The 51,585-nt window shown below is 48.2% G+C and overlaps 1 protein-coding gene across 6 annotated transcripts; it reads left to right on the top strand.

Moving 5' to 3' along the window:
* Nucleotides 1-22,495: 22,495 nt before the first annotated feature.
* PAFAH2 (platelet activating factor acetylhydrolase 2) lies at nt 22,496-38,836 on the top strand. 6 transcript variants are annotated; one of them, XM_043506069.1, is made up of 12 exons: nt 22,981-23,159; nt 24,011-24,124; nt 24,438-24,551; nt 27,389-27,539; nt 28,349-28,445; nt 30,166-30,234; nt 30,510-30,651; nt 33,380-33,493; nt 35,350-35,441; nt 35,604-35,774; nt 36,877-37,025; nt 37,991-38,836. In XM_043506069.1, exons 3-12 carry the CDS (start codon nt 24,462-24,464, stop codon nt 38,083-38,085), a joined length of 1,170 nt encoding a protein of 389 aa, XP_043362004.1. In that variant the 5' UTR covers nt 22,981-23,159; nt 24,011-24,124; nt 24,438-24,461; the 3' UTR covers nt 38,086-38,836. The 6 variants fall into 6 exon arrangements, 5 of the variants coding, with proteins under 5 accessions (XP_038233670.1, XP_043362007.1, XP_043362004.1 ...); XR_006278241.1 differs by lacking the exons at nt 22,981-23,159; nt 24,011-24,124 and adding an exon at nt 22,496-22,612 and having other exon boundaries at nt 36,851-37,025; XM_038377742.2 differs by lacking the exons at nt 22,981-23,159; nt 24,011-24,124 and adding an exon at nt 22,496-22,612.
* The last annotated feature ends 12,749 nt before the right edge of the window (nt 38,837-51,585 follow it).

The following is a 51,585-nucleotide window of genomic DNA, read 5'->3' as shown; positions in this document are numbered from 1 at the left end:
ACCAGTCATTCTAATAATGCTGGGCCTGACCTTGGAACAAGCACCCACCAAACTTCCATGTCTTAATTGGTTTCAGAGGAGCAGCCGTGTTATCTATATCCGCAAAAAGAAAAGGAGGACTTCTGGCACCTTAGAGACTAACAAATTTATTTGCGCATAAGCTTTCGTAAGCTTATGTTCAAATAAATTTGTTAGTCTCTAAGGTGTCGTAAGTCCTCCTTTTCTTTTCATGTCTTAATTGGGAATTCTTAAGTAATACACAGTCAATAGATCAGGGAACAAGATCCTGAGATGAAAGAGAATCCCTTCCCATCTCGTTCCTGGGCCCCGATGATCACAGTCTTCCATGCCCTTCTGTCCTTTTTACTAATTCCCTTCTCCCCCTCTTCCCAGCCTTCCAGCTCCTTGCAAAGCTTCACAGGATCTGGAATTCAATCTGCCCTTGTCTTTGCAAGCTGTAGGCTAGTCTCCTGGATGTTAGTTTCCCAGGTCCAGATTCTGCTGTCTGCTATGTCTGTGAAGTCAATGGGATTATCTCACTGGGCCATGCAGAATTTGGCCCCCTGGCCTATAGGGAAAGTGAGAGGGCAGGGACTATGCAGGTACCCCAAACACCAATGATGATGGCCTGGTTTTCAAAGGCCCTGAGCACCTGCAACTCCCATTGACTTCAGCGAGGCTTCAAAAGCTTAGTACTTCCGAAAGATCATGGAGTGTCCCTCCAATCCCAGTGTCACTACATCTCCTGGTTTCTAGCTCCAGATTCTGGGTCCCTGGCTCTACTCACTCCCTGTCCTGTCCTCTGTTCCTCCTTATCCTTTCAACCAGTAATCGTCCCTTGCCCCTTCCCCTGGTACTAATTCAATCAAATCTTTGCCATCCAACTGCCTAGCTGCCCCCACGCCTCTTGCTGAAAGCACTCTGAGTGGGCTCCCGGCTCCCAACCTCTTTCTTTCCCATCCCTTCTTTGCCATCCAACTGCCTAGCTGCCTTTCTCATCAGTCTGTTTTCATGTCATTAATCCCCACTCTTTGCTCCTATTTGCCTTCTTAATCCTCCTTATTCTCATTTTCTTCTCAAGCCTCCCTGCCTGGCAAGTCCCTTTATGAATGGCTGCTAGGGTCACACTGGTCACAGTGGAGATTTTCCCTTGTAAGGGAGACAGGCTGATACCAAGATGATTCAAGGATCGTGCCGCACCCTCTGCGACTTCTGCCTCCACCTGACTGGGTTGAAAGGCTTGTGTTATAATCGGGGGATGGGGAGGTCTTTCATCATTGATTCAATGGCACGCAGGCTAGCTTGTGGGAGCTGGATGGCTCAGGGCATTAGTTGTGGGCTACTGAACTTTTCGCTTTCGCAGTCTGTGCCAGCAGAGACCACACACTCTACCGGCTGAGGCTGTTCCGTGCCATGAGTGAGATGAAGTGGAAGGTCTCAGTCTGGTTCCTAATAGAGAGATATTCACTTTGCAACTGGCATTAATTGCCCCCCTTCCCATCTTGCCCTGGTTCCCGGTGTCAGCAGCAGCCAAGGATGGGATGGGCTGGGCCATGGAGAATGAATTCCTCTCTTGCCCTGAGATGTGGAGTCACTCCAGAACCAGGTGAAGGCACCTTGGCAGCATGGCATGGGGGCAGTTTGCCCTGTCTGCCTGGGCTGTACCTGCTCGGGATATAAACTCAGAGCCACGGTCTCCAGGGCTGTGAAGCCAGCATCCTTCACAAGCATGAAATTCTGTTGAAAGAGAAACCGCAGAGCAAAGATGTTTTTTTTTCTCTTGGTGCCCTTTACTGCTCCTTTGAAGTTCACCTTTAAAAAAACAAACCAAACCCTCCCTGCATGTTGGCTGGATCTGAGTTCAGCACATGGGAAGCTGCAGCGCTTCAGAGTCCAGGAGAAAACGAGCAGGACTGTTGTACATCTTAGGGCTGCTCCTGCTTTGTCTGATGTCAGTGGGACAATTGCTGCTGATTTCAATGAGTGCAAGAATCAGTCTATGACACACGTCAAACCCTGGCATTCACTGAACAATGATGTTTATGTGACGCAGCCCTTATTTGTAATGGTACGAAGAAGAGACTGCTTTGATAACCCCCTGATTTTCTCAGCTTCTAACAAAAGCATTAAAGGGAAATAATCTAACAGTTTGGAAATGCATGTTTCACATTGCCTAGCAGTCTAAGCCAGGGCCTGGAAAGTACCTGGGAGTCCTTCCTGTCTCTGCCATTGACTATACATGTGACCTTCAACAAATTACTTCACCTCACTGTGACTCAGTTTCCCCAGCTATTAAATGGGAATAATATGTCCTTCACAGTGGAGTTGTGAGCCTTAATTAATGTTTGCAAGGAGCTTTGGGATCCTCTAAGGGAAGGTAACAGAGAAATGCTGATTATTTTTAGTCCAACCACATATAAACCCACATTTTAGGTAAATACGAGAGAACAAATAAACCACACAATAGGAAGGGATTATTGAGCAAACACTTGGTTTAGCCTAATACGTTAATTATTTTTATAATTGTTGTTTGTATGACAATAGACCTGGCCCCAGCTGAGAATGGGGACTGCTGTGCTAGGATCTGTACAAACACATAGGAAGAGAGTGTCAGGCCTGCTTGCCCCAATGAATTCACAGATAGATCTCTGACCCCCACGGCACCTCCATGCCGTACAAAAAAATGGAATGCCATTCACAGATTTGCCACAATCCAACTTGCATGGGAGTAAATCTGGGCACAGCTGAGTTGATGGGCATCAGGACTCACTGCAATAAAGAAGTGGGACAGGACAGACTCGGCTGGAAACAATGGATTGGAAAGCAAGGCAATTGTCCAGGTGGCAGAGTGATAAAGACCAGGAGGACAGGTGTGATCTCTCTGCTGGCATTAAAGTACAGTGAGTCCAGCTTCTATCCTCAGGACTGTCGGGGCCCATTTCACATTTGGGTGCTCAGATAGCTACATTCCAATGGATCATGAGAGATGCTGGGTGTTCGGCACCTCTCAGTTCCTCTGGCAAGCTCTGTCCCCATGTGTTTGTCCATATATGGAACCGGGTAACCCATCTTAGTAGCTCAGATCTGGAAACTGTGTTCCAAGAGACCAAATCTTAGATCCTTGAAATCAATGGACTCTTTGCCATTCAAAGGGAATAGGATTTGGCCCACATCTACACCTCTAGGGGGCCACGGTGCAGGCCACAGAATTCCACAGTGCAGCCTGTGACTGTGCATCCGATGAAGTGAGCTGTAGCTCACGAAAGCTTATGCTCTAATAAATTTGTTAGTCTCTAAGGTGCCACAAGTCCTCCTTTTCTTTTTGCAAATAAAGACTAACACGGCTGCTACTCTGAAACCTGTGACTGTGTCTTTAATACAGAGATGCAGCACCCAGAGACTACAGGTCCCATTGTGCAATGCTCCGTCTTGGCTTAGCTGCTTGGATTAAGTTGAAGCTTTGCATGCTGGGATCAGTAGTCTTTGGAGCCCAACATCTGGATTAAAAATAAATGCAGGTCCAATCTGCTGCCTTTTGGGCAGATTAAGGGTGGGATTTTCAGAAGCATTTAAGGGGTTTAGAAGGACAAATCCCACTGAAAGTCAGGGGGACTAGTGCTCCTAAATCCCTGGAAAATCAATCCCTAAGTAATTAGTGCATCCCTTGAGCTCCTGGCTAGTCACAGTCACATCCTGGAGCCCCCCTGCTCTCCAGAGACCAGGGCTGCTCCTAACACCCCTGCTACATTTGAGTTGTTTTAAAGATACAAGGAAACTGACATCATCGCTTCCTTTGAAGTACGAGATGTAAATGACACCATCAGGATTTTAATTAACAGTGTTTTGGAAGTGCTGTGTTTGATGTCTATAAAATATTAAAAGGAATCCAAAGCCAAGTTTGTACTTGGGTAATTTTATTCTCCTGCAAGTGCATTGCAAAAAAAAAAAAAAAAAGCTAAAGCTGTCTTTTAAGTAATAATATCCCTTTTACGTATTAAAGGGATTCCTTTCTGACTCAAATGTCAGGAGCCTGCATCTTTGGAGCAGCAGTTTGCTTTTGACACCTACTGGGGAGTGAACAGAGGGAAGAACAGACCACGGCTTCTTGAGAACTCCAGAGGGACAGAAGCTCCATCATGGAAGGAACTGCCAACACCTGTTGAGAAGCAAGGCGAAACAAGCGAATAGGCCAGGCCTCATTTGCATTTCTATTATATGGCAGTTTGGGGGTGTTTTGATCAAATTTCAATTAAGTTTTAATTTGGGGGGGAATTAAATGTTGTTATCCCTGTCAAGGAGGAAAAAGGGGCAAGAGGATGGCACCCATAATGCATGAGGAAGGGGTCACCCTAATTTAAATCACAGTCAGGCATGGTTGGGTACCAGAGCCTGGCAAAAGATAGCAGGAAGATGGTTGTCACTTTCTGTGTGAAGTGCTTTCTTCATGGTAAGATCTTTATTTCTAGATGTATAGCACAGAGCAAAGGTTATATTTCAGTATGCGTAATAAATTGTGTAGGGGATGAGTCTAAGGTGGTTTGAGTGCAAACCTCAGAGAGCTATGTTCCAACTGAGGACTCTGGTGTCGGCCTTCCTACCCAGCATGAAAGTTGTCATCTCTTTAGCTGGGGTAGGTGGTAGGGTACAACAGCCCCTGGAGTAGCCTAAGCAACACTTCCCTGCTGGGCTGGAGATGGAGCTGCCTGGATTTTGGACTCCAACAAGCCTGGATGACAAACTGTAAGGGAATCATAGATAACAGGGTTGGAAGGGACCTCAGGAGGTCATCTAGTCCAACCCCCTGCTCAAAGCAGGACCAATCCCCAACTAAGTGGAGCAGCCTGGAGGAGAGCAAGGGCTAGCACTGGAAGGAACATGTTGCCTCTTTACTCCCTTGCAACTGTGAGAGGAGGCCTGTAGTTAAAACTATTGCCAAGGCACCTGGGTGGGGGGGTCTTCAGGGAAGTCTGTCCTGCCCAATAGCAAGTGTTGATTTGTTAATTGCTGGCTTTCCCAAGTTTACTCTGTGTCCCCTTCCCCCACAAGTTCACTTTGCTTGAACCCCCTGGACTCAGTGCTTGTGAGCGGGGAAGTATTGCCAGGGAAGGTAATTTAGTTTTCCCAGTTTTCTAAGTGGGGGCTTGAGCCAGTCTTATTCCAGGTCTCAGAACCCCTAGATGATCATTGAACCTGGATCCTTTTACTGCCAACAACACCTGCAGAAGGATTATGTAACTATATAGACCAGTATTGTTAAAGCAGTCCAACTTGTGTGTGAAGGTGTGACCGGGGTCCCAATGGGGAGCCAGCTGTGGTCACTCAATTAGGGTGAACTGCAAAGAATGGGGCAGCCAATCCGTAAAACTCTGGATATTCCAATACTTAGATTCACCAAGCCAGCATCAAACAGCTTCTTTATTACCTTACTGGTTACTCAAAGTCCAAACAACACAGTTCCCTTAAAGTGATCCAGCCTCACGCCTTTATCCAGGTACACATGTCAAATATGATGAAAATTTCTGTAAATTTTATTTCGTCACATAAAAGAACAGTTTCTACCAATCCCAAAAGATTGGACACACTACCTCCCAGGTTAATGAATGTTTCAGATCGTACCCAAATACACGCTACAGCCAATTCTTATTGAATAAACTACAATGTATTAAACAAAAGAGAGAGAGTATGATTAAAAGATCGATATACATACAGACATGAGTTCAATTCATTGCGGTTCAGTTTCATAGCAGAGATGGTGAGCTTTGTAGTTGCAAAGAGTTCCTTTAGAATTCAGTTCATAGGTCATAGTCCAATGTCCAAATCTTATATTCAGCATAACTGGGACCTCAGTCTTACAACTCAAACTTCCCCTGATGAAGTCTAAGCAGATCTGAGATGACAGAATCAGGACCCAAGGATCTTTTATACAATTTCATGTCCTCTTTGACAAGTTGGGATTTCCTCCAGGAACAAAAGGTAATTATGATGACTTTGAAGGAGGTCCATCACCAATACTTAGCAATATGAATTAACATAAGGCCTTTTGCTTGTTCCTCCATCATTCACAATACATTTCAAAGAGAGATGAATACCAAGATATCCCATGTTTACAATTAATTTAAATGCTAGGATGTTCTTTTGACCTCTGAAGTATCAGAATACAGCATAGATAGGGACTGTTAATTACATTGTGGACCCTACTCATACATATGTAAATACACAAAAACACAAACATCATCTCCCTACATGTCTTTTGCGGGTTATTTATTTTGCAGGATGTTTAATCCTTTCTAGCCATGCGTCACAGAAATTGTAATACGGGCCCTTATATACTATGACAGTATGCTCATGTATAGGGTAATGTCTAGGAACTTAGAGGCCTCTACTTTCAGGAACTGCTTGGAAAGAGAAACCTGTATATGTGGAGGAAGGAATAAAGCCTGAATGTTGCACCATCCTGGCTCTTCTTCGGCTTGAACACTGAACAGAAGTGACTTGCCAAAGGTCACACAGGCAGAGCAGAATTAAGAACTGACCCTGGCTCTCTGGAGTCCTAGTTTAGTGCCTTAGCCACAAAACTCTCCTTCCTCTCTGTATAACCTGTTCAAGCAAAAGGAGACAGGGAGCCTAACTAATTACTGTAACAAATTTAATTAGAGAAGATGGAGTCAGTCAGCATGGTCTCTCCCTGCAGTAAAAAGATTTAATTCTAGCAAGAATATAAAGTCATTTTGCATTTGCAGACAGGGAGTCATTAAAAACAAAGGCCAGATTCTCAGGTGGTGGAAATCAATGACTTCAGTGGAGTTGTGCTGATTTACACCTGCTGAGGATATTTGGGGGCTCTGATCAAATCTTGGTCCAGCTTTCCCAAAAGCATTCTCCCACCTCTGTCTCCCAAGCCTATAGATAGATACATAGATATAGCTAATTGGGTCAAGATGCGGGGGCATTACCAGGTCTCTGGTGAACTGGAGGTTAACCTCGTTTTAGTGCCCCTTTTTCCCCTTGCCTCGGGGCTCCAGAAAGGAATATATATATGTTGGATAACCTGCAAAGGAAAAGTCCTCATCAGCATTGTTTCAGCCCCCACAACAAACTTAAGTGACGTGTGGTTAGTGTTAATGTATTGATTTCAAAACCCATGCTGATCAAATATCTATCTATGATATCCTGTGGCAGTTTTATTTGTAAGGAGGCTCATTTCTAGCATCGGCTGGAAAGAGATGGGGCTTCAAACGGAAGACGAAAGTCACCATAAGCTGTGTGTGCACCAATACTCACGGTCAGTGCTCCAGAACACAAAGATAAAATAGCACAGAAGTCAGATCCATCTCCTGGAGCCCTTTGCTAACAGTACTTTGAAGTGATGGAGGCTTTCCGGTGAGGGAGGGGGTTGTTTGGTTTCATTAGAACATGAGCAGACGGGGATATCGGGAATCTGAGGCGTCGCCCATCACCTGGTCTCTCTCCCTCCCTTCCGCGCTTTCTCTGACTGGAATCTCTGCCCCACTTAGTTCTGCTCATGATCTGATAATTCCATTCTCTAGGAGATCACAGCCTGCACCATGGCAACGCAATTGACCTGATTTGTAGGGAAGTTGCATTGGCATCCTTGCCAGTTGGCACCATGCCGTTATCAATATTTTAAGTGCCATCTTAAAAAACAAAAAGGCTAAACTGGTTTTCAAAACCCCAATGTGTGTAGGAAATCAAACCAATATCCGAGGCCTGATTCTCCTTCCTCTTACACCCCGTTAGCTCAGCTGAGCTATAGTAGAACTGAGATCAATGTGGTATTTTGGAAACAGGTTAAAAATGACCAGCTTTGTCCTGTCTAGTTTTTAATGGTGGAAACTGCAGGTTTCCCACTTGGGGGACCATTACACAGTCTAACAGATCTTGTTACTTCTCAGGAAATGTTTCCTGACAACCAGCTTTAATTTCCCTTTTGCTTGCTTTCATCCTATTGCTCATAGCTGGAGACCCGCAACTAGGAAACCTCTCAGCCCCTGCACTTTAGGAAGGGGCAGCTTTCTGCTTTCTTTAGCACCTCAGCTCCTTGCAGGCAGGTTTCCAGCCCCCCTGCTACAGGATCTAACAGCTGCCAGGCAGAATGTCCTCCAGATACATACTCGGCATTGCCAACGATGTAGCTGCTGAGTGGAAGGTGGGTTTCCATGGCACAGACAGACGCCCAATTAGCACGGTGTGTCACTATGATCAGGCCTTCAGATAATGTCCAAAAGCCTCACTGGAAAGAGGATAGATTTCAAAGATCCACATAGATTTTACTATCCCTTGTTTCAGAGTAGCAGCCGTGTTAGTCTGTATTCGCAAAAAGAAAAGGAGTACTTGTGGCACCTTAGAGACTGACTAAAATTTATTTGAGCATAAGCTTTTGTGAGCTACAGCTCACTTCATCAGATGCATTCAGTGGAAAATGCATCCGATGAGGTGAGCTGTAGCTCACGAAAGTTTATGCTCAAATAAATGTGTTAGTCTCTAAGGTGCCACAAGTACTCCTTTTATTTTTACTATCCCTTGTGTCTCTCTACAGATCAGATGAGAAGCCAAAGCCTGGCCTGACTTCTGTAATCAATGAATCCCAGTTAGTAGCCCAATCTAAACTGGCATCTGCCTTGGCACTTAAAGCTCGTTATTGCACCTGAAGATCACGTGCCGTAAAGGGACCAGAATGCACGTGTTGAAGTTAATCTTTTTAAGGAAAGCTCTTGTAAATGCCAAAGGATCCCTTATGGGGGTGAAATGTGAACAGCAGCATAAGCACAAAGAAAGTCCCGCCCCAATGCACTCCACTCTGGGCAGGGGGACCAGGAGCTGGGCAGGGAACACTGGTTCAGCATTGACTTACAGGGAAGAGCCACCTCCTGAGTCACCAACCCCACTCCCTTCAACACCAATCCTGGCAGCTCCCCCATCCCAGACCAGGACTCAGGGAGATTAGTTAGGGCCGCTTGACATTTTTTGGTCAACCCTTTTTTTTCCAATGAAAAATGGAGTTTCAGCAAAACAGCAACCTCATCAAGGTTTTCATCCAAAAAATGAAATCCCCAAATGTTTCCATTTGGGGGCTTGTTTATTTTTATGAAAACCTGAAAAAAAGTCAACAAAAAGGGGAAATTTTCATTGATTTTTTTTTCCAGGGAAAAAATATAATAACTTCCCACACAGCTCGAGGGCTGTGTTTGTAAAGCCTTGGGATCAATCCCCGCACAAGGGGAGGGACTGTGAACACAAAGGGGGGGGGGTGCATGTTTGTGTTCTGTGTTTGTACAGCACCTAGCACGATGGGACGCAGGTCCATGGCTGGGGCTCCCAGTCACTACAGTAATACAAATAATAACAATAAAAACATTATCGATATCAATATCTAGATATCGATATATAGATATATACACACACACACAGAAAGTGATTCCTCCATGGGAGATTTTGCTGCAGATTGAACTCTGATAGATTCAGTACCGGCTACCCAGCCAAAGTGGAGAAGGGTCAACCGCAGCAAGCACCCTTCTATCTCCTACCCGTACAGAGGATCAATTCCATTGCCCTTGTGCTTAGAAACCAACCGGGGACAACACAAAATCCCCTCCCCTGGCCAGGGAATAAATATGTAAAAAACTGCAGAGGCCGATTTAATCAAGAGCAGGGAGAAGAGAAGCCGCCCTGGGACTGGCTGATTAGAGAGGGGAGTCATTCTGGGCAAAAGTGAGATGAGGCCTTGAACAAATCTGCAACATTTTCAATCATTTCTCCTCTCCTGTGCACTAAACTCATTTCATCCTGCCAGCTTTATGGTGCTGAGAATGATCTATAGCAACACCGCATTACTTTGGAGTGTACCAGCCACATAAATACTCGCTGCAAAGGGAAGGGGCGGGGGCGGGGGGGGGGGAATCAGCAGCTGGGGAAAGAGAAGAAAGCAGGGAATGTTACAAAACGGCAGAGGCCAGCACCCCAGTGCCCTCCGCTCGCCTCCCCCAATGTGCCGTTCCCTTCCCCGGCCCTAACGCTCTGCACCCCAGCACCTTGCCACACACCCCCAGCTCTGTACCCCTCAGCACTCTGCTCCGCACACTAGTTTTTTGCTCCCAACCCTCAACTCTCCTTTCCCCTTTGTCTCCACACTCTGAGCTTTCCATCCCCCTGCTCTCTCCCCCAGCTTCCCCTCTGACACTCCTCAGAGCTTTCATACCCCTTCTATCCCCACCCTTCCTGCTCTCTATTCCCCTTCTGCCACCACCTCCCACCCCAGCTCTGTACTTGCTGCCTGTCTCCTTCACTTATCCTTCTTCCATCCCCGCTTTGTAACTGCTACCTCCTCTCTAGTTCCTACGGCCAGAGGACGCTTGCCTGCCAGGCCCACTAACCCCTGGCTTGCAACACCCTTGCAGAGGAGAGGAAGTGCCGTCTAGTGCTTAGAGCTCACAACTGGGAATCCAGACACCTGGGTTCTCTTCTTAGCTCTGCTTCCGATTCACTGGTTGACCTTAGGCAAGTTGCTTCCCCTCTCCGTGCCTCGGTTTCTCCATCTGTGAACTAGGGATGATAGCACTGTCCTGCCTCACTGAAGCCATGTGTGGCTTCATTAATAACTGGCTCATGTACTTGCTGCTTTGGGTCAGATCTCTTCTTCGCTCTCCCCTGCCCCATAGCTGGGGACACCCAGACCCTCCTCAGGGACTAGGGTACAGAGCTGATGCCTTGTGCTCCGTTAGAAGGCTTAGCCTGTTTCAGAAACTATCAGAGACTGTGGCAAGAAGCAGCCGTCTTCAAAATAATTTGACCCGGCCCGGCGGAGCCCAGCAGACAGAGCCCTGTTCTTATGCCTGTGTGGAGAAATGTATAAACAAAGGTGCGACCTGGAGAGGCGCCCTGGGGAGTGGTGAATTCGGAGGAGAGTGGAGGGGGGGCATTTTTGAGCGCATGAATGCGGCCGCCTGTTTACAAAGTGACTCCCGAACACACGCCCCTGTGTGCACAGCGCTGAGCTTGCGTCTGCATTCTGGGCTTGTTATCAGAGCAGGAAGGTCGTATGAAAGACTCTGCTTTTGCATTCATAAACACGGGCTTTTCCATCCCGGCCAAGGATGCGGGGCTGCCCTGAGGTGCCCAGAGCTGTGTTCTATTCCCAGCCCTGAAATCACTTCCTCTCGCCATGCCTCAGTTTCTCCATCTGCCAAACAAGGGAAGACCAAACTTCTCTCCTTCCTTACGGGGTGTTGTGAGGCTTCAGGAATTAATGAGGAGAGAAGCCCTTTGAAGCTGGGTGTGCTGACAGGTGTCCTAATTAAAGCTTCTCCCTAAGCACAGACATTCTTCTGGGATGGCTAAAAAGTTTGGTTTTATTTAGATCATTTTACCATTTGTTTTATACACACAATGCACAAGTGTGTGCACACACATACAGACACATTCACGCACCATCCTGACAAATTAAAAACCAAAGGCTCTGAGCCTCTTGTCGCTTACGCTTGCGTGCAAACCCCCTGAAGTCAGTACACTTACACAGGCAGAAACCCAGAGGAGGTGGGGCAGAATCAGGCCCTATCCATTGCTGTTGAATCAACTGGCCCCCACAACACCGACCACTCCCCAGCATGACCAGCCCCAGAGGAAGAGCTAGGCGAAACTGACAAGTTAGAGTGCTGCTCAGAGCCCGTTCCCAGCAGCTGGTAAAGATCACAATGTGTGTGGTCCTCCAGGCACCCCACCCTGCCCTAAACACACACACACACGATCATGCCAACCTAAATCCACCCACAAATGCCTCTTGCACCTCTCCCTGCACATGAGCTAAAGAGGGAGAGAACTGCAGAGCTAAGGGGTGTCCACCAAGAAAGCCCTGGGGATAGAGAGCAAATGTATCTGGGCCAACGCTTCCCAGGTTACTGAGCTGAGCGTGAGCCACAGGGATGCAATCATTCTGACACGGTGAGAAATGGGGCTTTGGGGGTTTCCCGTCCTCTCCCATCCCCAGCAGGAAAAAGGAGAGACAAGGGCAGCCTGAGGGGCCCAGTGACTCAGGGTCCCCTGTAAGTGACAATAGTGGGGTGACAGACCCTCACAGGTCACTCCCAACCCGCCCTTCTCTAGCTGTATGTTTCTGGCTCCCTCCCTGCAAAATTTCTGCCTTTGGGGCTCAGCTGAACCCCACAATCCTTTTGCACTTCCCAGCTGCAAAGAATTCTGGGAGATGCCAGGCACCTGCTGCACGTGGCACAGAAGCAGAGATGGCTTTTGGGAGGCAGAATGACACAGTCCGGAGGTTGCTGTGCTGGGGGCTGGGGGGAGGGATTGGAAGGAAACTGAGAGGGAAAGGTTGGAGTGCCAGATACTGTCATCCCATCAGACACCCATGCTCGGCCCCGGCCAAAGGCCAGGAGGTGTACACAGCTGGCATTGTGAGCTACTCTAGAGCTGCCAGGGTAAGGGAGGCGTAGACTCGCTGGCCGCGTACAAGCCAGTCACGTCTTCTGGGCAGGTTTCTCTAAACATTCTGTCAGGAGCTGCGTGTGCTTTGCAGGTTTGGGCTGGCTTCTCCCCTCGTGACTCCCATGCCCTGCCCTGGTGCCTCCCCAGACTTTCAGCTGGCTGCATACCAGCAGTGCAGGAATCAGATGGGAGAGTCACCCTCCACCCTGCACATGCCTTAGCCTGAAACTTCACCTGAGCAGGAGCCGGCTCAGTTAGAATAAGGCCCTTAGGGTCTGGCTCCCTAGACTGGCAGGCACTGGCTCCTGAGCCCGCTAAGCCAGCAGGGATTGAGCCTGCTTTGTACTCACAGGACCTGTGAGCCGGCACTGGATGGTTCAGGATATTGGTAATGGGCTATGGAGATCTGTCACCTATAAATCCATTTCAATCCAGTCTGGGCTGGCGACAACTGATCGTTGTCCTCTGTGATGGCCTATGTGACGTGAGCTGGTGGATCTCAGGTCTGGTGCCAGGGTCAGGTGACCCCATCGCCCCCCTTAGTCCTTACTCACTCTCGACTGGCAGCCTGAATAAACCTTGGTACCCTAACTCCCCTTTTACCCCTAGGGGTCAGGCCTGAGGCACATTGGCTGATCACTGTCAGGGAAGACACCAGGGTGAGCGTTCAGACACTACGGGGATGGGCAGCAGTATGAGAAACTATTTCTTCTTATTTGTATTCTGTTAGCACCTCAGAGCCCCCGACCTGGACCATGAATCTGCAGGGCTAGGTGTTGTACAGGCACAGAACAAAGAGCTGGCCCCTGCCCCAAAGAGCCGACAATCTAAGGACAAGATGAGAGACACCAGGTGGATACAGCCAGAGAGACAGGGGAGCACCAGAAAACAATGAGATAATACTGGTCAGGGTGGGGACTGGACTGAGACCCATCCAGTCAGTTCTCCTAGACTGCTACACAACTTATCAGGCCCCGAAGGACTAGGATTCTGGACCTACCCAGCTCCACGTCCCCTGTCCAGTGTTTATAGGTTACCCCAGAGACCAGTGACACTAGCCCTTAAGCAGGGAGAGAAACACTTGGGAGACCCAGAGCAATCTCATCCCCAACCTCAGGCTCTGACATCAGCCCAGTCTGGTGAGGCTATGACAGCCCTGTTCCCTCTCTCTGGATTCTGGGGGCCTGGTTCTCAGCTAAGGCTCTTTTATGCTGGGCTGCACCTTCTCAGCCCCACACAGATGGTATAGGACTGCAAGAACATCAGCCCTACTCCCACCCCCTGGCAGAGGGGGCAGACTAAGGGCATGTCCAGAGCACACTGCACTACAGCCAGGGACCATGTGAACCAGAGCGTAAGTTAGAGCAGCCTTGAAGCTACTCTAACTTACAGCAAGAGTCCAGCAGACCCCTTTTTGATCCCAGAGCACAAGGGGCCACATCCTCAGATGATCTAAATCAGCATTGCTCTAGTGAAATCAGTGGTGCTACAGCCACACAGCTGAGGAAATGGTCCAGGGAGCCCAAAGGGGGCTTAAAGCCACCTTAACTTGCTGCCCAGAAACCGGGTGTCTGAGAATCAGGCTGTTGGGTTCTATTCCTGGCTCTACCACTGATGCGTGGTCTGACCTTGACCAAATCATCCCATGCCTCAGTTTCCCCACCTGTAAAACCAGACCAACGCTGCTCCTAAAGTGCTTTTGAGAAGGTTCTCAGATGAAAGGCAACACTGTATCTAAGCACAAGGCACAATGCGTTACCATTGATGCTGTAGGCTGCTGACCCCCTTGCCAACCTCTGGGATCAAAGACCCCCATGGTTTTTCCAGGAAGAGACAAAACCTAGACAAAGTGGAGGTTAAACAGTTAACCACTCTGTGGGGCTCCGCAACTGTTTTCACCACTGTGGCGATTTACTCTCAGCCTCCTAGTGTGAACATCCCAAAGGGAGGCTGCCTGTAATTAACAACCTGTTTTCCAAAGCAAGGGCATTGTGATTTATTTTTCATAAACTGGTCTCCAGAGAGCCAAGCAGCTCTCATTAGTAAACATTCATTTCAGGCTGCCCTTTATGTACATGTTCCTGTGCAATGATTCATTCTGGAACCCGGTCTGCCCCAGGAAAAACAGCAGACCCGTCCGTATGGAGCTGGAACCCCTCCTAATACTGGCCAAGCCTGGGAGCTGGAGGTCTAGAGTGTGATCTTTTAGAGTAGGGGGGCTGGGTGAGAGACAGGAATCTTGAATTCTCTTCCCACCACAGGAAGAGAGATCCAGAGTTTAGTACAGGGACTGAGAGCCAACACTCCTGGGTTCTAGACTCTGTTCTGGAAGGGAGTGTGATCTAGTAGTCAAAGCAGGGGCGGACTTGGAGAAGGAACACCCAGTCCTGCCACTGACTGGCTGTACAGCCTGGACTCAACCTCCCTCTGCACCTCAGTTCCCCAATGATTATAATAATGCTTGTGTACATCAGAGTGGGATGGGGAGGCTTAATGAATTAACAAGGAAAAATTAAAGCCAGCAAGCTACATATGTCTGGTTAGGTTGTCAGTGGCTCTCAACCTTTCCAGGCTAACTGCACCTCTTGCAGGAGTCTGACTTGTCTTTTGTACCCCCCAAGTTTCACCTCACTTAAAAACTACTTGCTTACAAAATCAGACCTAAAAATTCAACAGTGTCACAGCATATTATTACCGAAAAATTGCTGACTTTCTCATTTGTACCATAGAATTATAAAATAAATCAAATAATATTGTGCAGAATCTGGAAAATAATCTTGTGCAGAATCTGAATATATCACGTGGGCCAAATGAATACAGCGAGCAGGCTGGATCCAGGTATGTGACAACCTTGTCTACATGCATCTGAAGGGATTAATTGCCAGGAAGGGAGAGGCATTATCGAGCATGGCACAAAGAGGTATTAGTAGGGGTAAGTGATTCAAGTGAAGAAAGGGAACATTTAAGATTAATATTAGGTAAAAATTGACAGTAAAATCTGTTCAGCTGTGTGACCAGCTCCCAAGCGAAGGGGTGGGAGCCCTATCACTTGAGTCATTTAAAACCAAAATGGACAGAGCCCTGGAGAGCAGACTGGGGGGAACAATCCTGAATTGGCCAGACGGACCTAACAGACCTTCTCCATCTCTAATCCATATGATCCTGACCCTGCAATGTGCTAAACACCCTGAACGCTCGTTAAACCCACAGCCAGAGGCAGGTGCTGCTTTCTAATGGGCGTGTTTAAAAGACTAGTTGTGGGGACTGAGGGCACCCTTGGACCCATGCGTAGTGGGGGGAGAATCCAGCTCAGTGTGTGCAAAATGATTTGAGATCCTTGCATGAAATGCACTGTAGAGCACAGTGAATTATTAAATATTAGTTATGATTTTATTACTTAGACTACATGTTACTTAGGGTGACCAGACAGCAAGTGTGAAAAACTGGGACCAGGTGGCAGATAATAGGCACCTATATAAAACAAAGTCCCAAATATTGGGGCTGTCCCACTCCCTATAAAATTAGGACATCTGGTCACCCTAAAGTTACTAACCCTTTCCAAACCTTGCCCTGCTATCATGAGCCCGGCCTGCAGGGATCACCTGTGCCAGGGACACAGTTCAGTTTCCATGACCCATTCAAGTTTTGGCTTCTTTGCTGGGTCGCCTAACAAGAGAGTTATTAGTGATTTTTTTTTTAAAATGAGGGCACCTGTCCACCAGGAAGTAGACTGAGACCAGTCAGTTAATTCCAACCCCCAGAACAGCCATCAGATGGTAGCTACATTCATCAGCCACTACCATAATAGTCCTAATTCCACCTCTTTCTAGGTCTATGTAAGCGGGGGAATAGTCCCGCTCTTGTGGGGAACTTTCCTGGCTTCTGCACTCGCCCGGTGAAGTGGGCTAGCGAAAGGATCTGAGTCCTTGCTCCCACTTCCTTTACCCAGAGGCCTCCCTGCCCTTGAGGACTCCCCTTCCACTCTCCCGTCTGGCAGAGTCCTCGTAACCCCAGCAAGGCTGGGCCCCGGATTCCTGGGGGGCTCAACCCCCAACCCTGCTGTGGTCACCTAGGACAGGGGCTAGGGTGTCCCCACTCTGGGGTACTGTCTCTGCACTGGGCATTTCACTGAAAATTACATACAAGTTAAGTTATTTAATCAACAATTAATTTTAAAAAGAATAAGGAAAAATGGGAAAGGTTAAAGGAAACACATCACCCCGCTCTGTGGCAAGGAACATCACAGTGTCTCTGGAACGTCAGGGCAGTTCACAGTCTGCTTCTTGCAAGTCCCCGGCCTTCTTCTCCGGCCCTGGCTGGGCTGCAGGGATGCTGTGGGTTGGACACTTGCTCTGGTGGTGGCCATATGCTCTTAGGCTCTAAGTGGTAGGACCCTTCTGCCCAGTGTCGCCCCCCTCCCCCCGTTGGGGTTATGATCCAAGCCTGGCCTGCAGAGCTTCTTGGCTGAGGTGTCTCCCTGTGCTGGGCCCGCCGCCCAGGGTCCCCCTCGCTCTCCCCAGCTGCTCACCACACCCAGCTCCAGACTGCTCCAGCCCCAGCCCCAGCCCCACCACTCGGTCTCTGCACGGCTGCTGCTGCTCTGCCTCCAGCTCCCTGGGCTGCTTCTCTGGCCCCTCTGGCTCTGGTTGCTGCAGCTCTGCTCCCAGGACAAGTCTGCTCTCTCTGGGCTGCGCCTCTGGCTGTGAGGCTGCAGCTCTGCTCCCAGGACAGGGTCTGCTCTCTGGCCTGCTTTTCTGGTCCCTCTGGATCTGGCCCAGCTCTGCCCCCCAGCTTAGCTTGGGCCCCTGCTTTCTGCTTAGCTCGGCCCCACTCTGTCTGTCTGACCCAGGCAAATCCAGCTCACACAGAGGATGGGACCTCCCTGGCCTCCTGATTCTCTGATTAGCCTGTCATTCAGGCTGACCTGGAGCATTGGCCTCTCCCCATTGTTCCTGGGGGCTGTCAGTCTCAAGGTCCTGGTTTCCCATAGACCCTTCCCCTTTTAGTACGGGGAGCTAGCCAACCAAAACACCCCCACTGAATGTTAGTAAGGGGGCAACAGTCCCCTTACATCTAGCACGTCTCTCTCTTCATTTGCTTTGGCTACCAGACCCTGTACAGGTTCATCGAATCATCCCCTGCAATACAACCTCCCACTCTTACCACCATTCACCGCAGGGCCAAAGGGGCTTACGCAATACAAGTGACATGGCAAATAGCCAGTGCACTGATCTGATCCTCGCTATGCTGTCTCTTGCCGAGTTTACACAAATGGCAAAGTAGAAATGACACCATAAAATCAAAAGAAGGAAAAGACCGAGTAGGCTCAGCCCCCCCGGTACCTCAGCAGGAATGTGCTACGGTATGGGTTCATTGTGGGGGTGTGACACCCAGGCAGGGCTGTGAACAGGCACCGGGGGATCACCAACTCCCTGCCCTTCCCACATTACTAACTGGGGAGGCGGCCTTAGCAAGATCCCAGGAGATGGGTGTGGGGTCCCAAGATGGCATCCCACAAAGTGTGTTCTCTCCAGAGCTGGTTTAAATGTACCCAGGCGATTGGAGATGAATCTGCAGTCTAGGGCCTCTCAGGGCCAGGAGGTATTTCCTGATAATCGGCCTAAATTTCCTCCTCTTAATTTCAGCCTCTTACTCACAGCAGGACACTTCCCCTTCAGTTTCTGGTTGCTCAGTTTCATCCCGTTACTCCTAGTCACACCCCCATGTACCACCCCGAACAATCCCCCTCCTACCGTGGAGTCTACACCCTTCCCATACTTTCAGACTCCCCCACTCCCGGATGGGCATTTCTGTGCACCAGTTACCATGGTCATTGCTATTGTTGTTGTTAATTATTTGCATTATGAACCCCAGCCAAGGATCAGGGACCCCAGAGAGCTCACAAATCTACATGTCAGGTTGAATGCAACAGATGGATGAACCAGACAAACAGGGTGGGGATGGGGAGATGGGAGGCCAAGATAACAATAAAACAAACAGAATTTTGCAGAAATGCAGAAGACACAGCTCCTTGCTTGCCTAACCAGTCCAGACAGGAGTGATTTGTAGATAGCACAGCACAAGTAGGTTTTAAGAAGGGATTTAAGAGAGGATAAGGTGGCAGCTTTACGTGTGTATAATTCTTTAAATCAAGATTGGATGTCTTTCCAAAAAACATGATTCAACTCAGCTACAAGATAGGGGCCTGGTGCAGGACTAATGGGGTGAAGTTTGATGGCCCCTGTTATGCAAGAGATCAGACAGGATGATCATAATGGTCCCTTCTGGCCTTAAAAATCTATCAATAATAATGCTGTGCTATTATTGTATTAACAGTCATGTGTGGTTGTGTTTTCTGTACCTTTCCTTTTTAAAAGGCCAGATTCACAAACGTTTAGGGTTAAAACTTTACAAGTTTGAAATGTCCTCTTCAAAGTGACTGTACTAAACTCTTTGAGGTGATATTTAACATAATGGGGCACAATCACTGACTGAGCCCATAAGTAAGATAAATACTAAATAATCAGAATAATGATAATCAATGAAGGTCGCTACCAAGAACTAACCTATGCTCTGCACTATACAACTCTGTCTTGGTCTGTGTTCATGCTGTTTATTGTGGCACAATTCGAGCTGTAAAATGAAATATATTAATTAGCTGGAAAGAGCAGCTCTCCAGTTCAGGCTAAGCTGCCATCAGTGTCCATGATTTTAATTAAGTCCAAAATGTAATTATCTTGACTAGTTTTGCCATGTTTCATATGATGACTCTATTATGTGCTCTGGTTAACCGTGGGCTAAGCATTTTCTGCACACACACAAAAAATGAATCCAACAGAGGCTGCCAAATGAGAAAATGGATCCCAGATGCACAGAGTGAGTTTGCTGGGGTTTTGCACAGCTCCTCACCGCTAGAAGCTGAAAACCTGGGCTGGTTTTCAAAGAGCACTTTCCTTTATTTGTGTCTTCCACTCCCACTGGGTTTGGCCACGTTCAGGCTGTTAAAATAGAGGGATGCAGGCTCAAAATATTATCTCAGATTATAAAATTCAGAGCTGGAAATGAAGGGATTAGGTCATCACCCCCAAAACGCCCAAGGTCGTCAGAATCTAGAGCCGAAGATAGATTCTATGGCTTGAGCCCCTTTCTGCTGTTCCCTCAAATGAACAGTTTCTCAGTAAAGACAAAAATGCTAAGCTAAGTAAACATATATAAACCTTCCCTGTCAGTCACTGGGTCTCCGGAACCAGCCAAAGGGCCAGGAAATTCCAGCTGCATACTGAATCTCAGTGACACCAATGCAATAACTCTGGGCATACAGGCATTCCAATCCCACATGCCGTCTGTAGTTATGGGGAGAACCCTTTCAGACAAGGAGCCCGATCTGTGATTCACCTACCTGCCAAGTAGAACTACAGGGTCAAGCTCAGTTTGACCAAGTCTATAGTAACTTGATAACGAGACCCACGCTGTGAAGGAAGACAGCAAAAGCAGGTAGAGTTGAGAGGGGGCTCAGAAAGGGGGAGCAGTGGCTTCCCAGTTTTGGGACCACAGAGATAATTTTGTATTTAGGAAAAAAAAGTAGGAAAAGGAGAAGGTTGGGGAGTGGATGGGGGAGTTCTCCCTTATATATACAAACAATGTAACTGTTCTTGCAATTGTGCCCCAAAATGAACCATGCAAAAGGCTGATGCTAAAAGTTCTGACCTCAGCTTTGATCTCTTTATTCAGCCCTGAGCTAGAACTATGATTATGATCATTTCTGTAGCACCATAGAAGTCCTATGAACTTTACACACAGGCAAAGTCCAGGCACTGAGGAGCTTATGATCTGCTTAAGGCAGACATAGTGAGATATTAGATAGTCACAATGGTAAATGATGAAAAGGGACTTGAAGAGAGATTTCAAGGAGGATGGGGGAGGAAGAGCAGTTGGTGCATGAAAAGCAGGGTCCAAGCCTGGGGGAAGAGCCCCAAGTATCAAAAACAGACTCCAGCGAGAGACTGCTGAATTGGAATTAATTTGCAAACTGGATACAATTAATTTAGGCTTGAATAAAGACTGGGAGTGGATGGGTCATTACACAAAGTAAAACTATTTCCGCATGTTTATTCCCCGCTCCCGCCACCCCCCATTGTTCCTCAGATGTTCTTGTCAACTGCTGGAAATGACCCACCTTGAATATCACTACAAAAGGTTTTTTCCCCTGCTCTTCTGCTGGTAATAGCTCACCTTAAGTGATCGCTCTCGTTACAGTGTGTATGGTAACACCCATTGTTTCATGTACTCTATGTATATAAATCTCCCCACTGTATTTTCCACTGAATGCATCCGATGAAGTGAGCTGTAGCTCACGAAAGCTTATGCTCAAATAAATTTGTTAGTCTCTAAGGTGCCGCAAGTACCCTAGAATTTAGGGGGAAATTTCTCGACAAAAGGTTTTTACTAGTACACACAGCACATTGTGGGCCACATTTTTTAAAGGTGCTCCTAACCAGGCCATATTTGGAAACATGTCTGCACACCTGGACCCTCAGTGTCTCAATGCACAAGACCATTTGGTAACAGTACATGCAAATAGGGACTCAAGCTCAGCTAACCAATTCACACACCCTTTGCCTGTCCCAAAGGCCTTTGCAAAGGTCAGGCTAGGAGGTGCTTTGAAAACATGGCCCTTGGTGCCTGCACTAGGCTTGTGCCCTCCTAACTAGTGTCATGGCACCTAGAAACCCTGGTAGCAGAGATCCATAGGTGGGAAACAGATAGGCATCTTAGTATCATTGTTATTCACTAGCCCAGACTTTGGCATACAAAGATCTTTGGGAGTTGTAGTGAAAAGAGGAGAGGAAGAGGTGGAGAATACATAAATAGCTGGGAATTGTGGCTGTGGTACCCTTGATAGGGGGCAGGGCTCCATGCATCCCACTCTGACAGTTTTAGAACTGCAGAAAAATATGGCCTGCAGCAATGAATTCTGGGAGTCGCAGTCCTGAAGTCTCTGTGCCTTAGAGAACTCTGGGGCTTGTAGTCCCGTGGGTTGGGTGATGATCAGTTCCCTGGAGCTAAAAACTGTATTCGTGGGCAGTGGGATTCCAGGAGTCCTATTTCCCAGCCTTCTGCTCTGACCCATTCACTCACTGTCCCTGCCCCCTGTATGAGAGGTAGTGAAAAGAGAGATTTCAGAGTAGCAGCCGTGTTAGTCTGTATTCGCAAAAAGAAAAGGAGGACTTGTGGCACCTTAGAGACTAACAAATTTATTAGAGCATAAGCTTTCGTGAGCTACAGCATCCGATGAAGTGAGCTGTAGCTCACGAAAGCTTATGCTCAAATAAATTTGTTAGTCTCTAAGGTGCCACAAGTCCTCCTTTTCTTTTTTTGAAAAGAGAGAAACTCCCTGGAACAGAGAGCTCTGGGAGTTGTAGTGCTGGGAGGAGAGGATAGTCCAGCCGTGGGGATCTCTGGGAGTTGTAGTGCTGGGAGAAGGTGGGAGGAGTCCAGGCCACAGGGATCTCTGGGAGTTGTAGTGCTGGGGGAGAGGAGAACAGTCCAGGCCGCGGGGAACTCTGGGAGTTGTAGTGCTGGGGGGAGGTGGGAGGAGTCCAGGCCGCGGGGAGCTCTGGGAGTAGCAGTGCTGGGGGAGGTGGGAGGAGTCCAGGCCACGGGGATCTCTGGGAGTTGTAGTGCTGGGGGAGAGGAGAACAGTCCAGGCCGCGGGGAACTCTGGGAGTTATAGTGCTGGGGGGGAGGTGGGAGGAGTCCAGGCCGCGGGGAGCTCTGGGAGTTGTAGTGCTGGGGGAGAGGAGAACAGTCCAGGCCGCCGGGAACTCTGGGAGTTGTAGTGGTGGGGGGAGGTGGGAGGAGTCCAGGCCGCGGGGAACTCTGGGAGTTGTAGTGGTGGGGGGAGGTGGGAGGAGTCCAGGCCGCGGGGAGCTCTGGGAGTTGTAGTGCTGCGGGAGAGGAGAACAGTCCAGGCCGCGGGGAACTCTGGGAGTTGTAGTGCTGGGGGGAGGTGGGAGGAGTCCAGGCCGCGGGGAGCTCTGGGAGTTGTAGTGCTGAGCTTAGGGACCCGTCACACTGGGCGTGGCAATGACACTACATGTCCCAGGATGCATCGGGGGGCGCGGCCGCGTCTTGCCGTGGGGCGGCGGGAGCCCAGGTAGGTGCCGGCGCTGTCGTTCCGGCCTGGGTGACCCTGGTAGCCGCCCCCCGCCGCCGAACCGTCCGTCTCAGGCCGGGCGCGCCCCCTGCTGCTTCCGCTGAGCAACCGGGGGCGGCGGAGGGACCAAGCCGGGGGGGCAGCTCCAGCTCCCCCCCCCGCGTCTGTGGGGGCCGGTTGTCCGGGGGGGGCGCTGTGGAGGGGAGAGAAGGACCGGGCTGGGGTCAGAGGTCTGGGTGGAGGGTGACACAGGTGGGGGGCAGCCAGCAAGAGCCAGTGGGGCAGGGCACACGAGACTGGGGGCAGAGTGGGACAGAGGGAGGACGCAGGGCCGGGGGCTGCGTGGGGGGGGGGGCTGCCTGTGGCCGTGCTGAAGTTCCGATTCCAGCTGTCTGGGTGGTCTTGGGCAAGTCGCTGTCCTGCTTGGTGCCTCAGTTTCCCCACTTGTCATACTGGGATAATATTTCCCTGCCTTGTAGGTTGGTGTCAGCACCCTAAGAGCCTGGCATAGAAGGTCTTATAGAAAGAGCCAAGTGTTATCACTCGGGTGTTGCTCTTGTGAAGCTCCCAGAATCAGAAAATCTCATTCATGTCGCTCAATTTAAAAAAAAAATAAAAAAAGCCTGCGTTGGTACCCTTTGCCTCCTGTTCTAGTCCTGGATCAGCTCCAGCAGTCTGAGTCACAGAACCCCATTGTCCCGACCTTAGCATGTTACAGATGTCCAGATCGTGAGAGATTAATCTCTTAAAAAGCATGCGAGAGGCAACTGCCACACTAAACAGCAGCCAGGGCAGGACATTGGTTGGTGTAAAGTGTTCTGTAAGTTCGGTTTCAAGAGGCACCTGAGCTAATACTCCAACAAAATGCACTTTCACAAGAGCTGCTGCCCTGCCAAGCCACCAGAATGCACAAGCTGTGCTTGGCTGAGTGAAGAGGGATCAGTGCAGAGCGGGGCTTTGCCTGGTCCTGGTTGCAGGTCATATCCTGCTGTAATGTTAGCCATTGTTACAAGCAGCCTTGAAGACAGTGCAGTGGTCTCCTAAGGAAACTGGTGAAAGCCCCTTTGCTTGGAGACTGGACAAAGTGCTAGAAAATACACTATGGGGAACAGTCATGCACTGCTCCGTGGGAGTTAGACACCCTGGCCCAGACCCTGAAAGGAGCCTAGCTCCCATGGAAATCAATAAGAGTTAAGCTCCTAAACACTTTTGAGGACTTGAGCACTAGTCATCTTTGTGAAGCCTGCTTAATGTCTATGTACATCTTTAGGAGCCTTTCAAAATCTGACTCTTTAGATACTAAAGTGATGGATAGGAGTCTTTTCCATCTCTAATCTCTGTGGCTGTAGGATTAAATAATAATACCATACTTTGCACTTGCATTTCCTTTCATTGGAGGAACTCAAAGCACTTTCCAGAAGTGAATCATGGAGAAAAATGATTTAGCTGCCATCACACCGTGAGTCAGTGTCTGTAACCCAGAGTCCTGTCTCCCAGTGCCCTGCTGGAACAATAAGTTCATTTTGCCTCTGTTGCCCATAATCATTCTGGGAGTCAAAAGGCAGCTTCCTTGCACTGCCCTGGTCCCGCTGGGTTGTGGCATAGGGCCTTGATAAAACCTTGCTCACTCTTCTGCTCTTGCTGCCTGATGGCTAAGCTCGCCAGCCAATGTTTTGCAGCTCTCAAAAGCCAGTAGGTTAGGCTTTGGTTGGAGGTGTTGCTCAACAGGAAACAGATGAAGGAAGTGAGATGAACTGGCTGTTTCACAGCCATTGGGTGAAACAGTTCTAGCACTGCAACCTCCTCTCTCTCTCTCTCTCTCTAGGCGCTCTCTCCCACTCAGGAAGGCATGGGGGGAGTGCAGTCCCTCGGGCTGCCCCAAGGGAAAGGACCTCACCAAGTGGGCTGCACGGATGTGATGGTGGGCCACAACCGGAAGGTACAGTAATGAGCACTGCTAGCTGCTCGGGGTTTTGCTTCTCATTAGTTGTGCCAGCGTGAAACAGAGGATCAGCAGATAGGAAGGCAATGGTATTTCCAGCTATTGGATTATTTGTTTTGCTGGAACTGATCTTGCAGCAAGCCCTGTAAATGCAGCCTGTGTGGTACTTGAGAATGCCTGCTGTGTGACTCGGGGTCACTCTGAAGACTGGCTGGGGTGAGGCATGTGAGCAGGGAGATTACAGCTGCAGATTTCCTGCTGACCCGACTGGATTCTTGGTCTCTCCTTAAACTGAATTCTGTGTCTGGACACTTGAACAAAGGAATATAAAACTGAAAGGGACCTCCTGGGTCACTGAGTTTTGTCTCCTGCTATAGAAGCCAATCCCGTCATATTATCCCCTTTGTAAATTGACCAAGCTGCATCTTAAAACTAGTTAGTTTTGACATTGCACATGTCTCCAGTTGTTATTTACTAAGCATGACTCTGTGCATGGTACTGTACAAGATGTGGAAGTAAAGAGTGTCCCGACCTCAGTCTGAGTTCTTGTATGCATTGAGAATTTGCCCCTGTTCCAGCAGTCACTGGCCAGCCATTGATGTAGCAGCATCTGAGCTGGAGAAGGAAAGCCAGGATTTGCACCAGCTAACCCCAGCTTGAACAGAGGGCAAGTTTAGGGTGAGCTCAGCTGCTGCAAATCAGAGCTTTCCTAGTCTCTTCTTGGGGTTTGCACCACAGCACACAGGGCCCATTCCCAATGCAACAAGGCCTGAGATGCAGAGTAAACAGGACATGCTGGGAAACCTGGGGACGGAGCTGCTTTGAGATGTGTTTAAATTGCCATAATGAACTTACTTCTTGTTGGCGTCACAGAAGTGAATAATTTATAGTTTATCTGTATTACATTAGCACCCATAGGCCCCAGTCAAGGGTCAGGGCCCACCTGTGCTCATTGCTGTACAGCCACATTACAACATAGTTTCTTCCCCTACAGCTTACTGTGTAATTTTCAGATCACATATGCAAGTTAGTTTAACCGACAGAGGGAGGAAGAACAAAGGTCATATCGAGAAGATTGCCTGGCGACACAGTGCAGCAAGGGCACAATTTGAGTCCGATTCAGCTGAACGTTAGGGATTTTTTTATATATAACAGGTTTCAGAGAAGCAGCCGTGTTAGTCTGTATTCGCAAAAAGAAAAGGAGTACTTGTGGCACCTTAGAGACTAACAAATTTATTTGAGCATAAGCTTTCGTGAGCTAATTCTTCTCTACAAAAGAAAAAGGACACTATTAGCTCACGAAAGCTTATGCTCAAATAAATTTGTTAGTCTCTAAGGTGCCACAAGTCCTCCTTTTCTTTTTGCGAATACAGACTAACACGGCTGCTACTCTGAAACCTGTCATTATGCAAGGCACTGAATTTAGCCGTATAAAGTGGAAATCTGTCAACTTCATGAAAAAACTCGTACAGATACAGACAGACATCATCTTCCTCTCCAAATGCAAACAGATGGACATCATACCAAAAGGACTGAAGGTAAAAAATCCATTACAATCTACATACCACACCACACAGACTATGCTGACAGCTTGTGCCACACACTCTCAAAGAAACCGTGGAACCACCTGATCAACATCCTCTACAGCAAACAGGGAAAGATTAAGAATGAGCTCTCAAAACTGGATACTCTCATAAAGAACCAAACTTCCACACAAACTTCCTCGTGGCTGGACTTTACAAAAACTAGACAAGCCATTTACAACACACACTTTGCTTCTCTACAAAAGAAAAAGGACACTATAGCTCACGAAAGCTTATGCTCAAATAAATTTGTTAGTCTCTACGGTGCCACAAGTACTCCTTTTCTTTTTATATATAACAAAACTCCTCTGCCTTTGTTGATAATACAAGTCCAGTGGAGTTGAAGAAGGGCAGGCAATATAACCCGATTGAATACACGTGGATTTGTGAGCACAGAGAGAAATCAGCTGTCTTACAGTCAGCTTCTCAACCTTGACTATAGTAGTCCTACTGTCTCACTATAACAACATGGAATAGGATGGATTTGAATGGTGGGGTGGCCAGATGACCTGACAGAGGAGGTTGTTCCATGCATAAGGCGCAACGTGGAAGCAGTCCCGGAGAAGGATGTGAACACTGGCTGCAGTAACGTAGGCAGAAGATGATCAGGGCACACAGAAAGTGGGGGGTTGGCTGGTCTGGGTTCTAGAACCAGAACGGTCAATTGGGCAGCTAGTGTTCTAGGTCCCGTTTCTGCAGGATGGGGCACTAACTCCTGAGAGGAAGAATACCTATTTTCTCCTCTCATTATTTGTTCCTTTTCCTTCCTTCCCACCCACCCTCTCTGATCCGCTCTCTCCATTTTCTGTCCACACTCCTGTATGTTCCCTGTCCGTTCTGTCTGTTCCTTCTCCCATGCGCCTTCTGCTCAGTGGGGGCTCTGCACACATAGCTCCAGCACTATTGAGGCTCATCCCTCTGCCTGTAGCATGGGCAGAGTGAGGAGAGGAGTGGATCTGGCCTTCTGAGAGCTGTGTGAATCAACCCCCTTAACTTACTGACAGCATTGCCAGGATATAGCCAAAGAGCAGGGATAGAGGCATATGCTAGATGAGGATCACCTGGTTTGATGTCTGTATTGAGGGTGTGGGCTTCATGCTGGAGTTAAGGGTGGATGCCGGAGGTCAGAGCAGATGATCACAATGGCCCCTTCTGGTTTTTTAATCTGTGACATTCTCTGTTCAGATCTAGGTGGGATGGGGTGTTTCACACATGTGATATTGTGCTGCAATCCTCCCTTCTTTTCTTTAGGGGCTTTTCTTCCGCTTGTTTTACCCCTGCCTTCCCCAGGACGGGGCAGAGCAGCCTCTCTGGATCCCGCGCCATGAGTACTGCCAAGGGCTTGCCGACTACATCAACTGGAACAGGAATTGGTGCACCCCTTTGCTCAGTGTGACTTTTGGTGAGAGGATTGATGGCTTCAGATAGATCTCAGCCCCTGGGGGGGCTGCCCCAGACTCTCTCTGCCTCCTGGGAGCATGCGTGGAGGCAGTTATAACAGTATGCTATTAGTGCGGTCATAGGAAAATGGCCCCATGCTGCTACCTTAGCTCCAGAGTCAGAGGAAGCTGTTGGTCTATGTTCTAAGCTAATAAGGCAGCATGATTACAGGTTAGCCACAAGAAAGGGAGAGGACTGGATAATATAACACAATAGTGGATGGTTTAGAGACCACGGCCTCAGGTTTGAACTAACTAGACTCCCTGGAACACCCGGGATCAAATCCCACCAGGGGTCTCTGCAGCAGATGAAATGCAGACTGTTTAGCTTGCTGCATGCGCAGGAGTTTCCAATGAGACGTCCAAAGGCAAGAGCCATGTGGACAGTGGAGCCCCTGGCACTTTCCATTAGTGTGGACAATTGCTCTCCCCCGCCACTTGCGGGCTATGTATTGCTTGGCTGCTGTCCTGTTCCTCAGAGGTGGCTGCATTTCAGCAGGGTGACAAAGCGCTTTGGGATGGAGGGTGCCTTAGAAATGTTCCCTGGGTACAGAAAATTGTAAGGGCTTGGGAAGATGCTCACTCCTCTCCCAGTCGATCTCCTGTTGTTCCCTTGGTACAGAAGGGTACATGAGGCTGGAAGGGGGTCAGGATTCTGAAGAACCCAAGAACAAACGAGAGTGTGGGGGCTGCCCCGCAACTGCAGGAGTCAGAGCTGTAACCCTCTGACAACTTGGCTCACTCCACTCACATCTGTCACTTCTTCCTTCAGGATCCTACAGAGTTCCGGTGAGCTGGAACGGGCCTTTTAAGTCATGTGGCAGCAGGTACCCGCTGATCATATTCTCCCATGGCCTGGGAGCCTTTCGGTAAGAGTCGCAGCCTCACTTCCCACACCCCTGGTCCTGGATGAAAGAGGAGAGGGATCTCGGGCGTATTCTCTGTATGAGGCTGCCTCTCCTATAACGCTAACAGAACTTTCAGCTGGGTTGCACTGTCAGCAAGGGGCTGGTTTAAATGCACGCAGCCAACAGGCTGAGGTTAGGACTTGTCAGTCATTTCTGGGAAGAGATTGGCTAAAAAGTTTCCTGCTCCCAGACTCAGACTCGCCCAGACTCCCTCCCTCCCCCCCCCAGCAAGTCTCTTGTCACTGTTTTAGGAAGTGACTGGAATGCTGGTGAAAGATGCCAGGCTTGCAGCTCTGGAGACAGGAGTTCTGTGCACAGAGCAGGGGCAAAGCAAGCTGCCTCCTTGTTGCTCGGCCAATGGGCCAGATCCTCCACTGGTGTAAATTGGCATTTGCAGTGGAGTTCTGCCCGTTTACATCAGCGGAGAATCTGGCCCGAAGTATCTTACCTCCGTTTTAGAGGGACCATTTCTAGGACAAAGAGCAGAGCTTAGGTTTTACGGCCAATTCCATCTTCAGCATCTGTCCTCGGACAGCCAAGAGTGGGAGTCGGTTGGTGCCAGTTGTGATGATGGCTTTTGCGGCATGGACACACCTCCCACAAGGAGCTGGCCAGAGGCCCACACCAGTTTGTTTCACACTAGACAGCCAGCAGATGATAGTCCCCTTTGGCCCATTTCTCTGGATTTAAATTGATGACCTAGAGGTGAAAGGCTCCCAGTCCCATTACAGCCCTCCTCCCTCCCCAACAGCAAATCCCTTGTAAAAGCCGAGGACCAGGATATACAATGGCATTGTCAGCAAAAACTCTGCTCTTGCAGGATGAGACCCTGTTATCCCCGGCTGTCAGAGCCACTGACATCTGCTGTAAATCTATGTTTAATACCGTGCCAATAGCTTAGTACCTTACGCTAGATGTAAAAAGTCATCCCTAGCTATTGCATATATAAACATGGATGCTAGAGGCAGCAAAATCCTATTAGATCATCTCACACCTCTTGCTGGGCAGTGGAAACTGGTTCCCTACTGTGTATTTCCTAGTGCTTTGTCCAATCTAGCTTTAAATGATTCAAGCAATGGGGCTTCCACCACTTCCCTTAAGAGATTATTTCACAGTCTAATAGATCTCAGGGGTAGGCAGCTTTTCCATACATTCAGCCGCTGCGCAAACAGTGTTTCTGCATCTGGCTTTATTAGTTATAACAACACTTGGCATTTTTCATCTTCAAAGCACTTTACAAACGTTACCCCATCCTCACAAAGCCCCTGGGTGGTATTCTGCCCGTTTTACAGATGAGGAAAACCAAGTCACGAGCCTCTCTGTGCCTCCATTATCGAGCACCTGCAGCTCCTGCTGAGATCAATGGAAGCTGGGTGTGCTCAGCACCTTTTGAAAACAGGGCCATTGTGGCTTTGCCAAGTCCCAGAGATGAAGTCAATGTCGGAGCCGGGATTAGAATCCAGGAATCCCTCACTCCCGTGGCTGGGCTCAGATTATGACTCTTTCGCTCTTCAACAGGGAGACTTGCAGCAAAACTTGTGTAGGAGTGGAGCAAGTCCTGGAGGTGCTGAGTGCCTTGGACTTCTGCTGCATCTAGTGGGGGTGGAGGGTGCTCAGCATCTCCAGGAGCCAGAGGATCGAGCCCTCATTCTGCTTTCCCTTTGCATCCTCGTGTTTTCAGAACTGTCTACTCGGCTGTCTGTGCAGAAATGGCCTCCCGTGGCTTTCTGGTGATGGTGCTGGAGCACAGGTGAGTGGCGACCCCCTTAGGAACAGCATGATGCCGTCTGTTTCCTGGTGGTCACCCTAGTATATTTTGTTTTCTGGTTGATCATTAATTCAGCAGACTTGTGATATGGATTCTCCTCCTAAGACTCAGAAGCAATCTCTGATCTTCTCTTTGAATGGGAGCATTCAGAAGCTGAATCGAATGCTAAATATTCCCCTTTCCCTTGCATGCCTCATGCCTTCTGATGCATGGCTGCTGCTCAGTGATTTAACTTCACTGTCCTGTTATTCCCGCAGAGACCATTCTGCCTGTACAACTTACTTTTGCAAGGCAGAACCTGGGGGGTCCGATTCCCTGGAGACTGTACTGCAGGAGGAATGGATCCCGTTTCGAAGGGTCCAAGAAGGGCAGAAGGAATTTCATTTTCGAAACCCACAGGTAATGACTGGAAGGCAGGGAAGGGCTGTTTTTAGGATGGAGGTGGCCGAACCAATTTGGGGAGGGGCAAAATCCATCACACCTGAATTCTGGGCCAGTCTAAGGCGTACACACGGTGGGCATGTGCCTAGGGCCTCAGTTGCCAGTGTCACATGATGATCCGAGAATCTCTCTTTTCATTTAAAAAAAGAAATGGCATCATGGTTGCAAAGAAAAGCTTGAATATGCTAAGTCAATGCAATGGAGGTAGTGAAGTCTGCAGACAGTCTCCAGCTGAGGGAGGAGCACTGTGTTTTATGAACATTTTCTGTTTTCACATCACTTTGGAAAAGAACCAGAGAGGAAGTTGCCTGGCCTTTTACCCACCACTAGAGCAAACCACACCGTTTGCTCCAGGGTGGGAGGAGCCTGCTACAGCAGAGGGCAGTATGGGGAAAGGGCTGTATGAGGGTCTGCCCAGGGTTTTGGATAACTTTACTCTTCTTGCTTTGCACATACCTATCTCCATTTCTGGAACTGAACCTAAAGTTGAACCTGTTTTGTAGATGCTGAACCGTTTGGTTAACTAGTTTCCCTTTCACACTTTTATAGGCCTCTTTGTGTCTGAGTTCAGGGCAAGGCAGAAAGCAGCCCAGCTGGTTTTGCTGTATTTCCTGCCTCACTGGAAACAGAAAATTGCCTGAATACTCTTGAGCATCGGTTCTTGTTTCCAGCTCAGTTCTGCAGCCTAGAGAGGCTGAGCTAAGCTTCAGATGAGCCTCCAAACTTCCAGGTGCTTATCAGCACTCTGATTTCTAACTTTTTATGAGGTTCCTCCCATTGCTGTTTTGGACAGGACATAAAAAATCCAATTGCCTGCTCACCCCAGCCAAGTAGGAAAGTCCCCTAGTAAGTGAGGGGCCTAAACTTTCAATTTCTGCTGAGTTTAAAAGGACAATGGCAACTTGAAATGTAGCCTGTTTTAAAAAAACTGGATTAATTGTGATTTCCGGTGCTGCCCCCGAGATCCCTGCCAGTGTTTGTGGTTTTAAAATTATGTTTTTCTGTCCTTTGTCACTGCAGAAAAATCCACACAAACAAGGGCAGCAGGCTGACTATACATAGGAAAATATGAACTGTGATGTCCAATGTCCAGAATAAGCAAACTGGGGGAAAAACAACTTGCAGTAGGTTCCCCCCCCCCCCCCCGATCTCAGCTATAGAAATCTTTGGTTTTACTTGTAACAACAAGTTTTTAACTAAGTTTAGACAGATTTTGGTTTTATTTTGTTTTAAAGTTAGTCTCCCTTTAAATGTGCACGTTAGATAAATTCTTTGCCTTTCTGCAAGTGGAGAACACCTTCCATACGTGACCCAAATGCAGGACTTTCTTCCTGAGTCTGCAGACAAACCACTCCAGTGCTGCTGGAGCCCAAACAGCGGCACAGTGAAATTGACAAAGACTCTGTTCTTTTTTGTTGCTGTTACAACCCTTTGGGCAGCCCTGAAATGCACAAAAAACAGATCAGTTTTACTCAGCTGCAGCGGGAGAGACAGGCACTGAATTTATTCACTATGGAGGAAGACCCCGATATGGAGGGTGGTGTAGTGGTGTGGAGATACGCCCACTCACACTGTTTGAGGTAGCCAGGATGCTGAGGAAGGGAAGGAAGAGCAGATCCACCTTCTCCAACCTACTTCTCTCTTCCAGCGGCCTGAAGGAGGCTGGGTCTCAAGAGAGCTTCAAAATACCTACTAACAGAGGCCAATATAATACCAGCCAATTGGGAAGAGACTTTCCAGAGTGCATGCATTTTTGATGGCACACTGGGATCTATGGCAATGTGGTCTGTTAGATCCTCACTGTGACCCCGTGTGTTAAAACCTCATCAGATTATTTAAGAATATCTTTTGCAGCTATTACAAAAAATGGAGTCCTTGAGCAGGGTCCAGGGACAACACCTTAGCAGGAATCCCAGAGATCATCTTCCCAGCAGCTGAGGGGGGCCAGGGGTGGGGCGGGGCGGGCAGGGTTTCTCATTAGGCGATAGGACCTCTTTGGGGAAAGTCTCTCTCTATCTTTCACATTGGTCTCTGGCTAATAGGTTCAGCCATGGTGGATCCAGTGAGCAAAACACATTCTGTCCTCCGTGTACCCTCGCTTATTGGTACAGTGGAAATGTTTTGCTTATCTTCAGCAGTTTGTGGTATCAAATTAACTGGATTTTTAAGAAGCTTTTCCAATATATTTATAGCGATTTCCCTTGGGAACCTCTTGCGGTGTCTATATTTTCCTCATTGTCTCCACGTTCGTGGTGATCCAAGAAAGGCAGTGTGGTTTAAAGCCTGAGACTGGAGTTGGGATGCCTGAATTCTATTCCTGCCGCTAACTCACCAAGCAGCCTTGGGCAAGCCTCTGAGGGCCTGATTTTATGCTCCGTTAAAGCCGTACAAATCAGGAGTAACCCTATTGAGCTCAGTGGAGTTATACAGAGGTAAAAATGGTGTAAATCAGAGGAGAATCCTGCCCTTTAATCTTTCCATGTGTGCATGCAAGGGGTATGATACATACTGACCTCACCTGGTGTAATGAGACTTATTAATCTTTGCAAGTCGCTGTGATGTGCTTAGACAAAGGGCGTCTTGGGAGAGCACATTATTGTGCTATATTATCATCATTCCTATGTTGATGCTTGATCAGTCTGGAGGAAAGAAGAGGTTGAATTAACCAGAGACACTTTTGTTACAGGTTCATCAAAGAGCAAACGAGTGTGTGCAAGGGCTCAAGCTGGTGAAGGACATCAACAGCGGCAAAGCTGTCACCAATGTCTTGCACAAAGGGTTTGATTTGTCTGCACTGAAGGTATTTCCAGCCAACTCTTCAGCTGCAGCAGAGAGACGTTTTGGTGCAGGGCAGTTTGTGAAGGGATTCACTGGAACCCATGCAGGGTTGCCTTCCGAGCTGGCCAGTTATTTTAATCTGATTTCCTACCAGCAATAGCAGCAGCCTCTCCTTCACCCAACACTTTCCTTTCATTGCCCCTGCAGGTGTTACTGGCAGGAACAGGCCTAGTTCTGTGAAATTTGCAGATTGCCCTCCTGGAATTGGAGGCGTGGGGGCAGAAATTGCAGAACAAGAATCCTTTAAGCCCCTGATTCATTTTCCCTTTTGTCCTGTCCCACCACTGCACCCCCTCATTTCCTCTTTATCTCTCGTCACCTTCTCCGCTGTCTTTTTTTTCTCCTCCCCCTTCCTCCCTTTTCTCTTTCTGTCCCCTTTAACTGCACCCCTTCCATATTCTCCCCATTTTTTCTCCTTCCTTTCTTCTCACTATCCTCTTCTTTCTTTCCCCCCTCTTTATATTTTGTTTATGTATATTTTAGGGGGGCTGGCTATATATATTTTAGGAGACTCAGATCCCTCTAGGGCCCAACAGTGCTGCTCCTGGACTGGCAAGAGAAGGTGTTCTTTAATGACTAAGTACTGCTCTTCCCTTCAGCCTCCCATTCCAGGGCTTAGAACTGAGCCTCTTATAAATACTAACTGCATCTGCTGCTTGGACACTTGCACTGTGTGGCCCTTGTTGCAGAATTGTGTACCAGCACATTCATTCTACGGGCTGGTCGACACTGAAAACGTACATTGGCGTAGCTATGTCTCTCCGGGGTGTGAAAAATCCACACCCCGGAGAGACGTAGCTATGCCATCCTAACCCCCGGTGTAGACAGTGCTAGGTTGAGAGAGGAGTTCTTCCCTCAACCTAGCTACCTTCTCTCAGGGAGGTGGAGTGTCTACAGCGATGCTGCTGTGGCATTTTAAGTGTAGACATATCCTAAGGCCTGGTCTACATGAAAAAGTTAGGTCAACACAGGGGAAAAATCCACACCTCTGAGCAACATATTGAAGCTGCTAGGTCAATAGACAAATTCTCCCTCCCACCAGCCTAGCTACTGCCCCTTGGGGAAGTGGCTTACCTACGCTGATGGGAGAACCCCTCCTGTCAGCATAGGTATTGTCTACAACTGCAACCGCAGCATTTCAAGCGTAGACGAGCCCTTCATGTTTTTATTTTCCATGCACCGTCTCTGTTGTGCTGTTTAAATATGGCCACTGCACTGATCCTCTGTGCCGTGCATGACAAGTGACTCAGGTGTCACCAAACGCTGCAGGAGATACCTGTGTGTTTTCAGGACACAGTGGAGTTTGTAATGCTGTGTCCCCAGGCTCCTTCGGACAAAGAATGTGGCTAAGATCAGTGGCTTGTAGCAAGGATGGCTGAGCTTATCAGCCTGTTGCTCAAATAGGGAAGGTGTTGGTTCAGAATGTAATAGGAACTCGCTAGTAAATGAGGGTTCCAAATCCAAGATGCACCGTGGTCTGGAAGAAGCACGGGACTGGGAGCTGAGAACTCCTGTATTCTGTTACTAACAATGCCATAGACTTACTGTGTAACCTTAGGGAAATCACTTACCTGCTCTGTGCCTCAGTTTCCTCATCTGTAAAATGGGGATAATACATCCCTGCCTCAGAGAGATGTGGAACTTCATGAGTCACCCCTAAGATGCCCTTACTCCCTCCTACATCTACTCCCCTGGCGAATGCAGCTTAGAGTCTTTGTAGCAAGCTGGCTTTTCCTGAGGTCACTACTTCCCCAGCAGGAGCTTTGTGCAGTGCGGTTTGGGGACTCGCTTCTTTAGAAGTTTTTCTCCTTTTTGCAGGAGAGTGTGGATTTGACTAAAGTCGCTGTAATGGGCCACTCTTTCGGAGGAGCGACAGCAATTCTAGCCCTTGCTAAAGAAGCCCATTTTAAGTGAGTATCAGACAGATGCTGTGTTTAAACTAACAGTATAACTTGCAGCAAGGACTCTCCACCAGCTTGGGAGTTGGGGATGCATTTATAGAAACAGGCCAGATGGGAATAGAAGGCTTTAGATACCAGAAGAATTCCCTGTTGTCTTCTGTCCTGCTGCAGATGTGCCGTTGCTCTCGATGCCTGGATGTTCCCTTTGAAAAATGATCTCTACCCCAAGGTGACCAAGCCGGTGCTTTTTATCAATACGGAGAAATTCCAGACTGCAGAAAGTGTTGCCAAAATGAAGAGACTCCGCTCCAGAAACAGGCAGACCAAGATCATAACCATCCTGTAAGTCCGCACTCTGTGTCTGGGCAGTGTGGGGCAGCGGCAGAGCAATGGCCTGGGAGCCAGGAGTGCTCGTCCTGGCTCTGCTATTGACCTGCTGGGTGACCATGGGCAGGTCACATCCCTGCTCTGTGCCTCAGTTTCCCCATCTTTAAAATGGGGGTAGTGCTATTTATCATCCCTTGTAAAGTGATTTGACATTTTCAGATGAAAAGTGCTGTATACGAGCCAACGGGTACTATTATACCAGTGCGTGAACAATCCCAGAACACTGCTCACTCTGTGCCAAGTTTTACTGTCCCACTCATGTGCAGCAACCTTTGTGTGCATCTGCTTTGGATTTCTTGTCCTCACTTTCAGAGCCATGCTCCTGCTGACAGCTCAGTTTGTGTTTCCTTCACCTCTGTCCCCCATGCCCAGTCCTCACTCTGACTCCCTTTCTCCCACGTTCAGCTCTCTTCCTTTTGCTACCCCCTTTGCCTCCCTTTTCTCTTTCACCAAGAAACCTTCCTACAGATTCCTCCTCAACCTCCAACACCAGCACCTTCTCCACACTGATCTGCTCTCCAACAGGACCTCTTCCTCCTTTGGCTTTCCTTTAATTTGCAGGCTGTTTGTCTCAGTTAGATGGGCAGCTCTTCAGGCATGGGTCTTGTCTTATGTGCTTACAGAGAGCTGTGTGCATTTATATGGCCTATGGAAAATACCACTGAGTGATGTATGAGTCAGGGCGGGCAGTGGATTGTGTTACTTAGGCCTTGTCTACGCTGGGGCTGAAATCTTGTTCCCATTCAAAGTGCCCATGGGACCCAGATTTCACCCTAGGTGGTTTTGAGAGATCTCCCAGCAGTGACTGCACTGGTGATTAGTGACCATAGTGAAGACAGAGCTCACATGGCCACTGGCATTTTTACCACCATGCTGTCTAGCTGTATTGTGAGCAGGGTCAGATGATTCCTGATGCACCATCTGTGTCTCTACCAGTGGGAGATTTCCAAACCCAGTATAGACCTAACCCAGGGCTGTAAAGCTAGCAAGACCCAGTCGTCGATGAGAGCTTTTCATCCCTGTCTCCAAAGGACTCGTTTCTTTCTCCCTTCTCCAGGGGATCTGTGCATCAGAGTCAGACTGACTTCACTTTTCTGGCTGGGAATCTCCTGAACAGAGTGTTCCAGACCAGAGGCACCCTGGACCCATACACAGGCTTGGACATCACCAACAGGGCGGCGCTTGCTTTCATGCAGAAACATCTTGGTACGGCGCTAGGCTGAAAAAATGTTTTTCATTGGGATGGTGCAATGAGTCCGTCTGTCCACCCAGATGTCTGAGCTGAGGCTCTTGCCTCCTTGGCCAGGAGGAGCTGATAGTTTGGAGGAGGCGATGCTTGCAGAAGGATTTCTGTCCCTCTTGGGCGATGACCATGCTAGACAATGTGTGGGCACGGTGTTCCTTGGAGAGCCTCATTCCCACAGAGCTGGCCAAGATTCTAAAGAGCGTAGAGGGGGTGTAGTGACCTGTCCTGTGCTGTGTTAGGCAGGGACCTTCTTCAATGGTCAGTGCCAGATTTAAAGGCAAAACCATGAGTTTTGCGAAGAGGCCGTGAAAACCTTAGCAACGCCACTTGGTCTAATGGCCTTGGTATGGGGCTGGAAGCAAAGCACTGCTGGCTCTACCAGCTGCTCACTTTGTGAATGGGGGCAAGTCAATTCACCTCCATTCGTGCCTCAGTTTCCCTATGTACAGATGGCAATAATGATACTGCCTTACCTCACAGGGGTGTCTGCAAAGCCCACGGCCTAGGCTACACCAAACACTTAGCCAACTGAGGGACTCCCCTCTGGAAGAATCCTGCTGTGTGGGCAAGCCACAAGGATGCCAGATGACGGATGTGGGGAAGTGGGTGGGGGTTCATTAAAAATCAAACACCACTCCCACATCTGCAGAGTCTGTTTGCTATGTTATGACAATACCCTGTAAAATGGGCTTAGCACAGGTCCCTCAGCTTCCTCTGACAAAGCAAAGCCAAGTGCATTTGGCTAGGTTAGCCTCGTGATCTATGGGAAGAGCTACACACACATACTAATGCTCATCAGCTCCCGCCATTGTCTAGCACAGCTAATGGGGCCAGGGGGCTCTCTCTGGTAATGCATGTTGCTGAGCCTTGCCAGCAGTGTAGTAATCATGAAGTAATCCTCTCGTCATCTCTCTTCCCCAATTAGAGCTGGAGGAAGATTTTGATCAGTGGAATAATCTCCTGGAAGGCATTGGTGACTCAGTGATTCCAGAGGCGCCTCCCTGCATCTCCAACCTTTAGAGACACTGTCTGCTGGTCCGTCCGCATGGATGTTAGGCATCCTACATACCAGGAAGATAGTAGTTTCACCTTAAATCAGCAACTCCATTAACTCTGCAAAAGACGCGTGTAAATCATGCAGCTGCTGATGGAATCCAGAGACATGGAGCCCTCACTAGTCCAGAATTCATGCTGGAACTGGAAGACTAGAGGCCCTGACTGGTCGAGGGTTGGCCATGGAACCCAGAGACTGGGCCCTCCTCTGGTCTAGAACTTACCATGGAGAACAGACTGGGGCACCTGGCTGCTCTAGAACTGATTTTGGAACCTAGAAACCTGATGCCTTATTGGACAGAAGCAGATGTGGGGTGTGGCTTAGTGGCCCCCATTTTGACAGGTCCCAAACCTTTCTCTCTGCCCCTTCAAATCCCTCCTCTAAATACATTTCTTCCCAGAAGTCCTTCACACATGAGACCTGCCTTAGTCCCCTCTGACTCCTACCAGCACCCTATGCACTTTGTGTGGCTGCATTTTGTTGTCTGCACCTGAACTACATTGCACTAGTTTCAGACAATGGAGGGAAAATCTCTCCCCTTGTGTTAATCTCTCAGAAGCCTCTCCTGTGAATTACCTGAGGTACTAATGCTGCTGTAGTAATTATGTCAGTCAAAATGGTATTGTCTGTAAAATGGTGCATATATTAGAAACTGTATTTTCTTCTCTCTTAAATGTGCATTAAATGAAGATGGAGAATATTGTTCATAACATGTATTTAAGCTTTCTCTTTTGTTTTTATCATAGGAGAGGCAGTATTGTCCAGTGGATAGGGCACTAGACTGGTACTGAGACCTGGGTTCTGTTCCTGGCACGGCTACTGGTTGGCTGAATGGCCTTGGGCAAGTCACTTCACTGTGCCTCAATTTCCCCTTCTATAAAATGGGAATATTAATTGATTGTAAAATGCTTTGAGATCTATGGATGAAACATGCCATAGAAGAGCCAAGTTCCAATAACCTTCCATGCAAAGAGAATTGGTCATAGAGCCCAGAGAGTGGACTTGTCATTAGTGAGGTTCCCAGTCTTTTAGCTCAGTTGTACCCCATTAATAGACCATTCTCCAGTTCTATCAGCCAAGGTCCCTTTCTCTGATTCAGCAGTGGTTTCTAAGCTGTCCTGGAGTGTAGGCTGCTGTTACCATCAACAAACTAGATTTTGGCATGAGCCAAAACTCCAAGGTGAATGACAGCATGTTGACAAATAGAAAGCAGGGAGTGACATTGCTCTGAGGCCCGACAGAGAAGCTCTTCACAGTGGCAAGGGAAGGGGCATATCAGTCAGCCAAAGTCTGGTGTGCCAGTACTGCGCCACATGGCAGGGGTTGGGAATCTCTAGGGGAAAATTCACAAGAGATAAAGGATGGATACCTATTGTTCTGTATTTGATGATGGAACCCACATCTTACCTGCATGTACAAAGCCTACTGTAATGGGGCCCTGCTCTCTGATTCGGGCCTATAGGTGCTGTCACAGTGCAAATAGTAACAACCCTGATTTGTCAGAGGCAAGAGCAGGGGGAAGCCCGGCAGGCATCCTGGCATCCTAGAGATTCTTGAGTGGGGATGAAGAGCTCTTTAGCTGGAGTACAGATCTACTTCAGTGAAGGCCATCGAAACCAGCACAAATGACAGAGCACAATGGGCTAGAATCTTGGTTTCCCCAAAAGAGAAGGTAAAGAAAACCTCTGCTTTCCCAGAGGATGCACTGAGGGTCACTATCACCTCCCATAAGTCCAAAATGTAAGATTTGTTTCACAAAAATGGGGGGAGAGATACCAGGCTGGGGTGGGGGAAGTAAAAGAATCCTAATAGGAAAAGAACCAATCCATTTCCATTCTTTTAATTTCACTCAGAACATTTTTGTTTATTTTACGATTGAAATATTTCCCTTCTGCCTTGGAAACCCAACAGCAAAGGGATCGGGGGGGAGACGGGGGTAAATGAAAAGGGAAATTGATTATAAACAGAAAGGGAAACTGACCAACCTAGTTTTGCTGCCCACACTAAGGGAAATAAAAAATCAAACAGCCTGGGGGGTGAAAAGCTAGTAACTGAAACTGAAAGAGTTTTTAAAAAAATACATAATCTAGAGTGTGAGTGGGGAGAGAGGAGCAATGGATTTTTTTGAAATACAAAGGGTCAGATCCTTGTCTCATGTGAATCAGCTCAGCTGCATTAAGCCAATGGAGCTGTGCTGATTTACACCCGCTGAGGGTCTTGCCCAAGATTTTTACTCTGACAAGGAGGCAGTGGTTAGCTCTGGGTGTTCATTGCCACGCTCCCCATGCGTGCTGCTTTTGCATAGGTTTTAAATATTTAGGGCCGTAATGTGCCATTTGTTTTTAAGGACAACTCCCCATTGACGCCAGCGTGTAGTTTTGTCTCGAGGTGGATGGGGCCATGTACAGTGTCACCCCTAGCTTCTCTACTTTATGATTTAGTGGAGGTGATACAGCTTGGCGATTATATGACATTAATGATCCTTCCTCCTTCCTTCCAGAGGAGCTTGCTGCAGGCAGCTGCTTATGATGCTGAATTTGGAAGTCCAGTTTCCTTTGGGGATAAAAGTGGTTTGTGTGGACAGACTCTGTTCATGTTACTTTCCCCCAAGAGATGGCTGCTGAATGCTAGGCAGCATGATTCCAGTGCATATAAAGCCAGCACAGTGCTCTGGGACCCTCTGAAGATCTAGCCCTAAGGCAGTCTGGCATCTAGCTGCAGAACTGACCCAGATCATCTTAAACAGCCAGCGTCCTTATTTATTTCTTGACCCATTCCCATGATCTGCCAGAGACTTGTCGCACCCTAGGACTGGGTCAGGATGCAACGTTCCAGAGAATCCCAGGGCCGTTCTGTAGAGAGCAGGGACCTCAGGGCCCATGAAGGGGGTGGGTGGGAATGGCAGGGCTAACTGGGGAGTTCTCTCCAGTTTGAAATTAATTGCTTTGAGGAGCTAATTGGTGAGGAGACTGTAATGAGGAAAAGCCTCTTTTTAACAGCAAGTGATGGTCACTGGTGCAGAAGTGAAGTCCCATTTCCTCCCTCGATTAACATTGGCCGGGATTTGTTCTGACAGTTACATGGAGTGCAGAGAACAGTTCACGTCCAATCCATCTCCAGCAATGCACCACCCAGAAGAGCTATTAATTGTGCAAGACTCTTATGTAAGGGCTTTTGGGGGAGGCTTCTTGGACTGGGAGGGGGGAATGAGCATGTTTCACTCAGAAGGTGACTTTGAAACACATTGACCCTTTGGATCCCAGAGCACTGCTTGGGTCACAGTGGATACAGCGTCAAGGATGGGATAGGTGCTGCATGAATGAGTGCAGTGCTTATCATCTTCCCGTTCCCTGCATCTCCCTTGTCTCCACTGTTGCCTTCTCCTCCATGAAAGTCAGCTCTGGACTCCATGGGCCCAACTCACCCAGGCCCAACTCACCCTGGCCCTGCACCTCATGCTGTCATTGGCATCAGTGCAAAGTGGGTGTAAAACACCCCTGAATCAGTCTAGCAGTGTTCTGAGCTGGTGTCAAGGTGCAGGCCGACGGGGAATCTGGCCCTAAGTGTAGACTATGGCTGCCCCTTTCTTGCTCGGACAGAGAAGTGTGAGCAAAAGGAGGTAATATTATCTATTGCCTAGAGCACAGGACTGGGGGGCCAGAGGCTGGGGTTATGTTCCTGCTGCTGGTCTGCTGTATGGCCTTGGGCAAGTTGTGGCCCCTCTATGCCTCAGTTTCCCCATTTGTAAAATGGGAGGAGTTATTGCCACCTTTGAAAAGTGCTTTGAGATCCCTGGATGAAAGTACTGTACGTTACCTTCTGCCCCCGAATAGCTCTATTGGTTCCTCATTCAGTTCAGGTTCCAGCTCCAAACTGCAGATAGGAGAGAAAACTCCCTTGCTCTTGCTCCAGCTGACCTCCTGCATCTCCATCGCCTCCCTCCCTTTAGCTCGCACTGACCTCTCCCCTCTCTTCTCTCATGGGTTCTGACTACTTGTGGTGCAAGAGCCTTCTCCTCTACAGCTCCTCCCATCCAGAACTCCTCTCCTGTATCTTTGAGTTGCCATCCATGTAGAAATCTGGCTTGAAAACGTCCCCTATCCCCTTTGCCCGCCCCTCTTAGCTTCACTCACGCCCCACTCCTGGTCCTCTCTAGCTACATGTTTCAGAGTAGCAGCCGTGTTAGTCTGTATTCGCAAAAAAGAAAAGGAGGACTTGTGGCACCTTAGAGACTAACAAATTTATTTGAGCATAAGCTTTCGTGACCTACAGCTACATCATGCATCCGATGAAATGAGCTGTAGCTCACGAAAGCTTATGCTCAAATAAATTTGTTAGTCTCTAAGGTGCCACAAGTACTCCTTTTCTTTCTAGCTACAAGCTAATTCTAAATTTTGTTGAGCTCTAGTGCCTTGGGATGCAGCTTGTGTGGAAGATGCTGCACAAGAAACAAGTATTATCTGGCATGAAGTGAAGCCATTTTCTGTCTCTTGATGGGTTTTGATTGGCTTGCTTCTCCAGGCCCAAGAGGTTTCTTCGCTGCAGTGAAAGGGGGTGAGACAGCTCTGCTGAAGTTAGCACCTTCGGCACCTACGTTTGACCTGATGAGCAGATGTGTTCAGTGGCATCTGTTAGGAGCATCTTCCTATGTTACAGGCCTGGCCAGTAATAGGAGGTGAAAACCCCAGGGGCCTTTTTTCAAACGAGTTTATTTTGCACTGAGGCCTTGTCTGTACTTGACTGATGGGGCTTATGCAGCTACATGGTAAGGAAGGAGTTAATGTGGGCACCAGGAAATCTGCCTCAGCTGAAGTGATTCTAGTGCCTATATAACCATTCCCCTCCCTGAGAAGAGGCTGGCAGGGGAGATGAAGATGCAGGAGGGGTTACAGCAAGCTGGAGTTAGCTGTTTAGACAATATAGATGACTTCGCCACCTTGCCTAGAAAGGAGGTCATCTGCTTAGTTCCTAGCCAGGCTGGAGGGACTGACTGAAGCAGGCAGCCTGAGAACTGGTGGTTGCCTTACGCTGGGCTGGATCAAGCCTGTTTTGTTGATGTACACCATTCACAAGCCACTAACTCCTTTTTCTTAAAAGGATAGTACCGATGGGGTACATGATCAGCTCTTTGGAACTCCCACAGTGAGAACAGCCCCAGCTTAGCTCTCGTTGGCCAGCCATCCGGTGCAGCTGCACCTGGACTGACAAGGGCAAGGTGGGATTTGCACCATGGCCCAATTAGCTCAATCTGTGTAAAACCCAGTTTATCCTTATCTATGCTTAGAGGTCAGCCCCAGTCCAGTTACACTGACTGATGGACATAGGCATATCCAGAACAGGACCCGGGTACAGGAGAGATTTTTCTAACCACCCCCTAGTTTGTGACTGCAGCCTCATCATGTCGCCCTTCCTCAGGCTAAACACCCAACAAGCCCACTTGCCTGGTTAATGCTCAGCCCTTTGCTTGCCAGGAAGGGCTCTGTACATCTCCCCATCTTTGTGCTGCAGCAGCAGCTCTCCTTGGCTCTTTGCCTTTTCATCCACACTCCAGCAGAACTGACTGTCAAGCCAATGGTGAAATACAGCAGAATCAATAACGGGCCATAAGGAGCAGGTGTAGAAACGTGCTCCTGGGATGAATGCTCTCTGTGTGAGCGAGAGAGAGTGCGACTCCATTAATGGCTAGGCGTTTGGGGACACACACAGTTAGACAGGTGGCTGAGAGGGGCAAGGCTGGCCTAGATCTGTGCTGAGTAGATGCATTGAATCTCCCATACACATTTTTGGAGGGTGCAGGGAAGGGAAACCCTCCCCATGCATCCAGCCCCCTGTCCCCATCCCTTCATACTTCCACCTGATGAGCTGTGCAGTCCAATCTGCATCCAGTAGTCAGGGCCTCCCTACCCCCCATTCTAGCTGTCTGAACCTCCCAAGCCCCCAAACCTCACCAGCCACTAGAACCCTCTTACGTTCCCCTGATGACAAGCATCGCTGACCCGCTCAGCTGCCCAATCATCCAACTCCCCAGACGTGAACTACCGAGGTTATGGAAGTCAGACCCCAACACCTACCCCAAGTCATACTGGGTCAGACCAAAGGTCCATCTAGCCCGGTATCCTGTCTTCTGACAGTGGCCAATGCCAGGTGCCCCAGAGGGAATGAACAGAACAGGGAATTATCAAGTGATCCATTCCCTATTGTCTTAACAAAAGGTTCTTCCAAACCTAGGGCCAGAGTAATGCTGAGGGTTATAATTAACAGTAGGCCCCAGTGGATCCAAAGCCTATTGGAAAGATCCCCATTAACTTCAACAGGCTTCGGATCAGACCCCCTCGGCCTTACACCTCTCTGCTGTAGAAACTAATGTAGAAAGGAGCTTATCCGATCTAACTACCGTGCCATTTCTAGTGTGCCCATCACCATGCCTGGGAAATCTATCTAGATGGCTCAAACAATTCACCAGGACAGTTAAAGATTAAGGGAATGACCTGCATGTTATTTAAGTGCATCTACGATCCTGACACTTGAAAAGTTCTAGACAGCCTAGGCCCCTTAGTGCTCAGGTAGTGGGTGTTTCATAGGGCCGGGTTACCTTCTGAACTAAAAGCTGTGTGTCACGGAGTCCCCGGGCAATGCTCTGGAACTGCTCCCTACGAAGCCAGGCAGGACTCCGGGGAAGTCTCCTCTCTGTGAGCAGCCTGTCTGCAGGACACACGGCTCACCTGGCTCCCCCCTTCCTGGGTCTGACCTCGGAGCAGTCGGCATCCTCTGTCCCTCCGTGCGCTTCCCACAGCCAGTCCACTCAGGCAGGCTCCTGGGGAAGCCAGAGGGTCCTGCCCCCCAACTCCGCAGTCAGACGTGAGACTCAGCCAGCCAGTAAAACAGAAGGTTTATTAGACGACAGGAACATGATCTAGAACCGAGCTTGTAGGTGCAGAGAACAGGACCCCTCAGCCGAGTCCATTTTGGGGGGGCAGTGAGCCAGACAACCATGTCTGCACTTCACTCCATGTCCCCAGCCAGCCCCAAACTCAAACTCTCTCCAGCCCCCCCTCCTCTGGGGTTTGTCCCTTTCCTGGGCCAGGAGGTCACCGGATTCCTTTGTTCCCCAACCCTTTAGCACTCACCTTGCAGAGGGGAAGGGCCAAGCCATCAGTTGCCAGGAAACAGGATGTCGGCCTTTCTCTGTGTCCAGACCCCTGCACGCACCTGCCCTCTAGGGCTCTGCAACGATCATACACCCTTATCCCACCTTAAGATCTGCATAGGGGAAACTGAGGCAGCCCCACAATATTCAGAGGAAACATTAAGAACAGTCCTGCTTTGTCACACTGTGAAAGGTGCATCTCATTTTTCAGAGCGCCACAGGGGCCTGAAGTACTCCTGCAAATACGGACATTCATTAGCTGATGCATTTTACAAGAGGACTCGTGGATGAAGATGATGATTGAATTGTGCTTCATTGTGTGGCAAGGAGAAGCGTGTCTCTGAGGGCAAAAATCCTGAAGGCCAATGAAATCGAACCAGGAGAAAAGGTAAAATGGTCCAACAGCCCAGAGCCTTTTGGGCAGAGTATTTTGCTTTGATTAACGCTTTATTCCCAAACCTTTGTTTTCCCTCCAAGGTAGCCTTGAATTTTAATTTGGCTGCCATCAGTCAGTTATTAGACAGATGCTTGCGTTCACATTTCGGCCTCCGATAAATCAAATGATTGCAGACAATACAACAGAGCTGCTGTGTGGAATATGCCAGCCACACGTGTGTAGGGAGGTACCCTCTAGAGATGTCTAGTGGTTAGAGCTAGGAGATTGGGTGACAAGGAGATTTGGATTCTATTCTTGATTCTGCTGCCATCTCCCCTGTGGCCTTGGGTAAGCTACTGAACTGCTCTGTGCCTCAGTTCCCCCACCTGTACAATATAGATGACTTTGCCACCAGCGCAAGGTGTTTGGAGATCAGCTGCTGGAAGATGCTATATAATATCAAAGTATTATTATTATTTAATTTTAGTTTGAATTTAACACTAGAATTAGGTGTTGGACTGATAGCTCCAAAGACTGAAGCCCTCTGTGTATCTGCAAACCAGGTACAACGCAGGCAGTCTTACCCCACTCCGCCCTGCCAGTGAGCCTTAACCCTTCTTTAGGGGAAACGCCTCAAGGAGGAAAAGCTTAGTTCAGATGGTCCCACTGGAAGAAGAGTGAAGTGCAAGGGTTCATCCCATCTTTGATTCCTCTGCTGAGAAAGCCAGCAAGATGAAAAAATTCATGCCCACTGTAGTTTGTGCTACATTCACCTACCCCATCAGAAATGGGCAGTGACCCACTAACTCTTTTCATGCCAGTCACTGCAGGGTCGTCAGCTCTTGGTCCTTGCTGGGGTGGGCCTGGAGCCATGTTTTATTCTCCCTACAGCACAGAGATTTTTAAATTCTTTAGTGCGTTTGTTTATTTAGGGCCTGCTCCAAAGCTCTACAAAACTGCCATTGGTATCCATAGGCATTGGATCAGGCCCTTAAAACCAGTATGTTCAGTGCAGTACAGGCAGCACAGATAAACATCCCTGGTGTTCAGAGGCTCTTTACACGGTCAGCACTAGCAGATCCAATTGCAGGAGTGGGGCCAAAGCTAGTCTTTACCCCCAAAGAGCTTGTGGGTGCGCTTGTGTAATAGATGCAGCTTTCGAATTAGCTTCCGGTTAAACTAGACATTTAAAAATTATTTCTGATCTGTTTTAATATTCAAACAAGTAGCTTAAAAAAAAGTGGCCCATTTAGATTCCCCTCACAGTCTCATTTAAGACATCACTGAGCTGTGAATGGAATACATTTTTTTAAGCCCTGGCTTATCTTTGCCAAGCAATTTCAGCCCCCAATCTATGCTAACTTCAAAGGCGTCTCACAGCAGCTGCTGTGACTTGGACTGCAGCTGAAATCTGAGTGTCAGCACAGACTTGATACTGAAGGTCTTAATATCCTAACTTCTGGTATCTTGTACTCCTTCCCCCAGCCTGAGAAACCCTTTGAGCCTTGTCAGATCACTCGGTATAGAATTCACACACACACCCAGTGAATTGTATCTACCAGCCAGTGCCCACAACAGAATCCTCTGTTTCTTTGAAAGCTTAATTCTTTATAAAGAAGAAACAAAGCGAACATTTACTCACCTAAACGTTCCCTGTTGATTTCAATAAAATAAATTTAAATGTATGTTCAAATGTCCCTTGAATTGTCTTTTGGGGAGCGGGGGGGGGGTTGTTTTTTTTTAAAGACAAGACTTTCTCTGAGGTCTGGATTGAGCACAATGTATAAAGGCCCTGATACTGCAAACTGATCTGAGCATCCGGATGCCCATGCAAATCCCCACTAGCTCCAAAGGGGCTCCATGCAAGTGTATTTGCCTGGATCAGATTGCGCATATGGGACCCGTTTGGACAAACATGCAGCATTATGGCGCCTAATTAAAAACAATGCAGAATCCCTTAAAGAACTTCCTAGAGCAGAATTCCTTATTCTCTGTTTAATGATTATAAACTGGGTTTTATACTGATTTTTACCACCACATCAAAGCCTTGGAAAATCACACAGAGGTGAAGGTAAGAGAAAATCTAGTTTATTGATATCTGTATCAAATACATGGTCATCTAGTGTACGAGCTTCCCTGTTCTCACTAGGCTACATACCCTGGACACTTGGAATATCAGAGCATCACCAGGGGGTAGAACTCAGATCCTTCTTTCCCAAAAAGAGCAAGTTTCTACCACTTGAGTTAAAGGAGAATCTCTCTTAGCTCTAAGCAGTAAAAGGCCTCTGACACATAGGTGGGCAGCATAGATCCCATCCAGTGACGCCCATATACTAGCCAGTTTTTTGCAATACAATGTCATAGCCGCTACAATCAGCCACAATGCACTTAGTCTCTGTCCCCAGGGCTTCTATCCCAAGAATAGGTGGCAGAGCATTCTGAGTGATAGACTGTGAAATTCACTCCAGATTTAGGGCCTCTATGGCCCGGATCTGGTAGTCTTCACAATGTAGCCAACTCGGCACCAGTCCCTTACTTTAGAATCCTAGAGGTGAGTAGGTTCTCTTTACAATTCAGAGGATCAGCTGTGTCTAAAATAATCCAAAAACGTTTATTATTATTGCATTATTTATTTATTAGTTTTACAGTAAGACCTAGAGGCCTCAGCTGAGATTGGCGTTCCACGGTGCTGGGGCACTTGCGCACACTGTAAAAGACAGACCCTTCCCCAGAGAGCTTGCAATCTGAAATAGACAAGATAGAGGATGGTGGGGAGGGGAAACAGACGCAGAGAGATGAAATGACTTGCCCTGTGTCACACAGCAGGGCAGTGACAGCTGGGAATAGAACCTAGCTCTCTCGAGTCCCCACCCCAGTGCTTTCCCCCACGTTAGGAGGCACATGCTAAACCCAGTTAGTGGCCCCCAACCCTCCCTAAAAACTTGGATGGCACTGGGGAAACTTAGCTTCATCTCAGTCTTATTCACACAGCCTTGGTGTTCATAGGCCTGCAAACATACAAGGTTCAAAGCCCTGCCGGATTGTCTTCCCCACCTGGACAATTTGTCCGGCCGTCCATTTCCTTAAAAGAGGGGGTGGACGTGGCTTCGTGCCCCTGCCTTCCCTCCCCTCCGCATCTCTCTGTCCTTGCTGAAGGGAGGCAGCACGGCCGATACTGGCTGGCCAGCATTTTATTCCGAGAGTAAAGCAGCTTCGTACAAGTCAGCGAGGCGATTCCTGAAAGTGGCTGAGCTGCCAAACCCTGGGCTGAGGAGAAGGGAAAGTTAATTAGGTTTTTTTTTTTTTTTTAATGGAAACATGATCGGCCACTCATCACGCGACCAGCTCCTGGCCATCTGCTACTGGAGACGGACAAATCTGGCCAGGGAAAAGCCCAGGCTCCTGGCCCATCAGGCTGGGATGGGGCGGGGGGGGGGCTGAGACCTAGGTCCAGGCCCCAGTGGATGAGGCCTTTGCCCCGGTTGCTATAGAGACAGACAGGCAGCAGCTGCAGGAGGAGGAGGAGGGATGGCAGTGGCAGCCCAAGCTGCTGCCACCACAGACAGATCAGATGGTATGGGATTGCCCCAAACCGACCGCGTCAGACGCCAGCCTGCCCCCTGCATGATGTGCAGCTTTCAGGCCAAAAGAGAAATATGCTTTCTGGGGCCCAGTGCCCTGGGAGTTGACAGCGTGGCATCTCTTGGGCTCCCCCAGCATCGCCTTCACTGGCACCCCAAGATGTCAGTGCTGTTGATTAATACAGTACATTGTATTGTGATACGGAAACGTCAGGGATCTCCAGCTGTGCTCACTTGACTAAGAAGGATTTTTTTAAAAAAGTCTCTTTCAAACACACAGAAAGACCATTAATTATGGGCTCAAATTCTGCAAAGCACAGAACAGATTCAATTCCTACCGCTCAGGCTTGGTGCCCAGTTGAGTGCCACTGGGAAAGGTCTGGGGTTGCATCTTAAAATACATACATTGAGGGCAGAACCCTATTTGAATTTCATAGGTTGTCTATATTTTATGCAAAGGAAGCACTCACATTCATGCTGTGCTATGCAGAATCATGTAAATGCCTTTCTGGATGATTTATATGAATGTACAGTAGCAGTATGCTGTGTGACAGGGTTGGGCTAGATAGCTATAGGAGAGTAATAGAAGGCAGATATATTAGCCCCAGGCTAAGTAGGTCCCTTTTCCCTGGGTAAGGTAACAGGGAAGGTTCCAGAACAATCAGGAACCTTCTGGAGACAATTAAGACAGGCTGATTAGGACACCTGCAGCCAATCAAGAAGCTGCTAGACTCAATTAAGGCAGGCTAATCAGGGCACCTGGGTTTAAAAAGGAGCTCACTTCAGTTTGTGGTGTGCGTGTGAGGAGCTGGGAGCAAGAGGTGCTAGGAGTGAGAACATGGACTGTTGGAGGACTGAGGAGTACAAGCATTATCAGACACCAGGAGGAAGGTCCTATGGTGAGGATAAAGAAGGTGTTGGGAGAAGGCCATGGGGAAGTAGCCCAGGGAGTTGTAGCTGCCGCACAGCTGTTCCAGGAGGCTCTCTAGACAGCTGCATTCCACAGGGCCCTGGGCTGGAACCCTGAGTAGAGGGTGGGCCCAGGTTCCCCCCAGATTCTCCCAACTCCTGGTCAGACACAGGAGGAGTCAACCTGGACTGTGAAGTCAGAAAAACGGCCAAGCGGAGGGCTGCCGTGAAGCTCCAAGGTGAGCAAATCTGCCAATAAGCGCAAGACCCACCAAGGTAGAGCAGGAACTTTGTCACAGCTGATATATTTCATGCAACATTTCTATCTGCTAAGTAAGGATCTCAAGATATGACAATGCTCCTTGCCTAAGATTGCATTTGTTTGTATATTTTTACAGTATTTGTAGACTACTGTGTTTATTTTTGCATCAATCTATTAAATGTTCAATTTAAAAAAAATCAAACTTAGTAATAAACAAAGTGAGATCTGGATATATTGTTTCCAGACTGTTATTGTTTTAAATAATTCTAGTTAAGATATATACTGAAAGAATTTTTAGTGGGAACAAGAGGGAAATTTACTATATTTTAAAATAACCATTAAAGTATAAAATCATATATTTAAAACACCTTGCACTCAGGATTATAACTGACAACATTTTAAAGATCAAATGTACTTTCCAGAGGTTGTGCTGTTTAATTATTTTATATTAGGCCAACAAAAACAGACATCCATTTCACCGTTCTTTACAGTCAGCTTCTAATCGGTTTGCCTAAATGGCCAAGCTGTCTGAGACAAGCCCAACTTTTCATTCTGCAATTATTCAGCACCTAGCGCATTGAAAGTCGTGGTCCCTGAATAGACTTCTTGATGCTAGTGCAATACATGTAACAAGTTCATTTTCTGGTTCTCCTGTACTACCACAATGCAGCAGTGTAGGGATTTTTAGGTTATGTAAAGGCTTGTTTTTACAAATCTGATATTGGCCCAATTTCACCTTGCCTTGTCTGCTTTGATCAAGTCAGACACGTCAGTACTTTAAATAATTTTGCTCCTCACATCACAGATCTTTACGTAAAAAAAGCAAATTGTATGACCAATTGGTTGTCCACCAATTTTGCATGTGAAATAGGTTTGAGAACCAGGGGTCTAGGCCATTTATTTTAATTGGAGTAGACTCAATCTGAGGTCTTTTCTGTCATTTCAGATCAATAATGTGAATGATCTTACTTACCAGGAATATACCTTTAAGAGGGTTTCCATCTAAAAACCCCTCCCATTATTGCAATGTAAATTTCTGTCTTGAAAGGGAGGTGGCATTTTTAAAGGTATCATGCCGAGAAAATATTAATAATACAATGGGTTTTGCTGAGCTTCTTCTACTTCTGAACCCATCTTTTGAATCCCAGAGTCTAATTAGGGACTGGGGAATAATTAGTACTACACCAAATG

This window comes from Dermochelys coriacea, chromosome 19, assembly GCF_009764565.3.
Source record: "Dermochelys coriacea isolate rDerCor1 chromosome 19, rDerCor1.pri.v4, whole genome shotgun sequence".
NCBI classification, from domain to species: Eukaryota; Metazoa; Chordata; order Testudines; family Dermochelyidae; genus Dermochelys; species Dermochelys coriacea.
The sequence above is the reverse complement of the archived record's forward strand: the minus strand, read 5'-3'. Positions and strand labels throughout refer to the sequence as shown.

Coding starts and splice junctions, on each gene's coding strand:
- PAFAH2 (XM_038377742.2), top strand. CDS start 22,553: ATGTCCCAGGATGCATCGGGGGGCGCGGCCGCGTCTTGCCGTGGGGCG. Junction 24,552..27,388: donor TGGTGGGCCACAACCGGAAG/GTACAGTAATGA, acceptor TCTTTTCTTTAG/GGGCTTTTCTTCCGCTTGTT. Junction 30,652..33,379: donor TTCATTTTCGAAACCCACAG/GTAATGACTGGA, acceptor CTTTTGTTACAG/GTTCATCAAAGAGCAAACGA.